The sequence below is a fragment of the Squalius cephalus genome, assembly GCF_949319135.1.
Source record: "Squalius cephalus genome assembly, chromosome: 15".
Lineage (NCBI taxonomy): Eukaryota > Metazoa > Chordata > Actinopteri > Cypriniformes > Leuciscidae > Squalius > Squalius cephalus.
Genome location: NC_137136.1, coordinates 6,086,385 through 6,158,473, shown reverse-complemented (window position 1 = coordinate 6,158,473; position 72,089 = coordinate 6,086,385). Strand labels below are relative to the sequence as shown.

The following is a 72,089-nucleotide window of genomic DNA, read 5'->3' as shown; positions in this document are numbered from 1 at the left end:
TCTTACTATTCAAAAACTTTTGACTGGTAGTGTATCAAACATTGAATAAACTTATAGTTAGTACGTACTAGTGGCCCTTTTTGGGAAATAAGTTAACTAATTACTGTAAAAGCAATAGCCTATAACAAGTACATCTACTAATGCAAACTTTGAAATGTTTTAAAGGAGGAATACAGAGGGACGACGTGTGTATCAGGCGTCTTATTAGGCGACGCCAAGTTCAGACGTCATGATTTTTATAAACATTTCTCACATACGCCGTCGCTGCCAGTCTGTCGTCTCTATTAATCCCATTCAAAAATAGACACGGACTGACGGCGACGGAAGGGTAGACTGCTCCTTCTCCTTCTTCAGGGTAGTCTTAGAAATGGCACTATATACTCGTCATAGTACCACACCTATTTCTCAATACCAAGACATCACATCATTTATGGGAACATTATGTTTGTGTTAATGGAGACAAGCATCTGCTCAGTAAGTGAAGTTAGGTATGGGGAAGCTACATGAGTGAACTTCTTTTGTTTTGAATGCCAGCCATGTAATCACAATTCTTTGAATGACAAAGATTGACAAAGATATACAGGTGCTGGTCATATAATTAGAATATCATGAAAAAGTTGATTTATTTCAGTAATTCCGTTCAAAAAGTGAAACTTGTATATTATATTCATTCATTACACACAGACTGATATATTTCAAATGTTTATTTCTTTTAATTTTGATGATTATAATTAACAACTAATGAAAACCGCAAATTCAGTATCTCAGAAAATTAGAATATTACTTAAGACCAATACAAAAAAAGGATTTTTAGAAATGCTGGCCAACTGAAAAATATGAGCATGAAAAGTATGAGCATGTACAGCACTCAATACTTTTGCCTGAATTACTGCAGCAATGCGGCGTGGCATGGAGTCGATCAGTCTGTGGCACTGCTCAGGTGTTATGAGAACCCAGGTTGCTCTGATAGTGGCCTTCAGCTCTTCTGCATTGTTGGGCTTGGCGTATCGCATCTTCCTCTTCACAATACCCCATAGATTTTCTATAGGGTTAAGGTCAGGCGAGTTTGCTGGCCAATTAAGAACAGGGATATACCATGGTCCTTAAACCAGGTACTGGTAGCTTTGGCACTGTGTGCAGGTGCCAAGTCCTGTTGGAAAATGAAATCTGCATCTCCATAAAGTTGGTCAGCAGCAGGAAGCATGAAGTGCTCTAAAACTTCCTGGTAGACGGCTGCGTTGACCTTGGGACCTCAGAAAACACAGTGGACCAACACCAGCAGATGACATGGCACCCCAAACCATCACTGTGGAAACTTTACACTGGACTTCAAGCAACGTGGATTCTGTGCCTCTCCTCTCTTCCTCCAGACTCTGGGACCTTGATTTCCAAAGGAAATGCAAATCATCAGAGAACATAACTTTGGACCACTCAGCAGCAGTCCAGTCCTTTTTGTCTTTAGCCCAGGCGAGACGCTTCTGACGCTGTGTCTTGTTCAAGAGTGGCTTGACACAAGGAATGCGACAGCTGAAACCCATGTCTTGCATACGTCTGTGCGTGGTGGTTCTTGAAGCACTGACTCCAGCTGCAGTCCGCTCTTTGTGAATCTCCCCCACATTTTTAAATGGGTTTTGTTTCACTATCCTCCCCAGGGTGCGGTAGTGTTATGTATGACACTGAAGCTTTGATGCGCGTATCACACAAGCGACACAATTTCTAGTGAAGCCCTGTATTGGGGTGTGTATTGGTTTACTAGAGTTACGTGATCGATGACAAACGAAGCCTCACTTTCTGTCCAATCACGTGCGCGTTTCGCTTTGGGTGTCGGAAGGCTCGAACTCCAGATCTTATTTAACGAGTCACTGTTGCCTCAGTCTGGTTGATGGGTTTGTGAGGAGAGTGCTGTACTTTGAAAGTTAATCAATATATTACATTTAAATAAGCAAAATTTATTTTTCACTACTTAGGCTATTCTTTTTTGTTGTTGTTGTTGTGTCTTTTTGTTTTTGTAAAATCTTTGCACTTTTTGGTGATTTTAGGTAATTTGGTGTTGGTATTTGGGTTTAGGGTGGGATTAGGGGAGAGGGGTGTTGGTGTTTGGTGAAGGGTTTTAGGGTTTTGGTGAAGGGATTTAGAGCAATGGCAACAGACAAAAATAATAAAAATACTTTATCACCTTTCTGTCATTCCTACAGTTACATAAGCACTATCAGTAACAAGTGTCATAAGCACATTTAATAACAGATGATCCTATCAGACAATGTCCTTATTCATTGTGTGTGTGTGTGTGTGTGTGTGTGTGTGTGTGTGTGTGTGTGTGTGTGTAGAGAGAGAGAGTAGGCCTGCATTAAATCTTATTGAATCATATATGCTTATATAAGCATAAGCTTATATTATATTTTATTGTCACACTTTAATGGGAAAATGAATTTATTTAATGAACAAATCAAACACAAACATGTAAGGCTTTTATTTGTACACATAACATTGAAACTATGGAGTGTGTTGTGGTTGCTTCATCTGCCAGAGCTTTTAACACAGGCTTCTGGCTGCTTTATTTTAAATAAGCACCAGATGACGCTGTTCTCGACACTCTCGAAGCTTTGAATCTTTTCCCGGAACAGTCAGGGGAAAGCCTCAGTGATTCATGAGGCTTCATTTCCCCATCCCTAGGGTGCGGTTATCCCTATTGCTTGTACACTTTTTTTTCCACTTTTTTTCTCTCTATTAATGTGCTTGGAGACAGAGCTCTTTGAACAGCCAGCCTCTTTAGCAATGACCTTTTGTGTCTTGCCCTCCTTGTGCAAGGTGTCAATTAATGGTCGTCTTTTGGACAACTGTCAAGTCAGCAGTCTTCCCCATGATTGTGTAGTCTACAGAACTAGACTGAGAGACCATTTAAAGACCTTTGCAGGTATTTTGAGTTAATTAGCTGATTAGAGTGTGGCACCAGGTGTCTTCAATATTGAACCTTTTCACAATATTCTAATTTTCTGAGATACTGAATTTGGGGTTTTCATTAGTTGTCAGTTATAATCATCAAAATTAAAAGAAATAAACACTTGAAATATATCAGTCTGTGTGTAATGAATGTATACATTTGGTGCGTTCAAGTCCTCCTGGGAAGTTCGTACGTACGAGGTGGGAAGTTCGTACGTACGAGGTGGGAAGTGGTGTTTACGACGTGAGGTGCGTTCAAGTCAGTTTTCGTCGGAGCAAGATGGTGGTGTACCTTCTTTTAACGAATTACAAAAAAATACAGCAAGGTTTGTTAACTCTGCTATGAAGAACAAAGAATGTGCATCAGGTGTGTTTTTTTATGTTTTAAATTAAATTTTGAAGCCAATGTAAACTGTATCATTACTTATTATATAATTGTTATATTACAATGATATCATATTTTGTGCAGAAAGCTTACTTTGTTATAAATGAAAAAGCCTTACAATGTCACTGCTAAATACCTGTAAGTATTGTGATATATATTTGACTATCACTTTTCTCTCAATTAAAATTTACCGTCAACTACAGACGTTGCATCCATTGATTCCGCCATGTTTCTCACTGACACGCCCCCAACTCGTACAGATCGGAAAATCCCGAGCTCCCCACTGGTATTTACGACATTGTGGTGGTGTTCAAGTGCGTTCAACTCGTAATTACGATCTATACGAGATGACTTGAAAAGTCATCACTTTTTTTGAAAAGTTTCACTTTTTGAATTAGCCTGGGTTTCCCCATGCTGCCTTGAGCGCAGCGCGATTTTATTCACGCTGCTAGGCAGCCTGGACACCATGGACCAGATTTTCCCCTCAAAAATGGAACCAATCACAGAACGGGGAGGGAGCAGCAAGACGATGACGACGTCTATGTGACACACCGAAGCAGTTTGTTTATATCTATGGATCCAACATGGCATCAGACGCGAAGTTACCTTTCGATGCAGCCTTAGATAGTGTTCTAAGTAGAACGCAAGTTTATTTCGTCTTCTTCCTCGTCGAATTTCTGTTGCTCTACATACGTCATCTGGTATAATTGAAGCGATTGGCTATGAGCTACGTGCAGGCGCATTTGATAGACATTCGTAGCGCCCAATAAACGTCTCTGGGCATTCGTAAACCACGCCTCAAATAGGAGAAAATGAACATGTGGTTCCCAGACCACGTCTCAATGAGAAGAGGTCTGACGTTAGCCAGGCTATTTTTGAACGGAATTACTGAAATGAATTCTACTTTTTCATGATATTCTAATTATATGACCAGCACCTGTATGTTTCTTGTTATTTAGACTATGATCACTCTTTTTTAATTTAACAAAGTCTTGTCGTCCATTTTTTCAACAAAGTCTTGTAGACCATTTAGCCTTTAAAGGGAAAGTTCACCCAGAAATGCAAATGTGACCATTGTTTACATAATGACATTTACTATGGTGAACTTTCCCTTTAAATTAAAGTGATTTAGTGGAAAAGATTTACATTCATTCATTAGCTGATGCTTTTATATATATTTACTATAAGCGATTCATCTTGAAGTGGCAATAAACACAAGACACAAAGTTTCAGACATCATTCAGAATAATACAAGCAAGAACAGGAAGTGATTAGGGAAAAGTGAGAGCACAGACAAAGTAATAGTAAAAGCATAGAAGTACTTTTTTCAGTTTATGCAGTTAAGTGCTCTCAGAAGAGATGCATTTTCAGCTGTTTCTTATTGTAAGAGATTTATTACCATTTACAAAACAAAAACAATTAAGATTTAATGAAAAAAAGGCTAAAATAATGAAAAATTTATGATCAGCCATTAGTGTATCAGTTTAAAAAGGGTTAAGAAAGGTATGTGAACTAATACTTATGATAGAGTAAATTAAAGCAACAATGCCCAGAGGAAAGCAGCAGCACAGCAGGGTAAAGATGGAATAGCCCAGGTAATCTGGCAGCGGATAGGCCAGTGGAGTGTTGGTCAAATAAACTGCTGGCTGCACGGTGACAGCAGGATGACCTTGATATGGCTCTTGGATGTGTGGCCCTGGAGCGCCGTATGGCTGGCCTTGATACCCAGAGGTGCTCTGAAAGTTCCCTTGAGGAGGGTATCCAGAATGGTCCTGGTAGGGTGGTGGCCCAGGCTGCAACAACTTGGATTTCTCAGATGTATTCCAGTTTTCTTGGGGCTCCATTGTCTTATTTTCTTTGTACTTGGCACACCTTTGTGAACTCTGGCTAAGAGGAATCAAGCTTTTTCCGCCACGGACTTTGGCTCATTATGGTCACATGAAGATTTATAGCAGTCATATGGTAGGTGGATTGTAGGAGGAGTGACAAGCAGTGACAACAGGCGTGACAGATTCAGTTCCCTCATCACACAGCAACACAGAAACATAATTCTCACAGTATTGACTCCAGGTGCCAGCTTATAGGTCATTGGGGGTTATTTGTGGATTAATGGGTTTTTGGAATATATATATATATATGTATGTATGTGTGTATATGTATATGTGTATGTATATGTATATATATATGTGTGTGTCTGTGTGTGTGTATGTGTGTGTATGTGCATTTTAGAATAAAGTGTATATATTTTTATATTTATTAAAGGGGTCATATGTCATTTTTGTACAAGCTAATATGATTCTTTAGGGTCTAAATTAAAAGTTTGTAATATACTTTAATTAAAAATTCTCATTAGTATTGTAAGAAAACACTAATTTTGCCTGGTCAAAAACAGCTCTGTTTTCAGCACGCCGTTTAAGTGCATGTGTCTTTAAATGATAATGAGCTTTGTTCTGTGCGTACACCGTTTGTAACACAATAACCATAACGCATTGTTCATTATAAACATGGGAAGGGATTATGAATTATATTGAGAACGTCATATATAGAAAACATGCTGTAATGTAGGCTACCTGAGTGTAAAAATAGCCGCATTCATCGTGAAGCGTGCAAGCGATTTGCAAAGATTAATAGCCTATAAAGATTAATATTCACCTTATTCCGCCCCGCCCACTTTTACTTCTGTCCAGTACTTCCGTTGTAAACCAACTTCCGGTTTAGCGGACCCTCATTCAATTTCGAGGAGAACTGCAGAGAAGTCTCACTGATAAAATGTCACATAAGGCAAGCTAATTTGTGCCAAATGTGCTATGTACGTGTGTACCAACAGCACAGCAATGCACTGTTTCTCGGGGTAATTTTTAAACGACTTTTAGGTGTTTATATGACCCGTCTGCCCGATGTGTAGTGTTTAGCCTACATTAGCCACAAACATCTAATGTTGTAATGGTCTCACTACAGGACACATACACATGCTATACCTTGTTTGAAAGCTATGGTCCTCTAGAATTCAGTCGCTGGATTTATTTTACAGCCATTACTTGTGTTAGAGATCAAACCATAAGAAATTGCAGCTAGCAGTTAGCTAAGCTAACGTTACCCTCTTGTTCATCTAGTTGAGGCTCTACTTTCTTTCTACACCAGTTCGTGGCTATTTTTTTCTCATCTGTTGGAAAATGCAAATGTATCTGGTGATTAAGCAAACAAACTGTGGTGTAATAATGTTTCAAACTTTACATGTAGTAGTGTTTGTGCACATCTTCATAACTAAGTAATAGCTATTAGAAAGACACAGCTATTAAATAATTTGATTGTGGCATTGTTTCAAAAGCTTCAAGTGAAATGTACTTTAGTACGTTGCAGCAGTTGTTAATAACCATAGGCCAACGCATTTGGCTATAATATTATAGTCTATCTACTTATATCAAGACAGATAACAGATTGGACCAGGGCAAACAAAGCGCTAAATAGCTAAACCAGGAAGTGAGATTACGCGGATGGCGCCACCCAGTGCTACTTCCGGAATAAGGTGAATAAAGGTCAATAAAACCTCCTCTTCTGGGGGTGCAGCAGGAACACGATAATAGTTGGTACCGATCCTTTTTTCAGGAGCAGCTTCTTAGCAAAACCAGCTTTATACCGACCCTCGTTTGTAAAGCAGTCTGGTGAAATGATTCGCGCAAACATGAAAGCATTGATGTTGATCGTGGGGAATATTCCCTTTGAAAACAAACTCAGCCACTGCGTCTTCAGCTGTACGGATTTAGGAACATCAATATGACTGCTGTGTTCGTTATTACACCCAAGAACAGAACACCACAATCGCTTAGACGCCATTCTACTCAGTGCTCCAGCTATCAACACTGAACGCGCCGGTCCGCGGCCGCGCGTGCTATGATTGACAGATCGCTCACGAGGGCGCGAGGGCGGGTCTGTGTTTAAACGCTTCTGTCAATCAACCATCGTGGGAGGGGCGTCGATTTTGTGACGTCACAAAATCGAACAGCTTGATTTAAGATGGGGGGGAAACATACAAGAAGATTTAAAAAAAAAAACACTGGATGGATTTTTATCATTTTATGATGGTTGTGTACAGGCACTGCCAACACACATTTCAGTACAATCAACTTGTAAAAGTGCATGTACCATTATATGACCCCTTTAAAGGGGTGATGAACTGAGAAATCAAATTTTCCTTGAGCTTTTGACATATAAGAGATCATCATACTATAATAATATCCTGTAAGTTTCAGAACTGAAAACTACCTTGTTAGTCCAATAAAAGCTTTTATAGACATCAGGCTCAGCAAACGACTCGTTTTTCAAAGTGGGGAACTATGACGTCAAAGAGGATAAAACACCGCCTCCACAAAAGAAGATCAACGCCTACTTCAACACGGCCTGTTTAGCCCCGCCCACCGATTCGCCCAAACATGCTAAATAACATAGGACGACATGATAATTGCTACCGGTGTTACAATATATTCGGTTCCTGAAATATTTGGTTCCAAAGGGTGGAGCTATCATGAATATTCACGAGACCATAGCGTGGGCGGGGCAATCAATACAAGCGAGTGGAACAGAAATTATTAGTGTGAGCGCCTAGTGTTTTATTTTGTTTTATAGATTATTTCTTTCAAAATAAGGTTGAACGAAGTTAAGCTTAAACTACTCATATATATTTTATAAATAATTTATCGTTTTATAGCATGTGTTTCAGGACTCTGAGTTTGCCTGAACTTTTACAGACCTGATCCTGTAGGAAGTTGGAAGACCTATATTTCTCTAAATTTCTCCCAGATTAGTTGTTGTTGACATTCCATGATGTTCGTTTCTCATGAATGACAGAGGTTAAGCTTTTTAAAATGTGTCTGATTGCTGTTTAAATAAATATTTACAAATATATTCTTGTGTTTTTATTATGTCTCCCAAAGTTGTCTGCATTTTATTAAAATAGCCTTTAAATTATAGGCTGATAGCTCAAGACGACATAAGAACTTGGAGTTGCATGCTGCATGCTTTGAATGTTGCTTTATACTGACTCAACTGAAAATCTTTTTGATACACAACCTTTACTTCATCAAAGGTTGTCATAAATGTTAGGCTTCAGATGCATTAACAGTTGTTTTCTCTAGCAATGCTTTAGAACAGTGGTCAAATTAATTGATAATAATGACTAATCATTAATCATAAAAAATAGGCCTACATCTTATCAGTTTATTAATGTTTTCATTCTATGTAATCTTTTTGTAAACAAGTGTACACAAAAACACACTGGTGTAGATGGGTATACCAAAAAAATAAGGAAAGGTATTTATAAATAAAATATTTGAATAATATATTAAATATTTTATTTGTCCTGCTGTATTAATTTTGTCCTTGATCCCATGTGTTTCTCTTGTCTAACATTCTCATTTTTACAGATGAATATGAATAAAATATGTAATTTTAAGACACTTCATCTTACTATAAAAGTAATTTCGAGTTTTCGAATGAATGAATGCTTTAAAAAACCTCAATAAATTTTACACAGAAATATGTTGAGGCAGATGTTTTTGTTTATCATTATTTAAACAGTCTAGGATAGGTAGATAACTTTATGTATATTGTTTTATATTATAAAAATTATATATATTAAATTCTTATGAATGACAATACTTTTTATTTATATGTCCATGTCCCACCACACCTGAGAAACTTCTTTTCTGAACAATATTTCTATGCAATTTACTATTGTACACAGTTTTGGCCAATTAGCTATGGTGATGTTTTAAAAGAATAACGTGTCTCAACCACAATTCAAATAAATAAACCTCCTCATCTTTGTTGAATTTGTCATTTTGGCTGTCAATGTTTAAAACCTTGTATGAATTGAAAAAATGGTTCCTCATGGTGTTTCTAAAATAAAAAAAAATAAAAAAAAAAGTCCTTCTTAGAGGGGCACAGAACTTCACAATCATAGGTGTTTAGTAACTAACTAACTTAGTGATTTCTCTAATAGTCTCTTCATGATCAAAACATACTACTTTTACATGAGGTCTTATACTATATTATACAGTGAGGTTTTTATTTGCCCTAGGTGCCAAAGCCCTTAATTTGATACTCCAATGCATTATATCTGTAAGAAAAATTGAAATTTACATTGCCAAATAAAAATCAAATTAAATGAATAAATTTTCTAGACTTTTGTCTCTTTTTCATTACAATTAAGTGCACTTACCTTTGGAATGGTACATTCAAAACGACAAATGACAAGTATAACATTTCTTTATTTGGACCTTGCTATGTATACATCAATACAATTGAAATAATTATCACTTAATTTGACCAACGTTCAAAAAGCATTGCTAGAGAAAACAACTGCTGAAGCTTAACATTTATGATAACCTTTGACAGTTGTGTATCAAAAAGATTTTCAGTTGAGTGTAAAGCAACATTCAAAGCTATATTGTATACCGTAATATAAAAGCTATTTTAATAATATTTACCCTACAGACAACTTTGGGAGACAGAATAAAAACACAAGAATATATTTATTTAAACATGCAATAATAGACATTTAAAAAGCTGAATCTCAGTCATTCGTGAGAAACGAACAGTTATAGAAGTAGTTTAGAACAAAACGCGATCTGAGGCGCTCACGCTAACAATTTCTGTTCCACTCGCTTGTATTGATTGCCCCGCCCACGCTATGGTCTCGTGAATATTCATGATAGCTCCACCCTTTGGAACCAAATATTTCAGGAACCGAATATATTGTAACACCGGATCGAGCTACTTACAAGCAATAAACATGCTGTTTACTAAATATTGTGCAGTGCCTGTTTGTGGAAGAAGACAGTCTGCATAAGCTTCCTTCGGATTCCAGCATGGTTAAACTTTATTAAATCAGTCAATCACAATTTCCCGACACGGATCTGCCAGCAACATGTAAGTAACCATGTGTACTCTAATGCCTGATCTGCGATCAGTGATTTCTGATGTGTAATTATTCAAGTTCAGATATCTTTCTCTTAAAATCGTTCAATACTGTTTATGCATCAGTGACTAAACGATCAACTTTACATAATTTCTCGTAGTATTATGAAAATAATCTTTTTTAAACTGTTATTAAATTATATACAGAAAGCGATCAAAGAACGATCCCTTTCCATTCGCCCAAGCTGTCAATCATACAGCACAGCGCGAGCCGCGAGAGCTTATCTGGACACTTACCAAACTCGTGATGAAATAATGACACTGTTACACTACACAACGAAGCTCTTACTGTGTACTCACATCGTGTTTGCATTGTGATTTGGTGTAAGCATTTGTGAGAGTGCAAAAATTGCGTTGCAATGATAAGATCTTTATTCACGCGATCAACAGACTGTCTGTCATCTGCTCAGTGCTCATCATGCTGCAACCTTTCATGCGATGTAATAGATTTAAATATAATGCTTTAAACGATAGTTTTCACGATTTGTTAATCTCGATAGCTGTAATAGTAAAAACGTAGTAAAAGTTTTCGAGAGAGTTCATGTAATACTAGCTATTTCATATGCAAGCATGTCAGCCAATCACAGCAGTGGGCGTTTACACTGCAGTCTCACAGCAGACACGCCCCTTAAAACGGAGCGTTCAAATCTCAGGCTTGGAAAAATGGCTTTTATTTATAAATTATGACAATTTTTGATGTAAAAATCATACTAACATTATAAGGGCACCCCAGGCAACATTATAAAATAATAAAACAATCCAGTTCATGACCCCTTTAAATCACCAAATCTAAATAATTAAATGGTTTCTCCCAAGGTTCTGTCACCTGCTGGAGTTTTGGTTCCTTTTTACTGTCATCTCTGGCTAGTTGGGGACACTTAATATTCAACAATATTATTGATCTGACTGCACTGACACTATTGGATGAGAATGACGATGACATCACTTTGCAGAACTGCTTTATAATGTTATGAACAGCAGCAACGCAAATTATTTTCCATTTGCTTTTCTGTTGTATCTCGGGATGCCCATTCTAAGGTAACTTGAGAGTATGTCAGCTCCAGTTTGGATCCATTATAACATTGTCCCAGTGATCTTAAAGGCAATTAATATCATGCTAACATGATAATACTGATTGCACCATATAAGAACAGTTTCAATACGACAACTATGCCATTCAGAAGTTAATTAAAATGTGTTTAATATCACTAAGGATAATATGATCTCTGTATAAGTATACTTGCAATAGTTCCACTTTAGCACAATCAAATATACTTAGGTATATCTTTAGTTATCCATAAATAGTGCTGAGGTCCAACTAAAGTACATTTAGAACAAAATAAGTTGTTCCAATTTAGCAGACTTTAAGTATATCTATTTAGTATTGATATACTTAAAAGTACAATTACAGGGTAGGCTATTTATATTAAGTACTTAAATATGTAAATGTATTTGTTGTATACTTGCCATAAAATAAATGTATTTATACATATAATGTATTTATACATAATACAAATGTATAAATACATTTTGGTAAATGTATTTTTCACTAGGGTGTTCATGGATTTTTTATTATTCACAAAATCTCTGGTCAGACATAAAATAGAGAATGAACAATGTAGATTGTTTTAATGAACTATCATAGTATCATTAAAAAAAATTGTACTTCTGAAGCATTTCTTTCAACAATTAAAAAATGAAACAATATTTATTTTCATAATACATTTACATTTTGTCCATTGACACTTTCATTGTTTTTATTAAAAGCAAATTGTACTGTAATTTTTTTTTTTTTTCTTATAATATATATTTTATGCAGTGATCCAGATCTGCAAACAGAGTAAAAACTAATCGCACAATGATTCAGTCAACATTATGAAAACATAGCATGGGGTAAGTTTAGAAAGGTAAATGATTTCCATCAAAGTAAAATTTGTCGAGGAGAATTAGTGTAAGGATGATGGTGCCCACAACAACACCGACATGGTTCAGGATGAGTGCAGTTCGAGAGTTGCTCGCTGCTTCAGCCCTCTGTCCAGCTAAGTTTGCTTTGCGAGTCTGTGAAAGTAAAGGTAAAATCGCAAATGTCAACAGGCTGAAAAATAGGTTACTGGAAAATCAAACCTGTAACCACAAACCACAATATTGCACCTTATAACTCAAGAAGCATGTAGAAAGTAAAAACAGCCCTCTGAACGGGCTCTTTTTTTTTTTAGATGCCCTATTAGCCAAACACTTATATTTGCTGTTAATTGTCACAGCAGAGAAAATCAATATGTCTTCATGATAGGGTTAGTGCAGTGTGTGCGTGGCCAATGTTGTGAAAATGACGAATGTGAACTATGTGAATTATGGCAATTACAGAGAGTTAAGCATATGCAAAGGCTGATTTGAGCTCAGCATCATAAAGTCCCTTGAGCATTGTGGCTTTCCATGATGCACTGGAGGACTTTCCAAAAGCAAGCACCTGAGCTGATGTACTTACAAGAAACATTAAAAACCACAATGAGTTCTGTGGCTGAGTTTAATTAGGGTGTAGAACCTGCTTGCTCGTATTTGACCTACAAAGCAAAAAACTCTCTTGGAACCTTCACTGTTGTAATGATCAATTTTTAATTTTTACAGATAATGCACAGCACCAGCACAGATAATTCATCTTTATACACTTGTTTAGGGTGTACACTCTGCATAGGAACTGATTTATGTTTCTGCAGGTGAGTGCCCACCCCACGCTCCACACCCCCACATCATTTATCATCGTGCAGAACTCAGCACAAGCTTTTGTGCCAGGTTATGTTGTAATGCAATGCAAAGTGTGGAGAACAAGTATACAAGTATATATATATATATATATATATATATATATTGCTAAATATAACAGTATAATTGTGTGTATTACCAGTGCTGGGTTGATTACTCACAAATCGTAGTCTGATACTGATTCCAAATTGCATGACAAAAATTGTAGTTAACATAATCCATAAGATTACACTTTTCAGGACATATAATCAGACTATACTTTTTGATTACATTTAGATTAGTTTTGACCTAACTTGTTTATCACATTGAATTAAATAGAATAATATTGTACCTATAAAAATAAAAGGGAAATAAAATTCTAACATTCTTTATCAACAAAATGAAGTGCAAACATTGCATTGCGTCAGGGTTTCCCATTCTGGGGTCAGTGAAGGAACTGCAGGGGGGTTCCACAGAAAATAATTAAATAAATAATTTAAAAAATGTTTTTTATTTCAAAAATATGGTGATATATATAATAAACGTGTTTGAAAGAAGAAAGCCTTCTAAAGATAGTAGTGCATGGTTAATATAGCGATAATTCAAATAATAATTAATGTGTTGATTTGATCTAATATGCAATGTTGCAATATTGAGTAAACACTCCTTAAAATTGAAATGATTTGGGGGGATGCTTTTGAGGTCTGGTAAAAAGATGACATAAAAATGCATAGCCTAGGCTATGGGCTTATGCATGATTAATTATTAAAAGATCACAGTCTCGATCTAAACACACACAAAGACCTTATTCCTAAGTGACAATGATTCTGCTATGTCTATCAAACCTTTGATATTATGATCACACCAGAATATTTAAACCTGCTTTTACAATGCCGGAGCCCGCCATTGTAAAAGGACGTGGTGGTGGAAAAAATTTAGGATGGGATCTTTTTTTTTTTTTCAACTCTTTTGCGTTCCCCCGAGAAACTGTGCGTTCCCTCGCAACGATATTTGCGTTCCCACTAAAAAACTTTTGCGTTCCGTCGCAAAGATATTTGCGTTCCTTCCCACGCAAAACCTGTTGTGAGCTCGGACAGACACTTCCTGTTTAATGTCCCGCTGGCAGTGTTTCAGAGCTCCGTATGTTAATGGAGCGTTTCATAGTGTTTGAACTTGGACTCAAATATAAAGAAATGCGGTCAGTGCTTAACTCGAGGAGTTCAGTGAAGTTGGCAATATTCACATAGGCTATTCGAACTTCCCGGATCAATATTATTGAGCTAAACGTTGTTAAAACACAAACGACACATATTTACAATCCCAGTAACCTAGACAACGAGCTACAACGCAATTCTCCTCAAAACGAGCTTTATAATTAGTCTCTAAACAGACGAATGAGAGACAAGTCCAAATAAGGGGCCGTCTGCAAAGTGCAAATCCCAAAACCCTTCTGCACATTTTTATTATTAAACATATTCAAAAGCTTCACTGTGACACACTGTACTGTCACCAAATTCAGTTCACACATCACTGCTCTCCTGCTGGTTATAGCCTACTACAGGGTTCACCAATCTTGGTCCTGGAGGGCCGCTGTCCTGCAGAGTTTAGCTCCAACCCCAATTAAACACACCTGAACCAGCTAATCAAGGTCTCACTAGGCATACTAGAAACTTTCAAACAGGTGTGTTGGAGCTGGTTGGAGCTAAACTCTGCAGGGACAGCGGCCCTCCAGGACCGAGATTGGTGCACCCTGGCCTACTACATTACTTAGTTTGATAAAAAATAATGCATAATTTTCATGATTATTTATTATGAAATAAAATCAATAACTTCACCCTTTTTAGAAAAAATATTAAATAACTTCACACTGTTAGTGTAATGCCATCAAATTCAGTAAGCAAATATAATGCAAAGCTATGGTTAACTATTATGTTAGCTGCGTACAATACCAATTTAATTTGTGTAAAGAATAGGCCTACTTATTTTTTATGTGCAATTAGCCTACTTCCAAAACTAAGTGTTGTATAACCAACATTAGAGCAGTGATGTGTGAACTAAATTTGGTGTGTTACAGTGAAGTTATTGAATATTTTTCATAATATAAAATGTGCAAAAGCAGTGTAGTATGACCAGTGTAAACTGAATTGGGTGGCACTACAGTTTATAACATTGAAGTTAATGACTATTTTTGTATTTTTGACTCTGAGTTGATGCTGTAGTCGTTTTTTGGGTCATATTGCACTTTGCAGATGGTCTCTTCGAACTTGTCTCTCTCAGCCGCCTGCTCTAGAGATCCATTTAGCCTATATTATAAAAGCTCGTTTTGAGGAGAATTGGGTTGTAGCTCTTTGTCTAGGTTACTGTGATTGTAAAGGTTTCGTTTGTGTTTTAACGTTTAGCTCAAGAATATTTATCCGGGAAGTTCGAATAGAACTGAATATATTGCCAACTTCACTGAACTCCTTGAGTTAAGCTGACCGCATTTCTTTGTATTTGAGTCCAAGTTCAAACACTAAAAGCTCCATTAACGTACGGAGCTCTGAAACACTGCCAGCGGGACATTAAACAGGAAGTGTCTGTCCGAGCTCACAACAGGTTTTGGTTTTGCGTGGGAAGGCAAAAGTTTTGCGTGGGAACGCAAAGTTTCTAGGGGGAACGCAAACAACTTTGCGAGGGAACGCAAAAGATTTGAAAAAAAAAAAAGAAAAAAAAAAATTCTCCCATCCTAAATTTTTTCCACCACCACGTCCCTTTAGGGGCTCCATATCGCTGACCCAGAGAAAGCAGAGGTCATGTATGTTTGAAACAGCTTTACAAACAGTGTTTTCAACTATTGCTATTTCTGTGTTGCAAACATCAAATAATAACAAAAACAAAACAAAAACCCCTATAGCACCCCCTTAATTTCGGTATGATTTAATTTAATATCTGTAAATTTCTGTGTAAATGTGTTCTGAGCTGTTGCTTATTTAGTGATTTTATTTGGCAAATTGCAAAAAAAAAAAAAAAAAAGATTGGGGTCAAAATTTAAGATGTGGCCCATGACATAATGTTATAAATTATTTTAATAGTATTGTATATGCAAAACACTAAATTCAGTTGATTTTGAGATTGAGCGCATAAAAAAAGCTTGCACTCTAAATCCAAGGAAATATCCCTACAAATATATTTTTGGACAGTGAAAGAGAAAAAGTGACAAGTGGGAAAAAAATGTTCTTGTTATCAAACAACTTTCATAACAAAATGTCTACTAAATATTCTAATGCATTGTATCACAATCTTCAACACATTATATAACAGTAAACATACCATATTCATAAATTCATTATAGTGAAAAATCAAAGGCACGTGGCATGACATATCACATCAATTCACAAACATATTTCACTGCATTACATAATCTGTGTTCTATCAGATAATAATTATTTATGCCCCCTAAAATAAAAACATGTTTATAAATATGTGTGGATTATTCATTGTTTCATCAAGTCATACTGATAACATAACAAGCAAATATTAACAATGTTTCACAAAGCTTTATAAGCAAACCAGATTATCTATCAGCAAGGACACATCAAATTGATCAAAAGTGACAGAAAAAACGTTTATAATGCTATAAAAGATTTCTGTTTCAAATAAATGCTGTTCATTTGAACTTTCTATTTTTTAAAGAATGCTGAAAAAATGTATCATTGTTTCAACAAAAATAATAAAAGCTTTCTATACTGATGATAATAAAAAAAAATTAAGTTTTTTTTTATTTTTTTATTGCAGCCTTGGTGAGCATAAGAGTCTTTCAAAAACAGTAAAAAATTATGAATATCTTATTTGAATCTTGCATGATATGAAAAATCTTCCTGAAAAAAAAAAAGCATTCAAAGGTAAATAAATGAATTCTTACCTCTCTAGAGTAATGTAGTGCAGCAGCTCCCAGACAGATGCAGCAGCAGCCTACCGTAAATCTTGAGTAACACATGTAATCAGGCTCAGGGTCAGGCAGTGGAGCGCGAGCCCGGTACACAGGGGGTTGAACAACGACCACAGGCTGGTTGTGGTGATTCAGGCCCTGGGCATGGAGCTGGAGCTGGACGCTGTCAGGATGGACTGCATGATGATTTCCAGCATTGTTTCCCTGAGGATATAGTGGAGATATAGCTTGGGCCATGTCTGATCACTTGCACCCTTCTTCTTTAGATATGGCTCTTCTTTGTTTCAGTCGAATATTGTGAGTCTTTTCTCAGTACCTTGGCCTTTTATGGTGAACCGTGTGAACTGAAAGGCCCCGATTTCACAGTTTGACCACATTCAGTACAAAAGCAATACACTGTGGCATTTATAGTTACACTTCCTCAGGGGTTTACACGACACCGTTTCCAACTATAACAGAAAATTTTTTATGCAGTTTGGCCGTTCATTTACACAACAAAGCCGTTTTAGGGGCCTGCAAATGCAAACTTTTGAAAATGGGTTTCAAAATGCAAGTTTTTGAAACCGATACCGCTATCATCTCCATATAAAATACAAAAACTTGAATTCGTGAAAATGTGACGTCAAGCGCATGCATATTACGTGTTCAGTTTTGAACGTGTAAAATTTCCTTGGCAGTCTATAGGCGCGCAGTGTTTTACAAAGCTACATCGCCAACTACTGGCCTGGCAGCATAATACAGTGTTTCAGTCGTTTTCACGGATCCATGAAAACGGTGATCATTTTGACAACAATATGTCTGTAGGCAAAAAAAAAACAAAAAAAAAAAAGATTCTGGTTTACTATCCTCTCTGCATTAAAAAATGTTTTGGTGTAGAAACAATTGCTAGAAAATTTCACAAAGAATCGGCAAGTAACACACTGAATTAAAAGGCCCACTGAAGTGCCTTGGAACGCGCAGCTTTGTATGATGCATTGACGTCATTTCCACTGAAACAGGAAGCTAAGGCGGGACATATTGAATGGCTCCTCCCTTTTTTCAAATAGCCAATAGTGTTTAGTTTACCTCACAGACTGCAAGTGCAAGTCTACTTGACAGCACCAAGCAAATCCGAGCACTGATGTTATGTTGGATTCAATAGTAGAGGTGTGAATAAATTCTAGCCATTTCATTCTTAACCAACGTACAGTTGGAAAACGGAATAAAACTTTTAGCAGAAGAGAGAGACTGTAAGTTTTGAATTGTTGTGTCTCCTAAATGCGAATTTTTTCATATTGTTTTGGAACACACCAGCTTAGTCAGAACCTTAAAGGTCCCATATTGTACACCTTTCTGAAGTTTTATTTTAGGTTGTGATGTCCTTAAGAATAAATATTTGTGGTAAGTACCAAATAGCCTGGCTCCGCCCTCCTGCGTACTTCCGCTCAATTTTCATTTTCATTCAGTACTCCGTCTGGGTTTGCGGGACATTCTTGGGTTTTCTTCGGCCAAATTTTTGGCGGTCTAATCAGCGAACAGAGGGAGTGGCTGAGAGCGATGACGTTGAGGTTGTGCGCTAGTTTGAGGGTTACGTCACGACCAAACGCTAGCGATTGGTTATGGCAGCTCCAGAGTGGCTCTGGGCAGATCCAATAGTTTTAAGCTTCAACAGAGTACCCGTAATGTACCCGAGTATCTGTAATGATGGAAATTGCTGAGGGAAACGTTATCTGGCCTTATATATTTACGAGCCGGACTCAGACCCCGAATCGGCGACGACAGGAGACAAACAACCACCTCCTTACTTTCGCCGTTATTGTAAGAGTATTATCATTACCACTACATGCTGCACGCAGATAGAATGTTAACGCTAATTTAAACTGTCTGTAAACAAACTCAGACTTTTTTTGTTGTTGTCAAATTCGATTTAAATCTCCCAAAAAATTATTTTACATTGTAACTTTTTTCTGTAGATGGTGTACTTGTGGTAAATATGCACAGCTCCCCACAGAACGCGAGAACATATGCTGCAATTGACGCCCATGTAAAACTATGATCTGTAGGGACTGCAGCATCTTTGAGGAGTAGCTTCTTTAAAAAACTGGCATTGAGCTGTGCCTGATTGACGAAGCAGTCACTTGTGAAATGTGCAGAACAGACGGTTAATGTTCGAACTAAATTGCTGTGGCATTTCTGAGTAAATAAACATTAGCCACTGTTCTCTTATATTAATGTTGTTCGGAAGCCTGTGCAATGATGGTGGACAGTGCTCGGGGTGGGATTGAAGGCATTGACTGAGTAGTTCTGATCAGGGGGGTAATCTATCAGCCAGAAACTGAAGCTTCCCCGGGGGCCGCCATTGATTAGCAGACCATCACCTGCTGTTAGCATTCCATTGACTCCCATTCATTTTGGCGTCACTTTGACAGCGAATAACTTTACATCTGAGGCATTTAAAGACTCATTTGTCCATTATTTATTTCTAAAGAAACACGAAAATGTACAAAAGGCTCCATTACCTTGTATCTTACGTTATGGCCCCGTAGAAGCAGTTTTTGTAAAAATAGGCTAACGATTGCGTCATAACCACACGACTCTCTGTCGCACAGTAGAGAGATTACCGTATGGACAGGAGGAGAAGCTCGCGGGCAATCGGGGGGACGTGGAGGCAAAATGACAAAATAATTAATCAGAATACTTAGCAAAAGTTGCTCCTGCTCCTAGCTCATGGACAGCTCCTACACACACTCTCCATCTCTGCAAGTTTCGGAAGGGAATGATTCAGATTTCTCTTGGCACAGCTACTAGAAGACAGACGGGTTGCTCACGTCACATCTACGTCGTCAAGCTTAGTTTGAGTCTGCGCAGTACGGTCAGCCATCAGGAAGTGAGTGCTTCTAACTGACTTCACTTTTCTCCATTGAATCCAATGGGGTCGCTGTGTCCATTTCTTTTACTGTCTATGGTTCTGACATCACATTTATACGGAAGACACAACGGCTCGTGAAAAGGCACAGCTACTTTATGCAGGCTGTGTGCATTTGTCTGTGGATTGACTGTTTTGAAACTTATATGGTAGTTTCATAGCCCCTAGACCTCTATTATCATGAAAAAAGCCAGGAAATTTCAGTTTTGGCAATATGGGACCTTTAAGGCTAACATTTTTATACTAAAAGCTAAAAAAAATAATTTTCAGGGGACCTTTAAACGTGAAATTTTGAAGTAGAAAGAATATTGTTTTCTTGTGAAATGTACTCCAATGATCTTTTATTTACAACTTAAAAAAAATCTTTGTTTCTTCTTTTTTGCAGTGTGTGTTATTTATTACCCATTTTGAATAGTACTGTATAGTGCAGGACCGATTTTACATTGAAAATTGACATTGGAAGTACAGTAGAGACTGAAAAATTGTTCATTGTATGAAAGTACATAAGTAAAAGTTTCCATTAGCCACCGCATAAATCACATTTTGTTAAAAGTCTCCCTTCTAAAAGTGGAAAGATCTTTTCAAGGTTATTTCTTTGGAAAGACCAATATTCTTTTGTGACATCAATGAAGAAAGTGGAGGATGAAAGCAGGTTTGCTTATGACTGTGAGGTGGTAAACCAGCTCTAATCTTGAGGTTTCTTATCTCTGAAACAACCACCTCATAACAGCAAGAGTGTGCACGGCAAACGTTTTATCTATCTATTTTTATATTAAAGGTATTATAGGCAACTTCCACTGCTTTCATCCTCTCTGATTTTTGATCGAAAATTTTTTTTCCCACCAATTCATTTTCATTTCCCCCCCTTAACTGTATTCCCTCCTACACAAAAACACCTCTATTTTCCTATGGTACAAACAGTTTGCATAAAAACAGCATTCAGATTCTCTGAAACACCAACTAAACACTGGTTTCTCTAACATCATGGCAGTATATACTGTATATATATATATATATATATATATATATATATATATATATATATATATATATATATATATATATATATATATAACAATTTTTTTAAGTCATTTTTGCATGTTATTTTAACTATGCTGAACAAATTCTTGTATTTGCTAATCAGCAGACCTTGACCACCAAAATCAAGCATATGTACATTTCATTCCCCATGCCAATAAATGCTGCTTAAATAATTTACTCAAGAGTTGTCATGACTAACTGTGGTTCTGTTCACACAGCACATACCAACCAACCAATATTGTTTAGTGTTGGGAAATCACTGTAGTTATAGAATTAGGTTGTCAATGTATGAACATAACTGTATTTCACATTGCAATCAAGATAGACAGTTGTATTCTGATAATAGTTCCTATGTAATGCCAAATATCAGTGAGTAGAGGGCGCTGTTGAGTAAATTTTGGGCCATTCCAATTGCAAAAGTCTCTTTATAACAGTTTATTCCCACCCAGTCACATATAATTTTGGCCTTTTTTATCTAGCTTCAACTGAATAATTTCATTAAAACATGCACATGTATGAAAAGGATGTGAGAAATAACATGTCGTATCCTGTAGCTATATTGTCTAATGCTTGCCTTAATCCACATATCACATGCTCATCTAAAGGCTTTGAGAAACAGTAGGGTGTCAGTCAGCTGGAGACAGAGAACAGAAAACATTGATACAGGTGCTCTTTGTTTAAGTGTCTTTTAGTTTATTTTAGTGTTTATGTTTGAATGATACTGACAATTTTTCACACAACAGATAAAAACAAACTTAATACTACTAGCATGTTTGTGATAAATAGGCTGGTAATGAAAATAAGTCAAGCACATGACAGTGTAAATATGATGGGTTTTTTTTTTTTTTCCTTTCTTGAGAGCATGATCTTTTCATACGTCTTATTCAACTATTACTCAATTGCAAAGCAAGTCTGAACAGTAAACTACTTCACACGAATGCAACAATGCAATATTGGATGGATTCACTACAGCGTACAGAAATATTTGGTTAAAGGTTTCCATATGAGACTGAATCAGGACACTGCCATTGAAAGCCTTCCCTTTCATACCTATATCCAACATAATTTAATACAGTTACTGACAGGATAAAAAAAACAATTTACATTAATTTTTTTGGTGATCGATTTATATTAAATGACATTACAAAGACACATCTGGCATTAAAAAAACAAAATGGTACATGAATTTTCACCTTCCTCCTCTATGATCTGGGAGCAGATAAGCAGTGAAAACACAGAAAACCTTTGTATCAGGTTCCTCGTCAAGAGAAATGATTCCTCTGATAAACCAGCACATGAGATAAAAGGAAGGCAGACCGTCTCCTCTGATTGGTTCAGGTCAGGTCAGCAGGTTTTTAGCATTCGCTGGCCCTTGCTGTAAAATAGAAAAGTATTGAAGATGAATATCACATTTAAATATTTAATGAACTGATTTTTTATAGGATATTCATCTAGATCAGTCTCTTACACTGAGAACACAAAGCGAACCGATTTATCTGAAGGCCTGAGAGTGGTCAGTATCAACTTTTTATTATTTATGTTTCTTTGGCTTGGCAATGTCCTAATTTATTTTTTCATGCCAATTCATCTGTCTGATGTCAGAAAGTTGCAGACCTCCACAAGAGTTTTTTTTTTTTTTTTTGCAGCTTAGTTTAAAAAATTGCTCTTTTTCACCGGGAAGTTTTGAGGGTTTTAAAATTACTGCATGTTTTCTTTGTCCAAACAACTCTTTCATCTCAAAAGATCAAGGAAAATTTGACACTCATGGTCCCTTTAAATAATTTAAATTAAATTCTAATTCTTTTTATTCTTCACTATAGACAATTAGATACTGAATAAAACATTTACATAGCACATCTTTGTATCCTGTTTCCCCAACCCAACCCTCAGGGATCATGGAGTGTAAATACTCCCCGGGGAGATATTATGACTCATCCTGGAAACCATGCGACTGGTGCTGTGGAGATGGGCCATAAGGGCCCACCACTGAGCACAGACCCACTGTATCCCACTGCATCACGGGGAACTGGCACAGCAATAATTAGCAGATGGATTTCATGCGTGCACAAGGCCTTCAGACCACACAGGTTTATAAGTGGCGTGTTTCATAAGGGAACTTGGGGGGGGTTCTGATTTATACCAGGTTACCAGCACTGGTTTCATGTTACTGGTTACAGGCAAATGAGGGCGGTCATACCTGTGTCATTGAGCATCGATTGAGCGTTACTTCCTGTCCTCCTTCTGTCAAAAGAGAACTGCGCTTTTAGAGCTAGTCAATGTGTATATACTTTAATGTACATACAAGCAAAACACCACAACTGTATACAAATTAGCTGTAGCCAATATTATTCATTTTATACCTTTTGTCCTGGTTGAATTTGCATCTGCAGTGGCCACCTGTAATAATGGCAAAGGATGTTGTTACACAGGTTGCTGGCTGAATCAAAAATATGTCAGGTCACATTTCATGTTAAAATCCAAAGAAAAAAAAATCACACAAGCAAGAGTTATGGCCATATATCAGCATGTCTGAATATTGTCAGTTCAGCAGACTATGTGCTATCCAATGAGTGATTTCATATGCCACGGATTTAGGATCTGTTGTTGTTGCTAGCTCAAAATATAATAAATAAGCCTCAGTTATGAATTATAAAGTACAATAATGAAGAAGTTAATATTGAGTAACTTATATTTTAGACACAGTATTGCCAGTTTAATAAAAAAAAATACTTAACAGTTCTAAACATCATCGCCAAAAAACAGTAGTGGTGTTTTGTTTGTAAATGATTTGGTGTTTTTGAACAAACTGGGCGAATGATTCAATGACTGAATTCGGAACCATACTAGCATAATACTCCTACTTCTGACAAATAATTATACTGTAAAATTTGTTAAAGTTTTAGGCCTTTGAGCTAGTTTTGTTGTGTAGACCTGGCAACCTTTTTTGTCACCATCTAACAGTTCAACTAGGCTATGTAACATGCAAAAAGATAAGCCTATATATCTTAAATCTTGTCTGAATATTAGTCAAACTCACTTAGGAGAATAGTAATGCCAATCAGACACAGAACTGCTGCCAAGATCAAACCTCCAACTCGAAGTCTGTGATAATCTAGTGAGAGACAGAATAAATGACAATTAAAGAAAATGTGAGATGATCTTAAGAACACTTTTAGCACTGGATTATGGATGATAAGTTCAAACTAAAAGATGTGTGCAACTAACCAAAAGAGAAGGGGTCTTCCTCTGCTGCAAATCCCAAACCAGAAAAAAAAAAAAAACATTAATTAGTGCATGTAACATTGTGTCAAATTTCTAAGGATGAGAACAGAAACAAAAAGAAACAGTGTAATTGAAAAGTGAAATCTCTTACTTGTCTTCTGACCTTCTGCCAACACAAGGGAAAAAACTACAAAAATAATAGAGTATATTAGAAACATAACATCCAAAGATTGTACGGTCACATGTGTGTGTTTATTATTATTTATAGTTACTTGTGGTCTATACAGATAAAAGCACCTCAATGAATTTACATTTCTATAAGAGATATGACAACAAGCAAGTATTTTTAAAACCAAAGACTTCCAGAAAATGCAAAAAAATAAAACAAACTCACGTGTCAAGAAAACTAGTGCCAAAGTCTTCATCATGATGGTGTGGTTGTAACCTGCAATACAAAATTAGGTTTGCCATGAAAAAATTAAACATACTTGCATCTGCTCTTCATAAAATTATCACTAATTTACTTTCTTAAAGGGATAGTTCACCCAAAAATGAAAAACATGGTTTGGGATGACTTGAGTATTGATGACAGAATTTTCATTTTTAAAGAAATTAAACTTGATATAAATTTAAAACACTTCCATTTTCTCTGCTTTCACCAAACCTTTACCTTTTCCTTCCCCTCCAGCCACCTGACTTTATGATCCAATCATCTTCAGAGGAATAAAATAAAGTCCCTCCCTACATTTTCTCAATGATTATCCTTTTTCTCTCGGACATAAATCAGACTGCAGTAAAGTAAAATGGATTGTTAATATGAGCTTAAGATTTTCACATTAAAACACATTTAATAATTCAGTTAGTGTTGGAAAGCATATCATGTATCTGCTTGCTACATCAGAGCAAATTCCCATTGTGCTTTGCAATCCACTTATGCTCTAAATATAACATGAATCCCCTTAATGCCTGAATTATTGTCCTCTGCCAGCTTCACTTCAACAAAAATGGGGTAAAATCAAATGATCACAATCCTTGTCCATCCTGATCTGATTAAACATACTGGAGCAACAAATAGCAGCTCTTCCGAACACAACGCAGACCTGGATCAAATGTTAACAACGGCCTGGAACATCTCAGCAACCAAATGTTCATACACCAACAAAACAGCTGCTAGGAAACACACATCAAGACGCTAAACCCTTTCATATAAAAGACGACCTTTGTGCTGGAGGTTTACATGATCTGACAAATGCATATTTACGTCTACATCGTAATGAAAGGTGCACTGTGGAAACACGCTGGAGCACCAATCCAAAGCTTAGCTGGGATTTTCCATTTCGTCTCCAAGAGACCAGAGGGAATGCTGTGGCCATCCCTATACCAGCAAGAGATGATGTAACACGCTCCACCTTCAGCTTCCAAGCATGGTAGCAGAGAAGGGGAAAAGTAATGGGTTCACCAGAGACGTGCTGAGACAAAATAAAGTCCAGTATTTCAGCCCTTTGATCAAGCCGTTGTCAGCGTGAGCAATGAACAAGGCAGCAGTTAAGAGCTTTTCAGAGAGTATCCAAAAGAGGTTTAATAAATCCCTTGTGTCTTTTTTATACCCTATTATCTTGCACATGAATCATCTTATTTCCTTCTTCTTGTAAACATGGATTCAATGTATTTATATAGTAGGCCTACATCATTTTATGTTCTTAAGCATGGGTGCCTGATCAATTTGTTTATGTAAATCAAGTCAAAATAGCTTCTGGGTAGAACATGAAATTTGCAAACAGGTGCTAGTCTGATGGTAATTTCACGTGTCTATTAAAGGAATAGTGAACTCATTCTGTCATAATTAACACATTTAAATATACTGAAAATAGATCTTGAATGTTGGCTACAATTGGAAATATATAGTGCAAAACTGTATTACTTTTAAATGAAAAAAAAATAATAATAATAATTAGTTGCTTGGCAAACTTGGTGACTACTACAAACTAACAGTCTGAGCTTTCTGTTGCAATATTTCAGTCCCCATTTCTGGGGGACTGAACCATAGATATATTACATAGATTCCTCATTAGGGACTGTTTCTATAAGCCGTCTGCCATATTAGAACGGTCAAAACACCGGTCTGTGACACTCAAGAGCAAGTTGACTGCAAGTATCTCTCTGCAGGACAGTAATAGAAGGTACCAGATCAGTGGGCGAGGCCATAAACAGAGGGGTCAGATGAAGGGCATAATTTTCATTGCATGAGTTATAAACACCCACCAGTTTGAAAACACCCACAAATTTAGAAACGCCCACTTTTGTTCCGCAGAGACCCCATAGGCTACTCGTTTACTGTGCGTCTGCAACTGTTAGACGCATGCATGAATATCTATATCTGCAATAGACTTCAGCAGATGATTTTGCTAAACTAACACAATACAATAAGACGAAGGCGTCAGGAAACACGACATAAAAAAAAATGACCACCATATTAAACCTGTAATATTGAGTTAGTGAACACAGACTAACACATTCTCATCTGTGGAAGGTTATCACATTTCTTCAGGAATTTAAATCTCGGCAGATTTACTACCAGAAGATACGCAGTGGGAAGTTCTGATCATTTTACTGACTCGGTCGGAGCTTTGAATCTCGTTCAAGTTTTGTTTCGAGTCTATCGACTTCGGGTTCGAGTCGAGACAAATCATTTCTCTTTCCGGTACCGACGTCGCCTCTATGGGATTGACAGAAATAACGAAAGACTCGGACCCGAACCCGAAGACTCGAGAGATGAACTAATCACTTCTGTTCACTGTACAGAACCTATAGGAAATTCACTCTCTGAGACAACTCGGTTCAAAATGAACGAATCGTTCATAACCTACCCATCACATTGATTGTTACTGTGAGTGACGACACGCTGACCGTTCCAAGATGGCGGGCGCGGTGATGTGTCTAGAGCTTTTTTTACAGTCTATGGTCTAGATCTGTCAAATTTGAATTCTACGTGTATACATTTCTATGATCGAAACTGACACCGCTGTCTGTTGCTAGGACGCGCCACATACGTTCTGTTGTTGCTTTGTCCAATGTCCGAAACTATACTTTGACGAATCAAAAACAGATAAACACTAGGCAATATTGTGTCAAAAATGTAAGTAAATCAATATTTTTGTTTACTGAAATGGTTTATAAGAGCAATATCACACTCGCAGTTGCGCTGTTGGTCTGTAGCCTACCAAAACAGCTTCGCAGGCTTTTTTAATCACTCTTACTCCATCCGTGTTTTCTCGTTTGAGACCAAATCTGACGGACATCTTGGGCTTTCGAAAGTGAGTTTTTTTTTCTTCATTGATTCTTTCTGCAAATTATATAATTAAACCAATAGGTGGACTTTAATTTTGCACTTTATCTAGAAATAGTGCTGAAGTTTAACTAAAGATATACTTAAGTATATTTCATTATGCTAAAGTGGAACAATTGCAAGTATACTTTAGGTAGGCTACACTTTAAATATCTTGCATTTAAAGACTGATATTATACAGTGATCATGTAGTTGTGCAGTAAAGAAGTACTCCAAATGAAGTTTAATTATAATATTTATATCAGTAAGTCTCAACCGATATGTCAGTAAATTTGTTAATGGATTTGTAGTATACTCGGTATGAAATAAATGTATTTTAAATACATTTTGACATAGGTTTTTCACAACTGCAACCAATAAGTGAAACGACAAATAGTTATTTTATCAGTACCATGCAGTGCAAAGATAATTCTTCCAAGAATCTGGCAAGAAAACCTGTTTCTGGGTATTTCACAATCTTCTTAAAGCTCATCATGTTACTGAACAAAGAACTGAGAAAAAAGGAGAGAGCGTTTCATCTTCTTGTTTTAGGCTTGGACAGTCTGGACGCTTAAGCACCCTCCTGCCAGCAGAATCACCCAGGGTGCATGAAGATAATAATGAAAGTCCTGTGATCTGGTACGGTCACGTTGGCTTGCCAATGAGTGAGTCATGGGAAAGAATGAGGAATTGTATCCAACATCACTTCCTCATCTCACATTACAAACCAACCCTCCCTCTTTCAATGTAATGCCTTGTTTCTTTATGTTTTTGCAGTTGCCATAGTTCATTCATTCTAGAAACAATAATGTCTCTCAACCCTTTTTGCTCCTCTTGTGCAACATTAAATCCTCATTCAGGAAATGAGATATTCAAACCAGATAACCAAGGAATATCGCTCACTCTCAGTGTCTGAGCAAGTCAATACTTTAGTCCTGTATTGTGTTTGCTTGTTATTTGTCATAGTTTAGTTATTTTAACAACCCCCTAACCATAGAGGTAGGCTATTGCATTTTGCTGAATAACTCGCCCTGCACAGTTTGAGCTACTAAAACTGTGACTTGTTGTGCACTGCAAAAATGTATTTTTCTGACCTCATAAACAGATATTAACAGATATTTTAATAAATGTTGTTTTTGAAATAAATAGTTCACCCAAAAAATTTAAATTACTCCACCACTCACTATTAAGCCATCCTTGGTGTATATGACTTTCTTCTTTCAGCTGAACACAATCAGAGATATTTGAAATAATAGCCTGGTTCTTGTAATGGCATTGAATGGTGCCCGAGTTTGTGGAGCATGAACAAGTATACGGCCGTTGCCAGAAGCCAGTGATTATAGTTTGTAAAGTTTTAAATATGGATATTTTTCTTACAAAAACCCATCACTTTGCTTCAGAAGGCATTTATTAACCCACTGGAGTCATATGGATTACTTTTATGATGGAGGGATGCACTTTTTATGGCTTCAAAATCTTTCAATGCCATTGCAAAGCTAGGAAGAGCCAGGATATTATTTAATATAACTATGATTGTGTTTGGCTGAAAGAAGAAAGTCATATACACCTAATGGCTTGAGGGTGAGTACATTTTAGGATCATTTTAATTCCTTTAAGACAAGTGATCTAACTCATGATTGTGTGCTTTTCACTTTGTCCAACAGATAGCCAACGAGCAACCACCCAGAAACACCGAAGACCAGAGATGTAGCAACCACACGGCAACCTGCTAAAAATCATTCATAAACACCTCTGCAACATCCTGGCAACCCATAGCATCATGGTGGTGAGTTGAATAGAGTGCAGAAATGGCTCTGTCTGGATGAGAGCTCACTAGCAGACACAAATTAGTAAACACACTTGTCAGTCCTACACTTCTCTCTCCTAATTATATTTTTTTTATATTTAGATCATGTCTACTACTGGTTTATTGACCAAAGTCAGTCTAAAGGCAGTTATTTACAGTTCTGCACATGAATTGAGGTTGTATAGTTAAAAAATAATGTTAATTAGGGTTAAAAGCATTGCATCTCCCCTATACTGGTGTGAGCAGCAAGCTATCTGTTTGATATACATTTGATGGACACGCCTCCTTCTCTGCACTAATTTGATCAATCTAGTAATTATTGCGAGCAACAGCTGGTGTGGAGGTGGAGTGTGTTCTGTGTTGAAGAAAGGAGAGAATTATGTTGAAGTAGCAGCTGGCAGGCAGTGCCACATGCACATTGTTCCTTTTTTTTGGTTCTTATTTAAGCTCCTCTTTTTCCTTTCCGCAGTAAACATGGTATATACATATACACACTCAAGCCCAAAATAGCTAAACAAACACTAAGGTTTAAATTGTCTTTGTCATGAAATTAGCAAATGCACTACTTAAAAATCATCAGACTGAAGTTTTTGGCAGAATATGGGAAGTTGTTTGTGGATTGATCAATCACAATGAAACGCGAGTTGCGTGGTGATGCTCCATAGTGGTGTCTTCGAAAATATGCTGAGAAATATAATGCATCTCACAGTGAAGCATGGAGGAAGAGTGTCATTATGTAGGATACTTTTAGCTGCTGGTATTGGTGAGATGCTTCACTGTGAAAAGTCATTTAATGCTTTAGAGTACTGGAGAATATTGCAGAATAGCTTGCTTCCCACAAATGAGGAATGATCAGATGTTGTTCAGCAATGCTCCTGCCCAAATTGCAAAGACAACCAAGAAGTGGCTTGAGAACAAGTTCATCAGGCTGGTGTTTTGGCCTGGTCAGAGTCCAGATTTGAACCCATAGTGAATATTTGCTCTCACATTAAACTCAAACGAACTGGGAAACATCAACTTCTAAAGAACGGTTTGAAGCCATTATAACATTGAGTGGAACAACACTGACTCTTCCTTCTGTAAAAAGCTGTCTGCAAGTCGGGAAGGCTATTCTGTGCTAAGTTACTTTATCTACAGTGTTTGTGAATTCTTGCTAGTTTTCTGAGCAGTGATTTGTGATTAAAATGGTTAGACCATTAAAAGACCACTAAATCGATTCTAATATCCACCCAATCAGAAGACAAATAGGCATATAAATAAACAGATAAATGGGCATATAATAGTGGTGATATTGCATAAAAAATAAATCAAATAAATAAATGACCATGTTTACTGCGGATAGGAAAAAGAGAAAGAAAGCAAGCAATACACATATTTGTGTGTGAGTGGTCAGTGTACTAAAGTCTCACCTACTTTTTCCAAACACCCCGCACTCCATATAAGAGAACTTGACTCAATCACATGGCAAACAAAGGATGCACGCCATGTACACAGGAATCCAGACTGCAGCTATATTAGGAACGAAATTCCACCCCTGAGAACAGGCTGTGAACTTTGAAGTATTGTATGATTATACACTCCAGCACAAACACGCTGACAGATGCCCTTTAGTAACACAGGCTGTTTAAAATGGAGGTAAAGTAAAACCATGTAGTTCAACAGTGTTTTTACAGACAAAAAACTCCAGAAAAGTCCTCAATATATAACTAGATTTGTATTGAAGTTTACAGTGCTTTCAAGCTCCTTGCTCTCCAGAGTGATGCAGGAAGGAACGAGACATTCTGTTGAAATGAATCACTGTTATAAAAACCACAATCCCGCCCTTTCCAGTGGTTAATGTAGTGCTGTCCTTGTGCTCCCTTCAGCTAACAAACGTCTGTTTCCATGAGCAGATCATGCAGTAAAGCCAACATGCTGAAAATATGGCCATGAGCATCTAAATGGAATCCTTTCACACCACATTTTGCTTATTTTGTGACAAAAGAGGTTAACCAATTTTGAGACGGTGGGCTGTCAGGATGCATCTCCAACTTTAAACACCACATTAGACTTGTTTACTTGTGAACGGCTGGATTTCATCAACATTTCCATATTCACAGCCAGCTCATGATTAAGCCTCCATGTTCCTTATTCAGATGTTCACAAATATACACTTTCTAAGATCTCTCAGTAAACTATATGAATCAAACGTACAGTAGCAACACTTAGTCCAGAAAACTAAAATAATAATACCAATAATATTAAAAGCACCAAGTATTATAAACATAGTAAATAGTATTTCTACATGTTGTAGCATCAGTAGGTTTCTGTCATACAAAACACAGTTGGATTTTGTTCAAATAATATTCAATGAAGAAGGGATTATTTACAGGCTGGTATGTTCAGCAAAGAATTTATGTGCCTGTGATCTTTAAAAGTCGCGGTGATCAAGGGCGCAGCTGCTCTCCACAGTGAAGCCGCTTGACATTCCAGTTTCCAAATCACTGGAGGAAAACTAACTCAAAAAGTGAGGTCCAAGTCTGAGACCACCTTGAAAACCTGGATTTTTTTTTTGGTTTTGTTTTGTTATTAAATGTAAAACAGATTTTCCCCCCAAAGCTAACGTAAAATGAAAAAGAAATGTTTAAGTAATTTTGCAACACTGATCTTATGAACGCTCTTGTTTAGACGGTTCTTGCTTTTATAGAAGCACAAGAGGCTTGCTGGAGAACATGATTATATTTTGCTCATGCAACTCCACTGTCGCAGTCATTAAAGCAAAAGGGGGAGGAACCAAATACAAAATTCATATATATTTTTCAATTTGAGTTTTCACTTGTATTGTTCTGCATAATGTTCAAAATTAAATTAGTATAAAATTTGAAAAATGCAAAGAAAAAGTGCATTTTCATTAGTGGTCTCAGATTTTCAGACCCTAATGTTTTACTCAAATAATGTCTGATTATCTATATATTTTTTCATCTTGAAATTTTTGGTACTTTTTTAGTATTCGTATTATTAGATGTATACTTTTTTTCTTTTATAAAATAAATGTTATTGTCAAACAGACTAACAGATGTAAAGTATGTAAAAGGATACAAAGATCCCACATTAAACACCAAGTAAAGTGTGTCGTCAAAAGCCCTTAAAAAGTTTCTGAATGCTTAATTATCATATTTTAATACAATGAACTTGACTAAATCCATCAGCCATAACATATGTTTCAGTATATAAATATTAAAATGGTGTCCAGAATTGATTACTCACCTTTATCAAGGAGAAAGAAACTGAAACGTTGAAGTTTGAAACGTGGTTGTGGAGGAACCACCCTAAACGCACGTAAAAATGTGATCTAGACAGACTTAAACCAACACCCTAAACAATCCGCTCAACAGGTTGGCTCAGTCCGAGTGGGTTGAGTTTTGAATGAAGGATCCTTTTCTCTGGGAGAGCAACTCTGATAGTTTTTAGTTTGTCATGCACGCTCAGGCTAAATTGATTCTACTGGGTGGAAACAATGATTCACACTGGCTCTAAAAAAATGCATTGCATTTGCAGGAAATGTTAATAAACTTATCTGAAGCAGTACTGGTAATTTTCTGCCAGAACATTATTCATTTTTCTATGGATTATTTACAGTGTAGCCTACACCCTTTAAAATAATGTTCCAAAAGGGTGTTTTTTGCAGAGATGTTCATTTTTCGTTCAGTGGACAGTTCTTAAAATAACCATTTTTTTCTTAGTGTAAAGAACCGTTTTTCACCATAAAGAACCTTTTGTGCAAAGGTTCCATGGATATTACAAGTTCTTCATGGAACCATAGATGTGATTAAAGAACCTTTATTTTTAAGAGTGTACAACACTTAGGAACAGAACAGGTAAAATTAATATAAAAATGAACTGCTATTATTATTATTATTATTTAGCATTCCCCCCATGCTTCAATAATGCATTTCAGCATTTAAGTCAATGTATTATAAAAGTAATCCAGACCACCAACTGGAAAAAAGACAATTTGAGCTTTATCTTGCATAAGGCCAGCCAGTAATAACCAGAAATAACCTCAGGCATAAAACATTACTCCAAATGCATTTTTGCAGGCCCATAACTGAGAATCTTTATTAAAGCGCCACTTGGAGAGATTACTGAAAATGTATAGTATAAATACACAGATTCAAAATAACAGCAGCTCAGTTTTTTTTCTTTTTTGGGCAGGAGCTGTGATTAATGAATAAATTAAATGGTTGAAAAATGTTGAAACAATGGAAAAACTACATTGAAATAAAGTATAAGTGAGAAGTGGAGCTAGTTAGCCATCTGTAGTTTCTAGTCTTCTACTTGATCAAATATCCAATGGAAAGTCTCAGCGGATGAAGTCCCTGATCCTTAGATTTTGCTTGCATCTTCTTCATCCCTGTCAAAAAGATGAGGCGCATTTTAAACAAGTTTTTTCTTTTAATAAATTTTGATTTCAAAATGTGCATCATTTCACTGAGATGTTAAAGTGTAAGTGTGAATTTGATGCTGAGATCAGGTGACCTACTTTCTTTTTTGTTTGCACTGCCCCCCTGTGAAGAGAACAATCTGTTACTCTTTCTGTGAGTATATAAAGTCAAACATAAGGTTTTCGTTAGGTAGAAAATGCGTGTAAAAATTCAGAGCTACTTACAACACAAAACTGTTACCCCTCCTGCTACAAGCAGGGCTGTGAAGATCAAACCCCCGATCCTCAGCGCCTCATAGTCTAAAAAGTGCAGCAGTCAGCAGTCTAGCCAATTTTAATACTGTTTAATATAGCTTAAAAATGATATTAAAAATGAATATTTAATAAATATATATTTATGTATTACTATTAACTATAAATAATATAAATGTGTGTGTGTGTATTAGTGCTGTCAAATTGATTAATCACGGTTAATCACATCTAACATACTTTTTAAAAATATTTTATGTATATATATGTGTGTGTGTGCATTAAATATAATATATATAATATATATATTTAATAAAAAATAAAAATAAAAATATATATATACATACATACATACACACACACACAGCTATTTTATATTTATTATATTTATTAAGTTTTATTTATTAGAAAATCATGAGCCTCAGAATACTTACTGTAAACAAAAGGATCTGCAAAGGCAAAAAAAGAGGAGAAAAGTTAGATCGCTCTTGAAAATAGACAGAAATACTGCCAGAAATGTTCTCATTGTATAAGACTGATAAGCTCAAATGTTGAATAGCAATGTAAGAAACAAACAATTCTGCCTTACTTGCTTCAGCTCGACTGAAGAGTGCCAAGAGGACTACAGATGAAAATGAAGACATGTGACAAATCACACATAGAAGGAGATGATTACTGACATTAACAAGTATAAATATACAACGCTAAATATACTGTATATTGCTAACCATAATTTACTAAAAGCTTGTTCCATCAAATCACTAAGTCCATGTATACTGTAAATGTGGACGGAAAGTCTCTTTTGAATGTTTGACCTTCAGGCCCAAGGGCACAGATCTGTCTGTGACCTTTACTGTGTACATAAATAGTCATGACTTACCTGTAAGGAGAACTAGTTCTGTGAGCTTCTTCATTTTTACCCCTCCTGGTCAAGGACACACACACAAACACGCGCACACACGCACACACACAATAAATTAGAAAAAAATGTGTCCCCTAAAGGGATTGTCCACCAAAAATAAATAAATTAATTAAATTCTGTCATTTACTCATGATGACTGGTGCTCTAAAATGACAAATAAACGAATCATAAAAGTGATCCATACAACTTGTTTCTCACTATCTCTCTGACGCAGTCATAACTTCATAACAATGTCAGACTCAGAAGTAATAATGTTTAACATGTGAGTGAATTCTTTTGAGTCTTTTCTATGAATCAGTTGATTCAGATCATTCTTGAATCAGACTGATTCAGTTCTCTTATAATCACCTACTGAATTGTCTAGTCAGCCCACTGTAGTGGTAAATTATAAGTGAATGACGACTTAAATTTAGCTCTGTTTCTTACACGTTAAGCTTTCATAAGACTTCAGAAGACAGCGCTCATGCTTTATGACCTTTATGATGCTTTTATGGTGCTTTTTTTCCAGTCCCCATTCAGCTTCATTATATTGAAAAGAATGGCCAACGTTTATGTTCCATGGAAAAAAGTCATACAGGTTTGAACATCGAGAGAGTGAGCAAATGATAAAATTACAACTATTTTACAGTAACACTTAAAAACTTAAGATAAAAGATACTAATGATTTATTTAGAAATAATTTTCAGTATGCATCACTAACAAAGTCAGCGTCGGCTACTTGCAGCACTTATAATTAGATCTACTATGTTTCTTTCCCATGTTCAGGTCAGTGGTGAGACGCAGAATGTTTGTTAAGAAACTCCAGCTGTAAACGCAGCTGAGAGAAATCAGCGCTCGTGTTTTAAAAGTAAACATAGAAACGACGGGTCAACGCAGTCGGGACGCAGGACACTGCTGGTGTACCCTTGAACGCCTGGAGGTGTTTTGGAAAATTTGCCCTCCCACCTCCTCTGGTTATGGAATCATCTTCGAGTGCTTTGGATCAGTAAATCAGCACTTTCTTGATCTCACTGACCACATATGTGCCCTGACCGATGTCTAGATGATACGCTATTTCTTTCTCAACCTGTATGGATTTCTTTCTTCTGCTGAACACAAAGGAAGATATTTTAAAGAATGCCGGTAACCAGACAGTTGATGGACCCCATTGACTTCCATAGTATGAAAAAAAATACTATGTAAGTCAATGGGGTCCATCAACTGTCTGGTTACCGACATTCTTCAAAATATCTTTTGTGTTCAGCAGAAGAAAGAAATTCACGCAGGTTCGAAACAACTTGAGGGTGAGCAAATGATGACAGAATTTTCATTTTTTAAGTGAACGATTCCTTTAATGCATTTTATAGTCTAAAAATTACTATGATTATCTTTTGAAACATAATTCTTCTGAATTAAGCCTTAAATTAAGGTTTCAAAAGGGGGTTTTCGCAGTGATGCCATAGAAGAACCCTTTTAAGTTTCCCAAAGAACCTTTCGTTGAACATTTTAATAATCTAAAGAACCTTTGAGAAGTGGAAAGGTTCATTGGAGGTTCTTTATGGAACCACGAATACCAATAAAGAACCTGTGTTCCAGGGAATATTTACACAAATTTCATGTAAAATAATTCTCGAAATGTCCACACATCTAAAATCCCATGGGGTCACCTTCAGCTTTCGACCTGATTCTGAGAGAGAATGACTTCATAGCAGTGTCAGAAGTAACAATGAAGAGCAAATTGTTCTTTTGAGTCTTTTCTATGAATCAGTTGATTCAGATCATTCTTGAATTGGACTGATTCAGTTCTCTTATGATCACCTACACCTTGTCCAGCCAGCCAATTCTCAAAATGTCCACAAATCTAAAAAGCAATGGGGTCACCTTCAGCTTTCGACCTGATTCTGAGAGAGAATCTTTATCTAATCATTGTTAATCTTTAGTTAAATTAATAACTTAGACCATGGGTTATGTATTTAATCACAAATGGCACTGAATCAAACATTAATGAAAAATGTCTAAAGATCCTAACTGGCATGCAAGCTAAATCAATAATATTACTGGAGGTAGTTCTTCATTGCATCATTCCCATGTCACATTTAGCACAATCCATTATATAAAATGAGCATCATCTTACCTTAGCAGAGGAACTGATGGCTCTCCGAGGCGGTAGATGTTGGATGATGCTCCTCAGGTAGGGTAAACTCACAACCTTTCTGTCTTTTCTATAACCTTTAAAAATAACTCCTCCTTACTGTATACACATAAACAAAGCACAGCATATCAGATCGATGAATTTTGGGTGTGTGCATCACGTCATCCTGTCCCACTGTTTAGCCCAAAACATGACCTGTGTGTTGATGAATTACACAGCTTAAAAGTTGTTTAAGATGGAGGCCAGCATGAGTACACCGACAAATCAATGTCCTTTAAATGTTCTTTACTAGAGGTATTAAAGCGAATGTCCTTTACGCTACAGTCAACAGTAATGTGACACTATGGGCAAAAAAAAAAAACTGAAATAAAATAAAATAAATCATGAAAAAAAGAATCATTTTTATATAATATGTAAATATGTTTTACAATATATGTCATTATATAATATATGACTAAATGTATATTAAACAAAAAACATGAAAAAATATATAAGAATATAATTTTTTTAATAATAATTATATAATACATATATAATATATAAAAAATGTACTGTATATGTAATGATATATATATATATATATATATATCATTCATAAGTGGCCTCAAGTCATTTTGATATTATATTTATTAAAAAAATATAAGAATATGAATATATACATATACAGTGCCTTGTGAAAGTATTCGTACCCCTTAATTTTTTCCCATGTTTTGTCATGTTGCTGCTTTGTTACACTACTTTAAATTATTTATTTTTTTTACATCAATCTACACTGACTTGTGACAACTTTGCAAATGTATTAAAAAGGAAAAACTGAAATAAGTACATTGCATAAGTTTTTTTGTACCCTTAACTTGAAGCACCTTCAAGCTTTTTTTGGTATGGCGACAAGGTTTGAACATCTGCTTTCCTTCTCTGACGAGTCCCCCAGTCCCCCAGTTTTCATGTGTCCTCACTGAGGAGAGGCTTGAGTATGGCCACTCTCACATAAAGCCTAGATCAGTGGAGTGTTGCAGTCATGTTTGTCCTTCTGTGATTTTCTCCCATCTCCATATGATCATGTAACAGAGTGACCATCAGCTTCTTGGTCACCACTCTAACCAAGGCCCTTCTCCATCGATCGCTCAGTTTGGCCAGGATGCAAGAGTCCTGGGGCCGGTTGCATAAACTGCTTAGACTAGTCTTAAAAGTTAGTCATCTAATTTTTTTTCTTCAAAACTGGTACTTACTTTGTAAAGCCAGTTACATTAAAGAGTAGATCGGTCTAATTTGAATTGGAAAAGTAAGACTGATCATCGCTTGTCTAACTGAGTTGGTCAAACTAGTTCTTAAGACACAGTCTTCTTAAGATAGTGGCAAAGTTTATGCAACTGGCCCAACTGGTTGTTCCAAACTTCTGCCATTAAGGATTATGGAGGCTGCATGCTTCTGTAAACTTTCAATGCAGCAGGTTTTTTTTTTTTTTTTTGAGTCTCGACACAGTCTTGTCTCTGAGCTCTACAGGCATTTCCTTTGACCTCATGGCTTAGTTTTTGCTCTGATATGCATTTTCAGCTGTAAGATCTTTTATTGAGAGGTGTTCGCCTTTCCAAATTATACCCATTCAGTTTAATTTGCACAGGTTAACTCTAAGTGTAGTAACATCTACAAGTGAAATGGGGATGCTCCTGAGCTAAATTTCAAGTGTCCATAAAAGGGAATGAATGTTTATGCATTGTAATTATTTCAGTTTTTTATTTTTAATAAATTAAAGTTAGCACAAATCTGATTTTTGCTTTGTCACTGGGGGGGGGGGGGGGGGGGGTCACTTTAATCAGTCTGCAACAACAAAATGTGAAAAAGAAAGAAGGGGTACGAATACTTTTGCAAGGCAAAATATTAATTGTGCATTGCCAAAATTGAGCACATTTGCAGATGTTCACAAGCTAAAATATCTGGAAATGCATCAAGGCAATTAACCAAATGAGTGGTTATAAGTGGTAATATGTCCCTTTTTAGGGTGTGCACTTGAAGAATCATCTTAATCACTGCAAAGAAAACTGAACAACAACAAAATAATGTAGTCTGCTTGTAGTAATCTCCCTACAAGCTCTGATAAAGTCTAGCAATAGGTGGATTTTTTTTTACAGTACCAATTACAATCATTCACAGTGAGAACAAAAATCTGCCCTACTGCACCATTACAGAAGAAATGATATTTCCTAACCACAGTATTTAAGAGTGAACAGGCAGTCAGGGAGGAGCTGCTCTCTAGGGCATCTCCAGCAAACGCAGTCATCTGAAAGATTTCACATGGAAAAACTGTCAGTGAATCCACAGCTTACGTGACTCTTTCATCATTATTTGTGTTGAAAAAGAAAAAAAAAAGAAAATCTGTCACACAAACCAAGACTGGCAAAATGCTAAGAGCTAATGCAGTTTAATGTTCTTCATGACTTTGAATTTTAAGAACTGACTATAAATTAATGTGAAAGTTGTTTCTTTAAACACTGAAAAAAAACCTGTTGGGGGTCTTAGAAACACGAGTAAATGCAATGAATTCTCACATGCCAATTTATTTGATTGATGTACACACAGTAGAAATACACTACACGTCTGCCACTTTTTGATTTCAATAGGTTTAATTGTATTATCCTTAAATGTATTCTCACTGGGGTCGAACTGACCCCAAACAAACATCTCTATACATGATAATCACATTTATGAAAAGTACATGCTGATAAAACAGAGTAAAAGCCTCAATGATATGTCTACTGGGTTTTGATGAGGTCAGTGGAACATATTACACAAATCTGAAAAGAAGATAATAGGTTAATTTAGAAATTACTATCACTATTATATCAGTATGCAAGAGTCCCTCTGACAAGAAAGTGAAGTCATTCACAAGAGAACATTAAGCATTAAAATGTTATTCAAAAATAACAATATAAAATATAATCTGATTTGAAATGCAGAATAGAGATTTTTTTCTCATCTACATTTCAGTCAATAATGTTTACATTTTTAATTGTTATGAGCACAATCTGAAAATATCACATAATATTAAATATAAATCTGACTGTGAGCTAAACCAGATAGAGAATTGTTGTTGTGTGCTGTAATGTGATCTCTTGTGTGTTTGCTGGAGTACACATGCAAATAGCCAAAGCTTCAAAACATGTTCAGATGCGTAGTTTTAGTTTAGCATCTTTAGAAACTAAACTAAAATGCTCATGGACTGATATCTACAATGGAAAACATAGCAGAATAGAAGCACAGTCGTTCCAGGGTGCAGCGAACCACCTGTGTCAATATTGACCCATCTACTATTGATCTACTCAGTCAGTACAATCCAAAAGGCTCAGTTTGTGTCCTGAAAAGTTGTCATTTAGCCTCTTAAAGCAGTGTAAAATGAATGTAATTAACTTATATCGGTCAAAGTTGCGTGTCATTTACTTTCAATTAAAAAAACTGAAATAAAATAAGTGCATATCGTAAACAGTAGGTATGGCAATGACATAGAGTACTTGACTATTCATTAAACAGTAGATCCATGGTTAAATAATACAATCTTTGTATTTGTAAGATAAACATTATGGAAAGGTGGAGTTGCTTGATGCTAAAAGTGGATTAGCCAAAAAGACCTGGATCAATATCCCTTTGTTTTAAAGGGAAGGTTAGGGTTAGAGATAGGGACATAGTTATGATAGTTTAATAAGAATGTTCCTCCATGACCAAAAAAAATGTATGTTGAACCAGAAACATGCCCTGTTAGGAAATTAAGAGCAACGAAGACGCCCCCTACTGGACAAGAATCAAACCTGCAGAAACACAGGCCCTTCTTTCAAATCTGGTATAGAAGATAATTGTACTGTATGTTGTAGCCTATGTTACATTTATTATATCATGATATTTGTGCTATATTATTACAAACCCTTCAAATCCACATTTGTTTATAAGCGTGAGAGGGATTTCAGTATTGCTTCGTTTGCGTCGATTGCACGTCATCTTGGATTCCACCAACCGACCCTAAAAAAAAACGAGACCAAAGTTTAGAAACAACCTGTCTATAACTTAACATGTCAAATTAAATATATTAAAGTCAGTCAAACATACAGAACCAAATGTTATGAGCAATGAGAAACTTACTGAAGCATCGCTGCGCTTTCTCGGATCTTTTCAACAGGATATAAGCCACAACGATGGTAATGAGGGCGGATAGAAATCCTCCGATCACGTATCCGATGAGCTTCGCATAGTAAGAATCATTCGCTGAAAGACACACACACACACAGAGAGAGAGAGAGAGACATGAAGACAATTGTCTGTTCACTCACTTACACACTTTTAATTGCTAGTAACATACCGTATACATAAAGGTTTCCGATTGTGTCATTAGCACCTTTGACCCTGCACAAAAAAACTGTGCCGTTATCATCTTCTGATGTTGCTGAGATTTCCCACACAGCTACAGATCCATCGGATTTAGGACGACATTCAGCTTTCATCGACTGAGGAAAGGAGAAATATTTAAGAATATTTAATATCATTTAGAGGCTATGGAAGCTGCCCGCCACTGAATAAAAAATAAGAAAGTTAATTGCGACTTTTTATCTCACAATTCTACGGAGATTTAAAAGGTTAGTTCACCCAAAAAATGTAATTCTGTCATTAATTGCTCACCCTCATGTAGTTGCAAACCTGTAAGACTTTTGTTCATCTTCCGAACACAAATGAAGATCTTTTTGATGAAATCTGAGAGCTTTCTGTCCCTCCATTGACAGCTACGCAACTACCACTGTGACGCTTCAAAAAGTTTTAAAAAAGTTTCTAAAGAGACTTGATCACTTTAGATGATGAACAGATTTAGGCTTTTATTCACATATAAACATTCATCAACATAAATTCAATCTATTCATCATAAAAAGCAATCGAGTCTCTTCAGAGAATTTGGACTAAACCGCTCAATTCATATGGATTAGTGAGCAATTAATGACAGATTTTTCATTTTTGTGTGAACTATCCCTTTATGATGGTGGGACAAAATATGAGACGGGAGGAAAACATAATAAGTCAATACTTTTGCATTCTCTCGCAAATGTTTTTCAGTCCCTCGAGAAATTTTTGTGTTCTTTGCGAGTGAATGCAAAGTTTCTTGGGGAAATGCAAAACATTTGCGAGAGAATGCAAAAGTATTAACATGTCCCTTGAGGGGCTCCGTACAATTCTAACTTTTTTCTCAAAATTACAACTTTCTCAGAATTGTACTTTTATATCTCACAATTCTGACTTTGTAACTCGCAATTGGGAGTATCTCGCAATTCTGAGGGAAATAAATTCAGAATTGAGATAAAAAAAGTTTTTTTTTTTAATTCTGTGTGGAAACATACGGGGAAACATACTAAAGGGACCTGGTGGTGGGAGAGAAAAAAAACGAGATGGGAGGAAATATAATAAGTCAATGCTTTTGCGTTCCCTCAAGAAACTTTGCGTTTCTTGGCTTGACGTAAACGTTTTTGCGAGGGAATGCAAAGTTTCTCAGGGGAACGCAAAAGCATTTTTCTCGTATCTCATATTTTTTTCCTTCACCACGATTATTTTACAAATGAGAAATAAAATAAATACGCTTATTTCTTATTCCATTGTCCATGATATACTATATTTTAAGAAATTTAATAAAAAAATATTCTAATAATTTGTGACACCCTTGAAGTGACATCATTTGGGCATTTTCTACAGTATTGTAGAAATAAATAATTATACTTTTTTTATTGTACAAATTGTAGTGTTGGCTGCTTTTGTCAAGCTCGCCATTTAAACCTGTTATCCAAGTTATTGTTTTGGGCCCAATTTACAATCATCCCAGGATGCACCACGTGAATATGCAGAGCTATAGGCTAATCTAGGCAAAGAGTGGCTACTTTTAAAGCTAAAAAAGTTTTGATGGTTGATCACAGCATTTGTGTTGTTTCTTAGTTTTGACAACACCGTTATTATAAAATGTAAAAAAAAAAAAGTAAAAATAAAGATTTAGTAGGAGTGTCCAAACTTTTGCTAGTGTACAGATTGTGCACCACAACAGTTTAAAGAGAAGTCAGTTCTTCACCTGAGCGGGTAAGTATTTGGTTGAGTCTCCTGGACAAGACACAGAATCATTGACCTTCGAACCCATGATGTAAAATCTGATTTTTTCCGTGCCCAGGCCACTGTAACCACATTGAAAGGTGACAGTTTTCCCAGTCTCCGAGGTCACATTTTGAGGAAGTACAGTGGATGTCAGGCCTAATGCACAGGAGAAGCAACAGATCACAGAAGGGCTTTACTGATTTGACTAAGAAATGATCAACTTTTTGACTATATTCTAATGGCCACATATACACTCTTAAAAATAAAGGTTCTTTATTGGCATCAGTGGTTCCATAAAGAAACTTTAAAATCCATGGAAACTTTCCGTTCCACAAAAGGTTCTTTTAAGAACTGTTCGCTGAAAGGTTCTTTAGGGAACCTTCTATGACATCGCTGGGAAAACTCCCTTTTGGAACTGTTGTTTTTAAGAGTGTATACACAAAATAAGCATTAAAGTCAATCTAAAAAATCAAATCAAATTAAAGGGGAAATGTTCAAATACTCTTATACAATAGAAAAGTTTGAAATATCCTTCTTTACCAACTGCTATTTGTATTGTTTTTATCCCATTGCAGTTTTTCAAGTTTAAAAGTCAAGGATCTTGAACTGTCCAAGCATCCCATCTTTATAATCACAGTCATTTTCTTCAACTGTAAGAATTAGAATGAAATATGAAAACACACCGTTTGTAAGTGAAGCAAACTGCAGCACTAAGATCAGAAGCCTCATCAGATGGACAGCGGTTTGGATCTTCATCCTTCTCACGTTCTCAGTTGTCACAGGGCCACGGAAAGCCCTTTGTGCTGGCGCGGTCCCTCGAGCGATCGCTCGGATGAAAGCCGTGCTCGTTCTCAGTAGACACTGTGTTGAAAACACCGTGGAGGACGGAGGATGCTCTTTTGCAAGGAAACCTTCAAAGAAAGCCTTAGGCTGGGCTGGGACATACCCTGTTCCAACCTTCACAGCAGCGCACGTCGCTCTCTTTACACTTCCTTGTGTGCTTAGCGCTGATTTCTTTATGCTTTCCCTTTCTCCTAGCATTATTGAACAACTATTTGAGTATGAGGCATTTTACTGCCAAAACAGTGATGTAAATTTACATCAGCCAGAAAGACACATTTTTTCCACCCAGCCTTGGTACAGGATGCGAAGCAGTTTTTATGAAGAGTTAACGTACATGCATTCAGATTTGATATGTGTTGCATACATTTGCACAAACCTATAATAAGCAGGAGAATGAAAGAATTAGAAATTAAGAATGAAAAAGGTGAAAATTAGAGCTCTTAACATGATTGCACCATCCCAGGCATATTATTCACATTGAATAAATACACATTATAGTCTGATATATTCATGTTAAATAATAATAATAATAAACATACACACACATAATTATGCAAAATTCCAATGCACTTGATATACAAGATGTTTTTGTGTCAGAATTAATACACACATTTAACTTTAACATATTAACTAGTACCATTCAAACTTTTATTCAGTAAAGATGCATTAAATTGATCAAAAGTGACATTAAAGACATTAATAATGTTACAAAAGATTACTATTTCAAATTGATACTGTTTTTTTCTCTTCATCGAAGGATCCTGAAAAAAAATCCGGGTTTCCACAAAAATATGAAGCAGCACAGCTGTTCTCAATTTCAATAATAAATGTATGATAATAATAATAAATGTTTCTTGAGCAGCAAATCATCATATTAGAATGATTTCTGAAGGATCATGTGACACTGAAGACTGGAGTAATGATGCTGAAAATTCAGCTTTGCATCACAGAAATAAATCCCATTTTAAAATATAATAAAATAGAAAACAGTTATTTAATAATATTTCACAATATTAATGTTTTTACTGTATTTTTGATCAAATAAATACAGCATTGGTGAGCATGAGACCAAACTTCTTGCATACTTCTTTCAAAAACATTAAAAAAATCTTTCTGACCCCAAACGTTTGAACAGTAGTGTATATTTATAAATATTGTTTAAACATCTGAAAGCTGATGCTTTTATGTCAAGTTTCTAAAGCACAAAAGGAACCACAAATTATTATTGTTTTTTATTAAAAAATTATGTCTTTATTTCAGTATTTAAAAGGCATATATTAAGGGTGCAACATTTCGATTTGTTGAAAAAGAAAAAGCAGTCAGATTACTGTATGTCAAAGGTCAGAATTTCTATATTGTACATATATTCATATCAGCTACTTTCATGAACAGAAAAATAAGAATATTATAGAATAAGAGCTAAATTGTTCGACGTTTATTGTCTATTTGACAGGCTTAACGGGCTACTAAATTACAAAACAAATGTATTCAGAAGGTTATGGTACAAAATCTGGATAACAATATAGCAGCTTATAAAATTAGACATAAACTTGAATTAAACAGTGCATTGCATAGTCAAGAAGCTATTCATATATGTACATCAATATAAGCAACAATACTGACTGCCACAGCAATGAGTTTATTCATTCTGCTCTCTAAACCAGTCTTTGGTTTGTATCTTATCAATGCGTAACACAGAAAAGAAGAGAAAATAAAATACATGTAAAATGAAGTGTGTAGTTTTCATTAAACATTTTCACTGTGTTGGCCATTTAAATTTACAAAACCCATTTAAGTACATATTTTATCATGGCACATTTCACAGGCCTGTATTATTCAGCAAAAACCTACTTATAAGTTCATAAAGATTTGACTTACAGTATATGCCTTATTATGTAGCATACTGTACTGTACCTGTGCCACTAGTAAACAAAATTGAGATAAATACTGTAGATTGAGATAAAGTCCTTGTCATATTTAGGATTAGGATAAAATAAATTGTATTTTTCTTCCTGTCTGGAATCCATATAATGTCTGTTTGTACAGCTTTTTATTACTTAAAAATAAAAATAAACATTTTTCTCTTTATTTTTTTATTTTTTTTATCTGACTAGCTGAACATGACCATATATTTAATTCTTCTAGATGCCAAACACTCTGTACAAACCTGCAATAAACTAGGATAAAAATATCCTTGAATGTTTTACAAAAATATTTATTATTTCATTTATTTGTGTATATATATATATATATATATATATATATATATATATATATATATATATATACACACACACACACACACACACACACATAAATGAAATAATAAATAAAAATGTATGTCCGGCCTAGGAAAATTGACATCTTCACCCTTCATTCAAATATGGTTAAAAATTAGATTTTGTAAGCATATTGCATGTTGTGTTTGGAGTCAATTGTTTTATTTGTCATTTTTAATTTTTGGCCAGGCTGTCATACAAAGAAATTATGAATGCATGCAAAAACAAGAGAGTACCAATGGAATATTAATAATTGATTATGTTGTAGTCAGTGTCCGCTTTTTCTTGTGAGCTTGTTGTTTTTCTATGCATTTGTTTTGCATATTAAAACCTGTAGTTGTAGTTGGCCTAATAATTTTGTTAGATAAATACCTTAACCAAGTTTTGTTCTACCTTCATATTTATAATTACTAAATATTACATATTACATTATATTACATTAATTATATATATATATATATATATATATATATATATATATATATATATATATATATATATATATGGTTTATGGTTATGGTTAAATCGAACTTGTAGGGTCATTAAAAACAAATATCCCCTCAAGACATCACTTTTGGCCACTATTGTATGTGTGTGTGTGTGTGTGTGTGTGTGTGTGTGTGTGTGTGTGTGTGTGTGTGTGCATATATATATGTATATGTATATATATATGTATATGTATATGTATATGTATATGTATATGTACATATATATATATATATATATGAGCGCTATTGGGTTGAGCCAAAATTGCAAATTTGATTATCGTACTATACTTTGGAGACACGTTTTAAAAAGAAAACACATTTTATGGTAATTGCCAGCATCAGAAATGGTTCTTGACCTCCATGAGTCAGATATTGCAAAAGATATTTGTCCTTGAGACAGGTTGATCATCACAGAACATCAGATCAACATCAGACGTCTGATCTCAGCCACAGATCCGAGCAACCAATCTGACCTCAACGGGCAATATTTCAGTCTCATATAAAACATTTCTCCACTCTGAATGGCTATGGTGTAACCGCCCGTGCCATTTTGTGCACTCCTGGGGAATTCTCATACATCTATGGAGGTAAACGTGAGAGAAAAGTGAGGTAAAGTTTGTTTTAATGATATGTAGATAAGCTGATGAAAGTGTGCCGGTCATCCAGCATCACTCACCCTCATGGCTGTAGAAATCCAGGGCAGAAAGCGTGACACACGGGTGTAGACGCCGGGCTTCTTGGCCATGGCACAGCCTGTGCCCCAGCTTACCACTCCCAGCAAACGATAGCGGCTGGTCTTAGACAGGACATCCGCCGCTACAAAAGGACCACCACTGTCCCCCTGACATCATATGAGAGATGATATCATGTCAAAATCAGTGCACAATGCCACAGTAAATGGGAGCTAAGTGGGCAGCATCATGAAAAAACATTTAAAACATGCAACTTTTCTAAAAGTGTAACCACATTTATACCATTTTCTAAAACGGACTGAAACATTACACATGCTATCAGAATGATGCAGTTTTAATTCAGTAACACTTTTCAAAAAGGTTCCACATATTAGTTAACATGAACTAAAAATTAATACTTCTAAAGTATTTCTTAATCTCAGTTAATGTTACTAATACATTATTAAGATCAAACATTGTATCTGTTAATATTATTTAATGGACCAGAGCTAACATGAACTTACAATGGTTAGTTGTATTTTTATTAACTAACAGTACCTGTCAACACTCCCGTTTTTCCCAGGTTTCTCCCTTTTTTTAGCCCTATCTCCTGGACCCCTCCCGGTTTGTTATTTCTCCCGGGAAACTCCCGTAATTTGCATGGCCCAAACTCCTTTATGAATAATCGGATGGACCAATATGTTTGTCTAATGTTGACCAGTTGCCAGATCTTGTATTAAATGCATTATATTCACACAATCCACACACCATACAATTTCAACCCGTTTCACCTCAACCTGGCAACCTATAACCCAGTTGCGCAGTCGCGGAAAGTTTAACCCGAAAGCGAGCCAATAGATGGCAGGTGAAGGTGGTGTCCCCGCAAAGAAACCAAAGTACAGTTGTAAATTTCAACAATGTTGGACGCAACAATTTACGTGCATCTTACCCAGTTTTATATGTGTTTGTACCAGTGTTAAAAACTGCAGTGCAGTGTTTCTGTGATGTTTTGTTGTAATAAAATGACTTTATGAAAAATATAAAGAAATTGTAATAAATTAAGTTATGTTTTCATTTATAGGCATTGCAATGTAAATAATACACTTAACACGTGCAGTACACTTAACAGCCGCCGCCGCCACCGAACGGTCCCCGCACAAATCTCCCGGATTTTGAAAACCAAATGTTGACAGGTATGAACAGTAACGAAGATTAATAAATATGGTAACAAATTAACAAATGTATTGCTCATTGCTAGTGTTAGTTAATGTATTTACTGATGTTAACAAATGGGCCTTACTGTAAAGTGTTTGTAAGCGATTTCAGTACTGTAACTTATTTTATTACAGTTAGTGGCCAAGGCTGGTCTTCCAGAGGACCACAGCTGTCCCCGATAAGAGACAATACCATAACTGAGCTCATATCAGTTCACAGTTCCCCACAGCCACATGTACATTAGTTATGAATGTCTCCCTCTAGTGGCTGTGTGCAGCGCTGCTCAGTGATGTTCAGTCCTGGTCCTGGAGATCCACAGATCTGCACATTTTGTATGTCTCTCTTATCTGACACACTTAGTTCAGTTCACAGAGCTCTCACCTAAAGAGCTGATGATCTGAATCAGGGGGTGTAAATAAGGGGACTGTATACAGGGGGCCCAGATGCATTGGAGGGCCCATAAGGATCTCCCCGATTTCTACAGGGAGGGAATATACACCCACGCGGTAACACGAGGGGGCCAGATGCACTAAACTGTACAGGGGGTCTGCTTAACCTAGAGACACCACTGGCGGTGGGTCCCCAGGACCAGGACTGAAAACCACTGATCTAGACTGATGATGTCATAGCAGATACTGTACCTGGCAGGAGTCGGTTCCTCCCTTCTCATAACCAGCACAGAACATGGTGGTGGTGACCTGGTTGTCATAGTAATCAGGACCATTGCACACAGCATCACTGATGATGGGCACATGGGCTTCCTGGAGGACGTTGGCTTGAGTGCCTGCAAGAAGTAAAGACACGTGAAAGAGGGAGTCAGAGCGAATAACAAACAAAAGTTTATGATTTCTAGAATCCTTAAGTGAATATTGAGGGTTTTCAACCTAGTGTGTCATCTGTTGCCTTCAAGTTGTGTTAATGTTCATATTTAAAAGAAGTGTAATGCATTACACTGTTGCCTTACTTATTATAAAAAACAGTTAATAACAGTGTTGCATTGTCACTTATGGGAAGTAACTTTTGCTTTACATTTTCTCTGTTGTGACATTGGACAAGGACATATAAAAATTGTGAATGTCATGATACATTGTATCCTGTGATGTAAATGCATTTGTGTGGCAAAGGTATGGAAACACATTTATGACATTGCATGAACATTATATGCGAATATAAGCCCAAATGCATTTACACAGAAAACATTCACGATATTCACGATTATAATCTTTATAACTTTGATCCAGGCCAATTCGTTTCAGGCATGTTTCTCTTGTTTTCCATTGGTGATTCAGTTGCAAATTGGCTGTGATTATGTGCATTAATCTCATAAATATGATCATTCTGACATGACATGAAGGCTGGCATGCTGTCAATTACTAATACGTGACCCTCAGTGTTTATGAACGAACAGGTAATGTGTTTATAGTAAATGAGAGCTTAGCAGGTAAGTGGACAGCATCATGAATAATCATTTAATACATTCAACTGCTCTAAAAGTATAACCATTTTATTATCATTATATACTATATAGTATACATATATATTTATTATAGTATTATTAAAGTAATATTATTATAGTTTTATTTCATTTTGTTTTAAGTTTTAGTAATGTTATGTTCTTTTGACATGTTTTTAATATTTCTTTTTAGATTTAATTTGTATTTATTTCAGCTTTAGTTTTAGTAAATTTAAACTTAAAAAACTTAAATTAAAATGAAAAAATCTGAAATAAAATAAATTATAAGTAAATAAGTAAAATAAGTAATATTTTCAACTAATATTTACAGAATATTTTACTTTATTGCTATTTTACTTTATTACTTTATTTTACTTTATTGTATTATTTAAATTAACAAAGATTTAGTTAATAATTCCATGTGAAACAATAATTAATACTTAAGAGGAGTACTTATTATGGAAATAATATACCTAAAATACTTAATGTAATGTAACTTAAATTAATGCAATTAAACCGGCTTGGTTCAACAGACAGGCCTCAGATTTAGGCCAATTAGGACATTTAAGTATATTTTATAAACGTGCCATAATTTTTTTTTTTTTTTTTTTTAACATTATCGGTGTGAATCTTGAGACAAAACAATGGCACTGAAATATTTTAAGTATATTTGCCAGTGCAAATTGCTTTCAGTTAAAACAGTTCAAACATGCATTTTAGTCTGGGACTAGGCTAAAGAAAACCAGGGATACAAGTGCGCTGCATAATTCAATACTATTAAGTATTAACTATTACTATTAATTAAGGGATAACAGCACTGGAATGATGTGATAGAATCAAACTCAATAAACATAATCAGATATTCCCCCACCAAGAAAAGTATTTTATACTAAAGAATTTTATACTAAAAAAGTGCTTTTATGTGTTTAAAAGTACTAAAAAAAGTCTATGTTTATAGAAACTGAGGGAAGTTGAAATTATTGTCTTGTAACTGACAGAAGTTCGCACACGTGGTTAATACGCTGATTTCACGCAGCCGCCATTTTGAAATCGAAAGTGAGGCTCCGGTGGGATAAACCCCGGAAGTAAAGATAAACAACAATGCCTTTGGACTACCAACCTGAAGCTGCTGCCGCGATTTACACTATTGGATGTTAATATCCAATATAGGATATGTATATAGTTCATTCCTGCTTCTTTTTTTACTTTCTGAATTATATAAAAAAAATATTTTATTTATAAATGAATTTCACTGTATATAGTCTAAAGTATAAAAGAAATGTATGTACAGTTTTAGAATTGACACAACATCATTAAACACAACAATACGCCATCGCATTCACAACTCTCCTGTGATTAAAGGCGACACTTCCGGTTTTCTTCCCACCGGAGCCTCGCTTTCGATTTTAAAATAACGGCTGCGTAAAATCAGCGTATTCAAGCACAACAGCACTCACACAGGTCACTGACACAAAGGTCAAAGAGACAGAGACAGTCTCGAGTTCCAGGTAAAGATGATAAACACTGTAATACGGCACAACAGTGACCTTTAAATAAAGACAGAATGAGACATTACTAACCATAATACTCCATGTTACCCCAGCCAGTTACTGTACCTATCTGCCCATCCGCCAAACGCTGGCCGTAGGTCGGAAGACACACTGGCTGTATATAATCTAAAACACCAAAAGAGATTATGTCAGCTGGGGAAGGAAAACAGTTTCACACACAGTCATTCACAATTCTCACGCTCTATTTCCTTTGACCTCGTGTAGCTCTGCCCTTTTTTAGCGCCGCGCTTATTGTGTTCCGTCGTCCAGTTTGTATTTCCACAGCATGAAGGTAAGATCTTATGGATTTATAAATACACCGCTCTTTTTAAAATCTTCTACTGATATCTGTTATTCGCTTCAAACTTTGCAATGCCCACGATAACTCTGTCTGACGCACCCACCGCTAGCTTAGCTTAGCACAAAGACTGGAGGTAAATGGCTCCAGCTAGCATACTGCTGTTATTATGTAAATGTTGCTGTTATTTTGTCACTTATTGGGAGCAGTATGCTAGCTGGAGCCATTTACCTCCAGTCTTTGTGCTAAGCTAGGCTAGCGGTGGGTGCGTCAGACAGAGTTACGGCATGCACGGAGATGAAAAGGGTATGTATGGACTCATCTAACTCTAGGGGATAAGGTGAATAAGCTAAAGTCCCAAAAAGTCGGCGTGTTTCATTAACTCTACAATAAGAAGATCCACTTCACCAGCTAATTACTCTTCGACAGCAATAGAAAGAGAGTTACCGCGAAAACAGTAGTTCAAAAACAAGGTTCTCTGTTGTGGAAAAAAGGTTCATTCGATTTTTTAAAAATATTCTTCACACTAAGAAAAAATAGGTTCTTTTAAGAACTGTTTGCTAAAAGGTTATTTACGAACCAAAAAATGGTTCTTCTATTGCATCACTGCGACCCAAACCCCCCCCCCCCCACCACCCCCTTTGACTTTAATTCTTTGAGAGCAAAATCTTTTCAGAATAAAATCCAAAATGTTTCCTTTCAACATTCTGTTTAACTATACAGAAAACTGTGAATATGAGCAAAAGCTTTGTCCTTCAGGAAAAGTACTGTCTTTTGTTTCGACTCAAGGCCGCGTGGAAATAGAGGAGCTTTGTTCTCAGGACGAGCAACCTGAGACCAGAGGGAGGTTTTACTATAATGCTGTGTGTTCACCCAGACAGGCCTGTAACATACCACTACTACCTAATGAAAAACACCTCAAAACAAACTCCAATTAAACTGCTGCTAGCAAAGTCCTTGTTACACAGAGACATATCTTACCTTTGTGTTAAGATGTTATTTACTGTAATATTTAAAAGACACTTTTATTCAGAGTGGTTAAAGCAAACGTTTCCGATCATTTTTCTGTCCACACCAAAAGCAAAGAGGCAGCCAATCAGAACAAATCGGATATTTAATATGTATTTACATGGAGCCAGATTTTGGCCAAGGAAATTTCAATGTGCATATATTTCCTAAGTTACACTTTATTTTAATGGTCCTTAAAAATTCGGTTGTCTATAAGTAACGTTGCACCTACATGCCGACTAATTCTCATTAGAGTTATTAGAAAACTGTTAGGTTATAGGGTTAGTAAAATAAGTTGACTTGCAAACTACTTATAGTCAGTAAATGTCTGTTGGGGAGAGAAATAAAGTGTTAGCAGATATTACAGTCTAATAATACTCTAATGACATGTAGATGCAATGTTACTTATAGTCAACAAAATGTATAAAGAGGACCATCAAAATAAAGTGTTACCATTTTCTGTAGTTTAGTGTAAAAACTCACCAGTGAACTGCAGTGGTTTTGTCAGCGCCAGGACTGCAATGTCACGGCTGTTGTCGTCAATGTTGGCGTCGACGAAGGGCAGGTAGCTGCTGTGGTAGACAACAGTCTTCACCTCGGCAATCACAACGTTCTTACGGATGGGAGTGTTGTAGATCGATCCCATCAGAACACGCCAGCGTGACACGTGGCGATACCTCCTGAGGATACAAGCCTGACAGTGAGATCTTGCAGATAGATAGATGGAGATGTTTTTTTTAGCTTGTTGTTATCATGTTGCTAACATGTTTTAACACATTGCTAGCATGTTTTAGCATGGTTTTAAAGATATAGGCCTACAATGAAAGATGGAAAGACAGACGTTGCTACTCATTTTAGCATGGAGCTAGCATAGCTTGCTTAGAAGTTGTTCACATGGAGCTATAGCTTGTTTTAACCTGTTTCTAGAAGTTTTTAACATGCTGTTAACATGTTTTAATACATTGCTAGCATGTTTTAGCATGGTTTTAAAGCCATGCAATCTGTAAGATAGACAGCTAGATATATGTTGCTACCCTATTTAACATGGAGCTAGCTTGTTTCTAAAAGTTTTTAACATGTTTTAACATATTGCTAGCATGTATTAGTACAGTAAAAATTAAATATCAAGCCACCTTCATTTATATAGCGCTTACTATTGTTTCAAAGCAGCTTTACAGTGATATTAAGAAATTAATGCAACAAAGATTGTTTTGGCTGTAAATCAGATCTAGAAGAAAGACATTGTCCAGCTTAAGTAAGTTTTTGATTGATTCATTTCCGTTGTAAAAATCATTAGTTATTAATTTGGGGGCTGCTTACACAACACAATTTTCAACTGAAAACCGAAAACTTTTAATGCGTTCTGGACATTCGAGAATATGGGTGTAAAATGTGTGTCACTCACTCAGGAAAGCAGTGTGCAGCACTGACAATCCAGCGATCGGAAATGATGGATCCACCGCATTGGTGAACTCCATCATACTGTAAGCTGACCTGCCACGGCCACGAACCCTGGCGAGCATCGACACCCCCCACGATCCGCTCTTCAGGCAGCATACGACGACCACAGTCTACGGCGATAGAGAGTCAACAGATCATGTAGCCTAGTCGCGGTGAAGAAATATTCTAAATGCTACAAAATGAGTTGTAGCACTTACCCTGACAAATCACCTCTAGTATCTGACCTTTGTCACATTTACTGAAACAGAAATGAAACATCAGAATGTTTTAGAGAGATTAAGACTATTGCAACCAGTTCTTAGCTTTTTTAAAAATAATCTTATTACAATTTAAAATCACTGTTTTCTATCTGAATGTATTTAAAAATGTAACTTATTAATGATGCAAAGCTGCATTTTCAGCATCATTACTCCAGTCTTCAGTGTCACATGATCCTTCAGAAATCATTGAAAACGATGATAGCTACACTATAACATTCAAATGTTTGGGGTAAGTAATTTGGTAATGTTACAAAAGATTTCTATTTCAAATAAATGCTGTTCTTTTGAACTTTCTGTGAATCAAAAAATCCTGAAAAAATGTCACAGTTTCCACAAAAATATTAAGCATATTTATTAAATGTTTTCAAAACGGATAACAGTAAGAATCATTATTAATAACTGAGCAGCAAATCAGCATATTAGAATGATTTCTGAAGGATCATGTGACACTGAAGACTGGAGTAATGATGCTGAATGCTGAAAATTCAGCTTTGATCACAGGAATTAAATGCTGAAAGAAAGAAAAACGAGTAAATTTAAATTGTAATAATATTCGCAATATTACTGTTTTTATTGTATTTGTGATCAAATAAAAGCCTGGTTGAGCATAAAAGACTTCATATCAGAATTATCAGAATTGTTATAAAATCATAATTATTCAAAGATCAAGAGAGCGGCCAGAAAGTGTATTTCTCCCTTGATGGCCATTGCAAGCAACATATTAAATCACAAATATTTCAATATATTATAGATATTTTTTTTGTTGTTGTTGTTGTTTTTAAACCAGTTTTGGTAGACTATTTAAAATGCAAAATGTATAGCTTGCTATAGAGAATGCTAACTGAGAGCTTTCTCCAGGTATTATAGTCCCCCTTGGTGCAAACAATGGCTAAAGGGGAACTGTTTGAAAGTTTTTTTTTTTTTTATTTAATTTGGTGATGTTCATGGCGCATATATTTATATTTAATCATATGAAAAGGTAATGTCTTACCAAGGATAGAGGGCTGTTTTTATCTTCTTCCCGTATGTTAACTCACTATCTTTCACGCAGAAAAAATCTCGCTCACCACCATTGTCAGGAGCACATGTGGCTGAGACATTTACTGCACTGAATGGAAAGAAAAAATGCAAATCAAGACATAACTAAAACAGTGATGAATTCCAGTCAACAATTGAATCTGGCTTGACTAAATGAATGTCTATACCTGAGAAACAGTGAGCCTGGCTTGACTAAATGAATGTCTATACCTGAGAAACAGTGAGCCTGGCTTGACTAAATGAATGTCTATACCTGAGAAACAGTGAGTCTGGCATGCTTTTTTGTTACCTGATGAAGCCCATCTCCTCACAGCTGATGTTGGCGATGAGCTGGTTGACGCTGGACGAGCAGACGTGTCTCCATCTCCGCTGGGTGGAGTCGAACACTCTCAGCCTCTGGTCAGCTGCACTCACCTGCACTGCAGGACATAATGAAGACAGTCCGTGGGTCCATACTATTTTAGATTTATATATATTTAGTAGACTTTTTTCAAAAAAACAAAAATGACCTATGTATAATAATTAGGGGTGTAACGATGCCCTAGTGTCACGATTCGATACATATCACAATACTGAACTCACGATACTATATAATTACGATACTCCAAGACATATGGTAAAAGGTTAACAATAAATGTTCTGTTGATTAAAATGCTAAATTTGGTATTATTGTGGGTGTAAATGAATAGAATTGGACTTGGTGCTGGTAACCCAATTCACAGGACAATAGAGACACCAGAATAAAAATATTCATGATTCTGAAGTGGAAAATACAGAATTATTTTAGATTTCATTGACTAGATATATTTAAAATAATGTAGGCCACTTTTTACTGGTAACATGAGACATTTGGAATGATCAGGATCCACAAATATTCCTCCATTGCATTAATATAAATTATATTCAACATTATATATAGTAGTTTAATGTAGTACTGACACTAATTGTATTTTGGGTGAACTATACACAATACATATTGTCACTATCCACAATACATATTGTTGCATTTTTGTATTGCGATATATTGTGACATGATATATTGTTACACCCCAAATAATAATATTATTTAAAGCTGCAGTACGTAGTTTTTTTCTCTTTGTCGCCATCTCTGTTCGAAATCTGCAATTGCAGTTATTCTCAGAATTATTAACTTTACGTGGGTTGTGCCTCGGCACGGCACAGCGCGGATTAATCCAATGTTTTGAGGAGAATGTGCGGCTGTCAGTCGCCGCCGGTGTGGATACTGTCATTCGCAATCACAGATTCTACTTTTTGGAAATATGAACAACATAAGAATTCTCACTGGAAAATGTCATCTGAACAAGTAACATCCACTTTTGTTCTGACCAACTAAGGGAAAAAAAGCATTGCAGTAAATCGCGCTGATTAAATCTAACGATCTCTTATCATATCACCGTACAAATTATACTTTGTTCTCAAATTGTTAATGTTTACAACATCAGAACTGCATGACTACATTTAATGACCTTCCGATATTTATCCTTGTTTTCGCGGTTGCAGTCTCTTTTTTTCTGTAGCCACTCCGAAGTCTGAAGTCTTTTGCATTTTACAACGGGTGAATCTTCAGTTGTCACTGGTGATTGTCGTTTCAACCTTTCTGGATCCGCCATCAAATTGATAAGTTTATTTATATCAAGTGTTGTGAGAAAAGGCTCTAAATCTCCACCTCCAGCATCCTCACACTCATAGCCTACTAGCCTAGACTCCTTCTTTATGTGAACAGATGTGACGTAATGACGCAAAGACATGCTCGAATTTCCCGCAGAAATCCACCAGTTCCACTGGATTTAAAAACTTTATTACAAGCTTACCGTTTTGAATCGAGCTATGGCAAGCAGATAGTTTATTTTGGATAATTTTTAACCCAAAAAAGTTACGGACTGCAGCTTTTAAATATACTATTAATATATTTAAATGTAATTAAAAATGAGCAATGCTTACCATCAAATAATCCAGTATCTTCTGTTGTTCTAAGATATGTGACTGAAAATCAAACAAACAGAACAAGTGTAATGAGTCTCTGGAGAGACTGCAGTATTCCATTAAATCAGCAGTTCCTAGAAGCAAACTGGAACGACCCGAAAGTCTTACCAAGGGCCCAGATTGCGGCTCCCAGTCCCCCCAGTATGATCAAGATCACGGCTACCGCAGCGACCACACGATACGGACTGAAGATGGTCATCCCTGGACTTCCTGTAGGACAGAAACCAACAGGACAGTACATGTATTTAATGCAGTAATGTGAGATTTTTGAATGTTAAATTACATGCTTGTGAGCAAACACATAAATCATGACAAAGCTGATGAAAAGAACAGAACCATGAACAAAATCAATAGTCCAAAGTCATCAATTCCTCTCTGCTAAAGTAAACGGGACTGAATCTCAATGTCAAGATCAGCTCTCTCTCCACACACGCACACACACACACACACATTGTGTTTCCATGTTTTATGAGGACATTCCATAGACATAATGATTTGTATACTGTACAAACTGTAATTTCATTCTCTTAACCCTAAACCTACCCATCACAGAAAACTTTCTGCATTTTCAAAAAGCATCACTTATTATGATTTCTAAGCTGTTTTCCTGATACCAAAAAATTTCCCCACAATGACAAGGATTTTGGGTATTGCCATCTCTGTGGGGACATTTTATCCACATAACATAGAGTATACCTGGACCACACACACACACGCACATAGAGAGAGAGAGAGAGAGAGAGAGAGCAGTGTCAGCATGTTCCTAGACAAAATAGATGTAACCATGTCAGTGTTATTGACCAATGCCAAAAAACATATAATATCCAGACCTGCATGCACTGATCATTTACAAGTTCTACCATTTACAAGCCCTACTTTATTATCAATCAATATCTCAATCAATAGCCATTATCATCCTAGATAAAACACCCACCGAATATAAATATGACTTTGAAATACATATGATTTGTGTATCCTGCTTCGCAGATGTTTATTCTGAGAAAAACACCCTAATAATCTCACATGTGTCTCTTTTAGAGTTTCAGAGGATCTCAACAATGATTGGAAAGATCATTGTTGATTGGAAAGAACAATGATTGCCAAGATATGGAAACAAAAGTTATGAAATATGAAAACACGCATCCCTAAATTATGTATTCAAACCATTAATAAAATATAAAAAAATTATATATTAATAGCATTTGCTCTTTTTTTTGGCTACTGTCTTATTTTTTTTAAATTGTTTGCTTCTCCTAATGAATTTATTCTTGACGTGAAAGAATCCAATAACAGTAGAAACAGAGAAGGGGAAAAAAAAGAATAATATTTCCTTTTCAATAAATCAAAATTATAAAGTTTAAAGAAAATAATATATTTTTATTATTATAATATAATTTATTATATTAATATTTAACATTGATTTAAAAATATATATTATTTCTGAATTGTTGTTTTTATTGCCTTGCCATATTGTCCTTAAACTTAACTTAATGGGCACATTTTTCTTCATTTTCACTTGTAAGTGTACATTTTGATTTCTTTTACTTTTATTAAAAATCATAATAGGTGGCTTTCCTGCAAGTGCTTGATGCTAAAAGTGTAAAATACTGTCATAGGTAAAAAAAAAAAAATCATATTTTTAAGGAAATAATATTCAGTTTTAGATTTCATGAGCTCAAAAATAGCAACCTCTGAGCAATAATACAGGCCAGAATCAAACCTGCATCCCCAGCATTTCAAACTCACGCCTCACTGTACCAATGTGCCACGGCTCCAACCAGAATAAACTATATTCATTGACAAGACTCAATATGCTCTACCTAAAATAAACATGGATCACCAGGACCATATTCTGTGGGCTTTTTAATAATATTTAAAGACGTCCTATTGTACATTTTCATCTTCAGTGTGTAATGTTACTATTGAAAAAGGTCTGCAAAGATAACAAAGTCACTCCAAAGGAATATACTGTCGCACAACGCGTGTACACTCTGCTTATTACACACACAGGGACGTGCAGCAGCACACAAACATGCCAAATATTAAAAATTCAAGGATTACAATGTAAAAGATTATTATTGTGTACATAAAGATATGGTGGAATCCGGCTTGTCCCGTAGATGGTCTGCTTGCGCGCTTTAACCTCGCGCACAAGCTGATCCGTTTCCTTGCTAGAGAAGCGTTCAGCTTTTCCGCTTGCAAAACCTGCCTTATAAATTGCGAATCCGCCATAGCAGGAGCGCAACTGACTTTTAACGGGAATGGGAGATGAGACTCTGGGGTGCGTTTCCCGAAAGCATCGTTAGCCAACTATGGTCGCAAGTTCCGTCGTTATCAGCATAGTTCAACGATTTGGTGTTTCCCGAAACCATCGTTCCAACGAACGTTCGCAAACAGCATCGCAAACTTGTGTGGTTGGAACGACAGCTCTCGAGCTGTGGTTAGAAGCAGTTTCTAGTTTACATGAGATCTAGACTGAATAAATCCTTATCTTTAGCAAAATAAGCAAGCTGACATTCAGAACAACCCGTGTTATTTATTTAGAATACATAGCCTACAAATGTAATTTACGTCTTTTAGTTTGTCAAGAGATTTAAAGCACCGTTTTTGAAGACTGCGCATGTGCGAATGTGCTCTACTATGTAAGAACGAGCCAAATATTGAGTCTGGTAATAAAGCAAAATAACTGAGAAAAAAATAGAAATGGTCTTCAGATGCCATGTCTGTAACTTATATGACAAAACCTAGCGTTAATTCGATCTCAAACAGATTAATTAAAATAAGCTATTAGTCCACCACGTGCAAGACGTCATAAACCAACGTGGTTGAACGATACTTTGCGACATACGGTTTCGGGAAACAGTCGTGACTAGCTAGTTGATTTCTCCAATGATGCATCATACTATAGTAGTTAAGCAGCGAGCTATAGTTGTACGGGAAATGCACCCCTGATTGGTTTATTGCACGTTACGCCCAAAACACACTCATTACTCATTAAGAGAACAGAGACAACCCTATAGACCATGCGCCGGGCGTGCCAACCATTTTTCCCGTCGTTAAACAAGCAAAACTGGATTCGGATGCCCTAAGTGCACCATGCGCTTTAGACCATGTGCTTGGATCCTTAAAATAGGGCCCTTAATCTCTATATCAGTGCATACTTTTTTTTTGAATGCCCTGAAATGCCTCCATTGCAGTCTTGAGTTTTCTTCCGGGAAACGAACACGCCACAATATTCTTTATTTGAATAATTCCCGCCCAAGCCATATGCAGAAAAGGGAGGTGAGGCCTGGTTGAGTTACGTTAGTAGTGTGTTTAAACTTGCGGTTATGGGAAGGGGCGTGACATTTCCCAAACACGCTCAAAGAGGTTGACCAATCAGAACACATTGTGCTTTTCAGAAGAGAGGCTTCATAGAGACAGGAACTAAACGGGTACGTTTCCCAAAAGCATCGTTAGCCAAACTATGGTTGCAAGTTCCATTGAACTCTATTAGTAACGACAGAACTTGCGACCATAGTTGGCTTTGGGAAACGCACAACGGGAGCGTTACTGACAGACTGGGAGAGGGAGAGGGAGAGAGAGATGCAGCAACAATATGTGAAAAACAATGTGCTATTTGAATATTCAAGCATGAAAACCTATTTCAGACAGAAGCTCTGGTGTGATGATTAACAGTAAGCCCATCCAACATGCAGAGACTGTTCTGTCTGATAAGCCCAGAGCAAACAAACACACAAAACAGGTTACCGCAGCTCTGCAACAGGGCCGAACGCACAACCCTTTGCATGGGTCATAGGGACGCATTACGTAGAAACAGTCTTTATAGTATTTCAAGTATTTCTTATTCTCATTCCTCATGGTGCAAACAGGCAAATGATTTTAGACGTTTCTGTCATGAAAAGAATTGATGAAATTAAGAAATGGTGGGGAATCGGCTACTTTTCCATGATTCATTGAATTTCTAAGACCAAGAGCTGAGATAGGAATCCTATATTCTCTAACATTATTTCTTACACTACAGTATGTAAGCAGTAATGCACATGATACCCAGTCATCAGAGTAAAATAAAATCTAACATGGTCATCACTAGTGAAGTGAAATATTTATTAAGCAGTAATGACTAACTGTATTTTACCCTGCTCATTACACAATTACTTTGCCAATAAATGAATTATGAAGTTGAAACTGTTTTGTTGAACTATGTGCAAATAAAAAGATGGCAAGTGATCGAAAAGATGCAAAACTTGAACATCTACACTACCGTTTAAATGTTTGGGGTAAGTAATATTTTATTTTTTAAAGAAATTTATATTTTCATTCCTCAAAGACACATTGAATCGATCAGTAAAGATTTATAATGAATGATAAGAATCATGAAAACAATGTATTACTGTTTCAACAAGAATATTAACATTGATAATAATCAGAAATGTTTCTTGAGCAGCATATTAGAATGATTTCTGAAGGATCATGTGACACTGAAGACTGGAGTAATGATGCTGAAAATTCAGCTTCGCACCACAGGAACACATTTTTTAAAAATTTTACAAATATTTCACAATATTACTATTTTTACTGTATTTTGATTAAATAAATGCAGCCTTGGTGAGCATAAGAGACTTCTTTCAAAAACGAAACAATCCATTTGCATGAATTATGCAGTTTAGCATTCTTAAATTCCATTATTGACCATTCAGAAAGTATTTCAAAATGCATCTAAATTATGAAATAATTTATTTATCTAGATGTTGGACTGAATCTATATGAGAACTGTTGTAATTCTAGTTGTGAAACATCTTGGTCATTGATACAAACTGTAAAAAAAAAAGAGAAAAGGCAAAATGTGACCATCCAAATCTCACCGTGACTCTCAACTGACCAGTGACGTTTTCTCCAAGCCCAGCTTTGAATAGTTACATTAGAGGTCAGAACAAAACTGAAACAGTGTGATGTTTTCCTGTTTGCTGTCTCTCGTTTCATTCCTGAGGATTTCCCCACTGCCTCAGACTGTTTCTACGGCACCTGCCACGACCCATTTGACCGGAGAACAAGTAGTACTTTTGTCTGAGTGGGGGGTGTGTATGAGACAGAGCTTCTTCATGGTACACTGCTCTCTCTCTCTCTTTCTCTTTCTCTCTCTCTCTCTCTCTCCATACCTGGATGATTCATGTTTTTGCGGACAAATTAAACCATCACAAGCCCCTTTACATGGGGTTAAAAATGAACATTAGTCAGAACAAAACTGTTGTGTCAGCTCTAAAATGTTCTGTATCCACTGTAAAGGAATGTTTTGGTCTAGAACAGTGCCTCTCATTTTTAATGAGAGAATTCAAATAGATGGTCACCTGTGAGATATTAAATATGAGCAGCCAGAACGACGATAAACAAATATAGTTTTGTTTTTGCTGTAGTTCATCTAAATTTACAAGCTCACATAAAAAAATTGAACAGCATTTGTTTTTGAGAAAGATAATAAAGGTTCAGCTTTCTCAAGAGTGAATATATTTACAGTTAACCCTATAACCCTGATTTTCTTTTTATCCATTGTAAACATGAAAACAGCTGTATGGACAAATCACGTCATGTCATGTCTTGACACCTTTTGGCCTTTTGTCAAAGTGATACACTGACCAAAACAAATCGAGTACATGACCCATCACCGGCTAGCGGTTAATCTTTAACAAATCCAGTCGTCTGATGTAAAAAAAAAAAAGAGAGAGAAACAGCTCAGCACTCACCGATCTTCTTCTCTGGCATCTTTATCCAACAGAAAACTGACAAATAAGCTTGGAATGGATTCCAATGTTTCCTCCGCCAAACTTTGATTTGCTGCTTCTTTCAGACCTGGAAATGTTTCGAAAAGCTTAGAAATCATAATTTAACTGCTGTCACAGACAAATATGGGTTAAGCAAGTTAAATAAACCAAAGTGCAAACTGAGAAAAACTTCAGAGGGTTACAGACAGTGCTGTTATTAACAATCACTGTCAAACGTTTTTAACATAATGCTATAATAAAACAAATATTATTTCCCAAAATGTACCTTGTGGCATTAGTAATTAACTAAAAAACTTTCTTCATTAATATTTAAATTCAAACTTGTTTAAGTTGTAATTAATTTACCACTGCAAGATTGTAACCTTAAATGTTGTTTAATTTAAGCCAATTAAACTCAAGTTTTACATTTTAGAAGGCTTAAATGTTTTTAGTTTTGAGAGACTTAGCCCACTTTTTAATTTAAGTTTTCAAGTATTCACATTTATTTACTCAGGACATGAATCCATAGCATTTATATATATATATATATATATATATATATATATATATATATATATATATATATATATATATATATATATATATATATATATATATATATATATATATAAAGAAGAAGCAGCAGCTAACTTCACGTCCAGTTTATAATCAGTAAAATCCAATTTAACGAATTTTGTCCTAATGATCCGTTACATAAGCCCGTTACAAAAAATAAATAAATCTGGAGATGATGATTATTATCATTATATGATATAAATTGACATTTTGCAAATATATAAAAATGAATGTCTTTTATTTCTAGTTGTCACTAATGCTCATAATAGTAAAAAAAAAAAAAAAAAAAACAGTTTTCACTTTTACCTCTCCACTACAGGTCTTTGGATAAATTTTTGAAGTAGAAATAAAGAGATGAAGGGGTAAATCAGATGTTTCCTCCAAATATCCGCGCTGACATTTCCCTTTCCCCGGAGTCCTACGCTCTTTTCTTGTTTGTTAAATGACTCTCTTCTCCTCACTCTCTCTCTGCTCTCTCTGTGCTGTTCGCTGGAGTGGAAACCTCCCTCTTCCGGTCAGCAGAGAGTCTCAGCGAAGCGCAGGTGTGTGTGAAGGTGCGCGCGCGCGCTACAGGTGAATCTGTGTGCGCGCACCTCATCTCTCAGGAGCAGCTCATCTGATGAAGCACGTCATGGAGCGATACGACTGCGACTAAAGCATAACCAATAATACAGCCATATACAGAACATGATACCATATGTGTCACACATTTACCATATGGTATCATGTTCTGTACATGGCTGTCAAGATAGCTACACACATTATTATGTGCACATAAACACTGATCCTTCAAACTGAATAACAATAATAAATATAAAAAGAATGTGAAAAGATGTAAAAAAAAAATTTTTTTTTAAATCTTACCTTTTTTTATATATTATTAATAACTACAAATAACATGAATAATAATTATAATATTATTTATATATATATATATATATATATATATATATATATATATATATATACTGTATATAGTATATATAAACAACTATACACTCACCTAAAGGATTATTAGGAACACCTGTTCAATTTCTCATTAATGCAATTATCTAATCAACCAATCACATGGCAGTTGCTTCAATGCATTTAGGGGTGTGGTGGTCAAGACAATCTCCTGAACTCCAAACTGAATGTCAGAATGGGAAAGAAAGGTGATTTAAGCAATTTTGAGCGTGGCATGATTGTTGGTGCCAGAGGGTCCGGTCTGAGTATTTCACAATCTGCTCAGTTACTGGGATTTTCACGCACAACCATTTCTAGGGTTTACAAAGAATGGTGTGAAAAGGGAAAAACATCCAGTATGCGGCAGTCCTGTGGGCGAAAATGCCTTGTTGATGCTAGAGGTCAGAGGAGAATGGGCCGACTGATTCAAGCTGATAGAAGAGCAACTTTGACTGAAATAACCACTCGTTACAACCGAGGTATGCAGCAAAGCATTTATGAAGCCACAACACGCACAACCTTGAGGCGGATGGGCTACAACAGCAGAAGACTCCACCGGGTACCACTCATCTCCACTACAAATGGGAAAAAGAGGCTACAGTTTGCACGAGCTCACCAAAATTGGACAGTTGAAGACTGGAAAAATGTTGCCTGGTCTGATGAGTCTCGATTTCTGTTGAGACATTCAGATGGTAGAGTCAGAATTTGGCGTAAACAGAATGAGAACATGGATCCATCATGCCTTGTTACCACTGTGCAGGCTGGTGGTGGTGGTGTAATGGTGTGGGGGATGTTTTCTTGGCACACTTTAGGCCCCTTACTGCCAATTGGGCATCGTTTAAATGCCACGGCCTACCTGAGCATTGTTTCTGACCATGTCCATCCCTTTATGACCACCATGTACCCATCCTCTGATGGCTACTTCCAGCAGGATAATGCACCATGTCACAAAGCTCGAATCATTTCAAATTGGTTTCTTGAACATGACAATGAGTTCACTGTACTAAAATGGCCCCCACAGTCACCTGGGGCCTCATTTATAAAGCTTGCGTACGCACAAAACGGGGCTGAAAACATGCGTACGCCAGTTCCTGCTCAAAAGGTGGGATTTATAAAGAAAAACTTGACGGGAAAATTTGCGCACCTGCAAGCAAACTCTGACCCATGCGTACGAACGTTTTGGAGATGGAGCACTTTGGCGACACCGATGGTGAGCTGGAGTTAAATGTATTTTTGGTCACTTTTATACAGAAAATCTAAAGAAAATTAAACATATACAGAAAGATTATACAAATACAATTTCAATCACCAAGCCTGTCACTTGAAGCAAATATCCATTCCTTCTTAAATGTCCGCGGCAGCGAGCGTGTTGAGCCGTTTAGTGAAACTGACGCAAATAACAGTTTAAATAAATAAAATACTTCTGATATAAACATTTATTATTTATTTATATAACATTATAACATTTATTAACATTTATATTAAATAGGCCTATCTGTTTCCATTAAAAATATAAATCAATTAAAAATACAATTCGGCAAGTGGAAAAGATTGAGAAAAACTTTCTCTGAAATGTATTTTACACTATTTGATTTATGTAGGCTATTCAAAAACAAGGCAAGGATAGACAACTACTTGATTTGTATTAATGTAATGTTTCTTGTACCGTTTATATCATTTGCATATGATTATTCATCCACGTGATAACGTTAAAGTTATCACATGGATGAATAATCATATGCAAATGATATGTAGATGAGGATCTGCATAGTAAAACTAGCCGTTGTAAGCTCCATATATGGTTATTTCGGCTGGAGACGCATGTACGCACAATCTTCCGCTGACTGGGATTTATAAAGTGAATTCTGCGCAGGTTCTGGCGTACGCACGGTTTTATAAGTCTGAATATTTTTTGCGTACGCCATTTTTGGCTTTCGGGCGCACGTACACTTTTAGTAAGGTTCCTACGCACAGTTTTATAAATGAGGCCCCAGATCTCAACCCAATAGAGCATCTTTGGGATGTGGTGGAACGGGAGCTTCGTGCCCTGGATGTGCATCCCACAAATCTCCATCAACTGCAAGATGCTATCCTATCAATATGGGCCAACATTTCTAAAGAATGCTTTCAGCACCTTGTTGAATCAATGCCACGTAGAATTAAGGCAGTTCTGAAGGTGAAAGGGGGTCAAACACAGTATTAGTATGGTGTTCCTAATAATCCTTTAGGTGAGTGTATATACTATATATATCTTCTTTAGATGTGCCATATATGCCATAAACACATCAAATATTAAGTAATATTAATTTTAAATTGTTTAAATGTATTAGTAATAGATTGTAGTTGCTCATAAAATAACATAACATGGGACGTACAGTATGTTACAAAAATAAAGCATGCACCACATGAAAAAAGGAACAAACAAAAAATGTAAAAGGGAACATAGGAAGAAATGAAAGTAAATGACGACAGAGGAGGAGGAGGAACTCAAAACCAGACAAGGGTGATGTCTTCACATTTCTATTGCTCAGTAAGTATAGCCTGCTTGAGGCAGTAAAGATGACTGTGAATCTCCTTGCAGGCATATGGATTCTGACGTCTTTGATTCTGTCAGGTGAGATGAACCATCAGAAGAGTTCTCTAAGACTATATAAGTTGCTGTTGCAGGCACAGATGTGAATGCTATTTAGACTTCACTTTGTTTCCAACTGTTTCTAATAAGATTCCTCAGAATGACTCGTATGCTTCCATTTCAGGCGTCCTTGCTGTCAACTGGGTAGTGCGTGTTCCTATTGATCCAGTCTATGCTCCTCCTGGGTCTTCTGTAGTTCTGCAGTGCACCTATGACTTCCCTGAGGAGTCAGACCAGGGCATACGGCACAAAGTGCTGTCAGAGATGTGGTGTCTGAATCAAAGCCACTGCATCACTCCGAGATACGTGTACCACAGCGCAGGGATATTTCCCGAGCCCTCGTACCAGGGCCGCGTCAAGTACTTTGGGCAGATGGGGAGCAAAAACTGTTCTCTGATGATATCTGATTTGAGGTCAGCAGACAGCGGCCTGTACATGTTCCGGTTCATCACCGACCACCTGAAGGCCAAGCTACCAGGACAGAGAGGGGTGAATCTACAGGTTACACATCAGATACAAAGTAAGAACAGAAATATTTCAACTCATACTGAGAAGTGCATTTAAATCGCACATTTTGATCATTGAATTTCCAACGGTTTCAGTCGTTTGTCAGTACTGAATGATTTAAAAATCATTTAAGGGGGCAAAATAAAACGGTAACACATAGTTTAGGATCCAATTCTCACTATAAACTAGTTGTTTGAATGTTTATTAGTACTTATAAAGCACATATAAATGCCTTATTCTGCATGACCATATTCTACATCCCTTGATCCTATACCCATTACCTAAACTTAACAACTATCTTACTAACTATTATCAAGCAGTAATTAGGAGTTTATTGAGGAAAAAGTTGTAGGTAATACCTAGTTAATAGTGAGAATTGGACCCTAAACTAAAGTGTGAAAAGAAAAACATTTTAGGCCTAGAAATCACAATTTTAAAATTCACATTTCTAGTAAAGCATTCATATTATTTAACACTTTACAATAAGGTCCCATTAGTTAACGTTAGTTAATGCATTACCTAATATAAACTAAAACTTAGCAATATATTTGTTGCAGTATTTATTCATCTTTGTTCACAAATACAACTGTTTATTAATAATTCATGTTAGCTCAAGTCCATAAAACTTTTGATTTTAATGTTTTATTAGTAAGTGTTGATACTAACATTACACTGTAAAAAGTGATCAGTTGGATCAACTTAAAAAAATTACTTTAATAGGTAACACCTAAAGAAATTAAGTTTTCTCAACTTAAATTATCACGTTTTATCGTGAAAAATATGATAATTTAAGTTGAGAAAACTTAATTTCTTTAGGTGTTACCAATTGAAGTAATTTTTTTTTCATTTTTTAAAGTTAATCCAACTGTTTACTTTTTACAGTGTAACTAAGATTACTATAAGAACAGTAATGTGAAGCTACCATTTATATTAATGTAATAAGGTTATTCCCTCTGTATTCTGAAATAAGTCAAATGTGTTTAGTATTTTGGTGTTACTAAAAAAGTGAAATTCCAAATCACATTTAAAATGAACATGAATGTTTATGTCTGAAGAAATGTGTGAGACAAAAAACAAAACAAAAAACAAACAACTGTCTGTTTTCCACTGTTCACTCATAAAGTAAAACTTCCATTGTTTTAGACCACAGTCAGCTGTTCACAAGATTACATTAGAAAACACATTTCCTCAAACAAGAGACACTTCCTCAGAGAAATATGTCAAGCTTTCATGACTCATTCTAATTGTTTTATCTGGAAGAGTTACATTGTCCTAAATTCCTCGCAGCAAGATATGCATGTTCATCTACTATTGGCATTGTGTTTGGAGTTATTGTCATCATTATCGCAATAGCAGGCATTGTGATATTCATCAGACGCAAGTCCAGGTAAGCAAAGCCCTTACTCAATAAGTGTCTTGTTTGCCATCATTCCTGATGGTCTTTTAGAAACTAATGGAACATGGCTTTGTCTTTCAGGAGAGAGGGATCAACATCACTTTAAACAAGCAATCAACATCTTATTACCACAGAGGATGAGAAAAATAACCAGTGGCTGTGACCAAAACAGATACTGTCATTTTTTTTTTCTGTCTGTATGTTACTTTCACATTCTTTTACAGCATTTCTGCATCTATTATGGAGTCTATTATTTATCTTTTTATATTATATTCTGCATATCAAACAGCATAATGTATGCTGTATATCATATTGTGTCTTACATTTTGCATGTTGCTGACCGCCACGGTGAACGTGATTTCAAGTAAACATGTTCCTGGATCAACATCTTTGTTGATCCTGGAACAACATTCCAATCAACCAATCAGATATGAGGGACAAGTTTACAGTTAATGTCAAGTTTAGGCTTACAACCAGGGTTAGGGGAGAGTGGGGTGATTTGTGCCAGGGGGGGGAGTAGTTCCACCCTTGTTTCTGGAAAACCATAGAAGAAATTGGTCATGTGACCACATAATTTTGAAAAGCAATCACTTTTACTCGTCCTCCAAAGAAGAGAGACACATGGCATGAGAGTTAAGCACATTTTAGTGCAAAAAACTGTTTTTTCCCTTTCAAAGTAAAATTTCTATGATTAAGTTTTTTTTGATTGTAGTGTCTGAACAATTATAGACAAGTTTGAAAACATTTCACACATGTTTTAGTGCTTTAGTAGGCTACACAATGAGTCTATACAGTTACAGTAGCATGATGTTAGCTCTTAACTGCTGGATCATGCTAGTTTTTCAAACTTGTGGGTCTGGGGTGATTTGTGCCAAAGGGCCTGGGTTAAGTTGTGCCAGATCCAGACCACCTAGACCTACATACTCACAGGGGATAATCTTGAGAAGTGAGGAGATGGGCATGCCTCATCATTGTTTGACTTAGGCCTGCCTGCTATTTGTTTAATTTAGCTAACACTAATTTCAGTTTTGAGTTTGCACTATGTTATTAAAAATAAGTTTTATTCCGTTTTTATACGTTTATACGAATAATACGTTGTTTAAATTGCGTTTTAACGTCTATTAAAGAATGTGTAAAGAGAATCGCAATGCTGACAAAACTTTTTTTAAATAAAAGTTGCTGATAACTTCTGGATTTGAAATACAAATAGTGAGTATGTGTTTGTGGTACAGCCGTGGATCAGTTACGCACTGCAAATGACATATCGTTCACAGTATTTATTTGAATGGAAGAAGTCAGATGTTGCAACTGACCCCGACCCAGGGGACAGTTGCAACACAACCCAGGGACGGTTGCAACACGTTAAAAAATACCTTACATTTCATTAATTAACTTAAGCTTTTTGTCTCAATGAGCATAGAATTCTGAAAATATTAACTGTTTTAGGCCTACTATAATATTATAGTATTATTTATTTCAATAATATTATTGTAGCCTATTATTTATTTATTTAGTCATATTTATCAAATAACAGTTATTGAGTTTTGTTTGTTCATGTGTAGAACATAGGCCTACATATACAGTGTGCAGGTGTTACAGATGCTATTCAATCTCTCCATATTTCAGTGTCAGACAGAAAGAATTGAACAATTTGCAATGCAACAAACTTTTATTAAACATGCAATTTATAACTTGTCCCCAAACCTATCAGCCATGACAGAACATCATGTGCCTGCTAGACACACTGACTTTGACACATAACCATGTCACTTAGAAGTCAACAAAACAATAATTCAAACTAAGTAAGTTTTGATTAATTCATACAAAATTTCAGGACAGTATGACAAAAATATATCTCGTGAAAAAATTTACTTTCATACCTCCAAAACAAGTTTTGTTCAATAAATGCAGCAGCAGATGTTGAATATGTCTACTGTCTTTTTGGTGGAGGGGAGGGTCTAACTGTGCATGTTCAATGTGAGTGTCATCACTCTAGCTTGTTTCTGATTGGAGAAAAATGACATGTTGCAACCATCCCCTGTTGCAACTGTCCCCGGTCTCCCCTACGTGCTGCTCCTGCACCGCATACGCACTGCACACGGAGTATGTGTGAAACGGGCGTTACTTTCTCATCCACGATGGCGAAATGACATGACACATCATTCTTATTCACTCTTATATTCTTATTCACTCATCATTTCCTTCTAATTTAGAGATAAGTTATGAGTAGGAGTTTAGGGGGAGGGTTTAAGAGGACAGTGTCAACAAGAGGGACTTATCAACGCTTGTCTTCTTCACAGAGCCTGAAATAACAAAGAACATTAGTAGAAAGCAATGAATTTAAGAAGTCAGCTGGAATAATATTATGGATTCTCACATTGCAGATCATAGAAAACTGCTTCACGTTCTGTTTTCTGGCATATCATTTAATTAAAGGGGGGGTGAAATGCTATTTCATGCATACTGAGTTTTTTACACTGTTAAAGAGTTGGATTCCCATGCTAAACATGGACAAAGTTTCAAAAACTAAGTTGTACGTTTGAAGGAGTATTTTTGTTCCAAAAATACTCCTTCCGGTTTGTCACAAGTTTCGGAAAGTTTTTTTCGAG

The 72,089-nt window shown here is 36.0% G+C and overlaps 4 protein-coding genes across 5 annotated transcripts; 1 reads left to right on the top strand and 3 right to left on the bottom strand.

Annotated features, from left to right (window-relative positions):
• Window positions 1–21,583: 21,583 nt before the first annotated feature.
• fxyd3 (FXYD domain containing ion transport regulator 3) lies at window positions 21,584–32,676 on the bottom strand. The gene is made up of 8 exons (XM_079893846.1): window positions 32,514–32,676; window positions 24,530–24,580; window positions 24,287–24,322; window positions 24,139–24,162; window positions 23,951–24,025; window positions 23,274–23,310; window positions 23,111–23,154; window positions 21,584–22,288 (listed from the first exon to the last, which is right to left on the bottom strand). The coding sequence occupies exons 2-8, from the start codon at window positions 24,561–24,563 to the stop codon at window positions 22,269–22,271; spliced, it is 270 nt and encodes an 89-aa protein (XP_079749972.1). The 5' UTR covers window positions 24,564–24,580; window positions 32,514–32,676; the 3' UTR covers window positions 21,584–22,268.
• A 1,109-nt stretch (window positions 32,677–33,785) lies between these two features.
• Window positions 33,786–37,038, bottom strand: fxyd11 (FXYD domain containing ion transport regulator 11; the record flags this gene model as incomplete). The annotated part of the gene is made up of 6 exons (XM_079893845.1): window positions 36,975–37,038; window positions 34,820–34,864; window positions 34,529–34,561; window positions 34,374–34,388; window positions 33,916–33,990; window positions 33,786–33,814 (listed from the first exon to the last, which is right to left on the bottom strand). Exons 2-6 carry the CDS (start codon window positions 34,851–34,853, stop codon window positions 33,786–33,788), a joined length of 186 nt encoding a protein of 61 aa, XP_079749971.1. The 5' UTR covers window positions 34,854–34,864; window positions 36,975–37,038.
• A 9,941-nt stretch (window positions 37,039–46,979) lies between these two features.
• Window positions 46,980–64,476, bottom strand: hpn (hepsin). The gene is made up of 13 exons (XM_079895271.1): window positions 64,307–64,476; window positions 63,407–63,512; window positions 57,774–57,875; window positions 57,624–57,665; window positions 55,951–56,080; window positions 55,615–55,731; window positions 54,561–54,601; window positions 54,308–54,473; window positions 53,386–53,582; window positions 51,627–51,722; window positions 49,235–49,377; window positions 47,384–47,548; window positions 46,980–47,286 (listed from the first exon to the last, which is right to left on the bottom strand). Exons 2-13 carry the CDS (start codon window positions 63,423–63,425, stop codon window positions 47,233–47,235), a joined length of 1,272 nt encoding a protein of 423 aa, XP_079751397.1. The 5' UTR covers window positions 63,426–63,512; window positions 64,307–64,476; the 3' UTR covers window positions 46,980–47,232.
• Window positions 64,477–67,446: 2,970 nt separating this feature from the next.
• On the top strand, window positions 67,447–70,731 carry LOC307172938 (myelin-associated glycoprotein). Of its 2 annotated transcripts, none has more exons than XM_079895697.1 (4): window positions 67,447–67,559; window positions 67,702–68,097; window positions 69,372–69,471; window positions 69,562–70,731. In XM_079895697.1, exons 1-4 carry the CDS (start codon window positions 67,505–67,507, stop codon window positions 69,584–69,586), a joined length of 576 nt encoding a protein of 191 aa, XP_079751823.1. In that variant the 5' UTR covers window positions 67,447–67,504; the 3' UTR covers window positions 69,587–70,731. The 2 variants fall into 2 exon arrangements, with proteins under 2 accessions (XP_079751823.1, XP_079751824.1); XM_079895698.1 differs by having other exon boundaries at window positions 67,489–67,559; window positions 69,376–69,471.
• The last annotated feature ends 1,358 nt before the right edge of the window (window positions 70,732–72,089 follow it).

Coding starts and splice junctions, on each gene's coding strand:
- fxyd3 (XM_079893846.1), bottom strand. CDS start 24,563: ATGATGAAGACTTTGGCACTAGTTTTCTTGACAC. Junction 24,026..24,138: donor GGAAGACCCCTTCTCTTTTG/GTTAGTTGCACA, acceptor GTCTCTCACTAG/ATTATCACAGACTTCGAGTT. Junction 23,311..23,950: donor TGGCATTACTATTCTCCTAA/GTGAGTTTGACT, acceptor CCATTATTACAG/GTGGCCACTGCAGATGCAAA.
- hpn (XM_079895271.1), bottom strand. Junction 57,666..57,773: donor AGCCGCAATCTGGGCCCTTG/GTAAGACTTTCG, acceptor TTTGATTTTCAG/TCACATATCTTAGAACAACA. Junction 47,549..49,234: donor GAGGAACCGACTCCTGCCAG/GTACAGTATCTG, acceptor ATATGATGTCAG/GGGGACAGTGGTGGTCCTTT.
- LOC307172938 (XM_079895697.1), top strand. CDS start 67,505: ATGACTGTGAATCTCCTTGCAGGCATATGGATTCTGACGTCTTTGATT. Junction 67,560..67,701: donor GACGTCTTTGATTCTGTCAG/GTGAGATGAACC, acceptor CTTCCATTTCAG/GCGTCCTTGCTGTCAACTGG. Junction 68,098..69,371: donor GGTTACACATCAGATACAAA/GTAAGAACAGAA, acceptor AATTCCTCGCAG/CAAGATATGCATGTTCATCT.